We start from the raw sequence: 72089 nt of genomic DNA on the forward strand, positions 1-72089 counted from the left end.
GGAGAGTTTTGTACTTTTATTTTTATTGTTTATTTTCAAAAATTATTTTTATTATTCCTACAAAAAATAAAAGTAAAAAATTTTTTATTTTTAATATTTTTAAAAATAAAAAATTTATTTTTATGTAATAGAACCTTCATTGCTATGTAGTTGTTTTTGTGTTACTGATCGCCGTCATCACCCACTCCGCCACCATTATCCCCTTCACCATGCCATTATAGCCATTATCACTTTCTCCACAATATCGCTAGCGCACCCACCACTATTATTATGTTGCCATTGCTATATTTGCCGCCTCCACTATATAGCCGGTACCATCATTATTAGTCGAGAAAGTCTTTGTGCACTGCATGCGGTGCAATAAAAGTAACGTGGAGCGCACTATCTAACCATCTTGGAGTACGTAGCCCCTACTTTTCAATACACATTTAATAACATATTTAATATTTGCAGTTCTATTTTTTTGTTTAAAATTTTGAATGACAAAAATGTCCTTTCTATTTTGAAAAATTATGACATTCTGTGATCATATTATGACATCCTGTGGTTAAATTATGACTTTTTGCATACGGAAAGTCAAATTTTTTTTTTCAAAAGTCATAAAGAAAAAAAGATATTTTCATCATTGAAAATTTATAAAATTTTTAAATAATAAAAATACTTCTTTTTTTTGACATCTTGTGGCCAAATTATGAACAAGAAATCATAATTTGATCGCAGGATATTATAATACGGCCATAGGACGTCATAATTTTTTAAGAAAAAGAAGGTATTTTTGTCATTCAAAATTTCAAATGAAAAAGCGAAACTGCCGATATTAAATATGTTAAAAAATAATGATTACGTGGCCCAATCAAGTGGTGCGGTATACAAAGAATTACTCTTATTAGTCATAGGCATTGGGCCGTGCCTGACACGTCCCGGCCCAAGCCCATTGGGCCAGGGCCAAACGAGTCGGGCCAAGCATGGCCCGTTTAGCCCGAACCTTGGCTTGGCATGGCCTTAGGCCCAGGGTCTAGAGGGCCGTGCCAAGCATGGCACATGGCCTGTCAGGCCCATGGGCCTGATGGGTGGCACGCAGGCCTAATGGGTGGTCTTTTTTTTCTTTTCTTTTTTTTAAAAAAAGTAGCCCAAATAGGTTGTACTTGGCACAGCTCGTTTAAGTTCCTTATGGATCATACCAAGCACGATCTGTTTAGTGCCATTATAGGCCATGCCAAGCATAACCCGTTTAATATCGTCACGGGCCAGGCATAGCCCGTAACAGCTAATTCTTTTTTTTTTATTTTTTTAGATTGGATAACGGCTAGTTTTATTTTTTTATCATTTTAACCCTCCCAACGGTCATAAAATGACTAATTTTAGGAGCAATTTAGAAAAATAAAAATATTAGAATTTCTATAAATATCCTCTCTTTTTTCATTTTCACCGCACTAAATCAATTCTCCTCTCTTTCTCTACTACTACTCTTCTAGTAAAATTTAGCAAGTGTCCAATATTTAGTAATTACCAATTAGTAATTAGCAAGTGTTCAAGTGCTACATAAGAGGAGGATTAGTCCACTTATTGGAGCCTTGGAGGTTCTTGTTGAGGTCTTGAGGAGCACAAGAGGAAGCTCACAAATCTCCATCTACCTCTACTCAATTTCTTCATTTGGATAATTTTTATTATTTGTATAACTCATATTTAGATATGACATCTTTTGATGAGAGTTATTTTGGCATTCCTCCGATTTCTGAGAGAGAAGAAGCTACTATTCCTGTTCCCTCTAAAACCAATATCGAAGGTCAAGGCTCTACCTCTTCTTCCCATAAGAAGACTAGTACTGTGTGGAATGATTTTAAAAGAGTCATAGTAGATAGAATTTTAAAAGTAAAATATAAAAATATATCAAATTATATAGTTATGCTAGTAGTAGGAAAACTGACCATTTGAAGAGACATCAAGAGAGCTATATGATGAGTGATGCTCGTTTTCAAAGCACCCTTAATACCCAAGGGGGTAATCTTATAGGTAATTTTGTATATAATTATGAAAATTAAAGAAAAGCACTGATAAAATAGATAGTTAAGGATGAATTATCTTTTAACTTATGTGAGTCTTTTAATTTTGAAGAGTATATTTAATTATCCCAACAACTTGCTTACAAAAGAACTAATAGACATACATTTACAAGAGTAGCTATAACTAATTTTTTAACAATAAAATAAAATTTAATTGGAACTCTCTCTATCTTAAATTCAAAAGTATCATTAATTTTTGATATTTGGACAGCATCTGTTGGTAGCTATTATTTTTTTGTTGTTACTGCTCATTATATTAATAATGATTGACTATTAAATAAACATATGTTTGCTTTTTATATTTTTGATTTTTTATATTCTAGGCAACAAATTTTTAACGTTATTTATCAAACTATATATTCATATGGTATTAATGATAAAATTATATCTATTATTTTTGATAATACATCTAATAATAATTATACTATCAGATTATTGAAGAACTCATTACATCCCATTCTAAATAAAAAATTATTGCACGTTAGATATGCATGTTATATTTTAAATCTCTCTGTTCAATTTAACATGAGTATGATTCAAGATATTATTATAAAAATTAAAAATATAATTTTTTTATTCATACTTCAAGAGTAAGATTTTAAGAATTTAAGCAAATGTATATAGATCACAGTAGATGCTTTAGAAAATTTAAACTTGATGTCGTTGAAACTCAACATATATATGATGCATACTGCATATCCATATAAAAATTTATTAAGTGCACATATTAATGATCATGGATTAGGTTTTACATTGATTGAAAAAGATTGAAACAAAGATAAAATTTTGAAAGAATTTTTGGTTAGTTTTTATAATGCCACTGGTGTTCTTTCGGGTGTTTATTATCCAACCTCTTATTCATTTTTACAACAAGTATATCTTATTAGCTAAAAATTTACATAATATAGATATTATAATATTTTAGAGCTTATTATTTATGAAATAGAATCTAAATGGAATGAGTATTGAGACAGGATATGTCCTATGCATAACTTAGCTGCTGTATTTGATCCACATGTTAAATTAAGTAATATGCTAATTTTACTTGATGCATACTGTGAAAACATGAATCAAGATCTCAAACCTACTAAAGCTAAGGTAAATCAATTTTTTTATGATATTTATACTTTATATGATGAAAAGTTCGTATATTTGATACTTCTAGTTCACAAATTTTTTTTTTTTTAGTACTTCTCGTTCATCATCTGTTTTTCTATTCATTGCATACAGAGACATACACATACTTCTTCAAGTTTATCTATATCTTCATCTTTAAGTAGTAAACTTGAATTTATTTACGAAATGATCATCAATCTACATATGATGAAAATCAAATAGAGAGTTTTGATGTATTAGTCTGGTGAAAAAGTATTAAAAATTAATATCCTGTAATATCCCTCATTGTATGTGATGTCTTAGCTGTGCCGACATCCACAGTAACATTGAAATCTACTTTTAGTGTAGGTCGACGTGTTCTGGATGAAAAGAGGAGTAGGATGATCGGTAAAACAATTGAGATGCTGCTCTGCTTCAAAAATTGGTTGGATGTCGAGGCGAGACTTCAAGATAAAGATAGACATAATACTACATCCAATGACGACGAACGCACAAACACTACTCACGTAAGACGATTAGTAAGATTTTTAATTATTAATTTTTTATATTTATAATTTTTAAATTTTTATCTTTTAATTATTGAGGTGAGTCACCTCTATTTCTTCTCTCTTTCTCATTATATTTTGGAGGCCAGGTCTAGCCCCGCTCCTTCTCTTGTATCATTTTGATTGTTATTAATAAACCGATAGGGGTCCACGCTAAACTCCCCATCATTATAAGGTGATTTTTATTGTTACAAAAAAAATTCAATATCTATGATTTTTTTATTTTAAAAAAATAATATTTTTTCAATTAAAAAAAGATTGGGCCAGCATGCGGGCCGTGTCGTGCCTAGACCGAGCTTGGATCATGTCGGGTCGTGCTTGGGTCGCAAGCCGGGCCGTGCCAGCCCAGGTCCTTATGGGCCGTGCCGAGCCTGGGCCGTGGGCAACAAACCCTCAGTCCAGTCCGGCCTCTTTTAATGGGTCGTGCTTGTTGGTTACTGTAGCAATCGGGCCGTACCTAGCACAGTTTGATTCGTGTTAGATCAGACCGTGTAATGGACGGCCCGACTTGTTGTCCATGTCTAATCATTATTGTTGCCTTTTCATTAATGTCCTACTACCATCACTGCCACTATTGCTGCCACCATCGTCATGTCACCACCTCTGATCCTTACCACTAATATGATGATGTCGGTTACCTCTATTATTATTATCATCATCTTCACTGTCATCATCATATTTATATTTTAAAAATAATTAATTATACTAAATATATTCAAATTTTTAGAGTTTAGAAAAAAATAAAAATTTTATTTTTATGTTTAAATTTTGAAATAGAAAAATAATAATGATGCTAAATAATACCTTAATTTTCTTATACATGAGAGAGAGAGAGAGAGAGAGAGAGAGGGGGGCACACAGACAGAAGTGGATGGCCTGAGTTTCCTTATAATTTTGTATGTAGCGTATATTACAAATGGTTGGGCAAAAGTTAAAAACCTGACACATTTAATGTAGCTGTTCTATTTCTAATCTTTATGCCCTATTTGGTATCGTTGTCAGGAGCCTGGAGGGTCTAAAGCTTCTGCGAATGATATTTAAGAATTTGGTAAAAGGTTTTGAAATAGCTTTCTGCCCGTCCAAAGGCTAACAGAAGTCTACCAGAGGAAGCTCCAGTTTGAAACTTTTAAAACTTTTGGACAAACATTAAGGGCGGCAAACAGAATAGATCGGTCATAAATGAATCAGATTATAAATAGATCTGATCAAAAAATAATTAATTTAAATTTAATTTATTTATTAAATAGATCAAAAATTTAAATCTGAATTCGATCTGTTTATTAAATAGATAATCCGATTCAATTTATTTAATCTATTTATTAAATAGATCAAATTAGATTAAATGAGTTAAACAGGTTAAACGGGTTAACAAGTTAAACGGATCAAGTTAAATGAGTCAAAAACAGATTAAATAGGTTAAACGAATCATAAATGGGTTAAACAGGTTAAACAGATCGAGTTAAATAGGTCAGAAATAGGTTAAACAGATTAAACAGGTTAAATGGGTTATCTGACTTAACTCAATCTAAATATTAAACGGATTAAACGGATCAGATATCTAAAATCTATATTTGATCCAATTATTAAACAGATTAAACGGGTCGACCCGTTTATGATCCGAACCCATTTAGCTTAAATCCAAACCTGTTTATGACGGGTCAAACACGGATCGAATTGACGGATCGGATCATATTTTGCCAGTCCTAACAAAAGTTTTACTTGCAGAGATATGAGAAGCTATTTTTATTTTAATAAAAATTCTATAGAGATAAAATATTCATGCTAAATATCATTCACAACACAATATAACATAAGATGACAAGACATGACATAATAATATAATATAATATAATATAATATCATATCGTATAGTATAGTATAATAATATTAGTGCTATTATCTATTATAATTTAATATCATATTGCTACATTATATTAATAATATATATTTTAATATTTTATCATAATATAATGATAGTATTATAATAATATATCTAGTACACTAAAATATAATTATCTAATATAATACGATACATTATATTATAATAATATTATAATAGTGCTATTATATATTATAATTTAATATCATATTGCTACATTATATAAATAATATATATTTTAATATTTTATCATAATATAATGATTGTATTATAATAATAATATATCTAGTACAACTAAAATGTAGATATCTAATATAATACGATACATTATACTATAATAATATTAACAAAATATACTATAATATATTATAACATATTATAATATAATGCTATACATTATGTGTGTGTGTATATTATAATTTAATATCATATTGCTACATTATATAAATAATATATATTTCAATATTTTATCATAATAAAATGATTGTATTATAATAATAATATATCTAGTACAACTAAAATATAGTTATCTAATATAATACGATACATTATACTATAATAATATTACCAAAATATACTATAATATATTATAACAAATTATAATATAATGCTATACATTATGTGTGTGTATATATGTATGTATTTGTGTGCGTGTGCTTGTGTATGTATAATCACTCAATGCATATGCTAGAGGTATAGTAAAACATACCTAATGTCTTGGATCATCTGTGTGTGTGCATGCGTATGTATAATCACTCGATGCATATGCTAGAGGTTTAGTAAAACATATCTAATGGCTTGGATCATTGATGCGGGATCTTCATTACGTAAACTTAACCAAATTTGAATGGAGATCTACTTGAGTATGGCAAAGTCCAGCTCATATATAGCTAGACTTGGAGTACATATGTATCTATATTAAATATCTATGGGATCCCTAGCCTATGCATTCATTGTAGATCCCTTAGCTTATGCTAAGATAGTCTATTGAATATTTGATTAAAATCTAATATTTAGCTCAATATTTGATTACTTTAGGGGCATATATAGTTGGGGGAAGTGAGGCTGTGGAATGAAAACATAAATAAGTAGCTCTCATTCTAGCCATTTGGTTAAAAAATATCCCATTCCTCTTTCAAGTTTAGAGGAAAATAAAAATGCTCTAATGTCACAAAACTCAATATCAGCTCTCTCCTAGTATTAAAATCTCATTCCGATTTCAATTTCAATTATGAACCAAATATATATGAGAAAATTACCATTCTAATTTTCATTCCAATCCATTCCTATTGTGATTCGAATCGCAAATGAAATGCGCCCTTGGATCAAGGAACCAATATTCAAGCTACCTCGTAACTTTTGTAAGGGTTACAAGCTCATGCTAATGAGCCATTCTACGACAATTGCGGGACTTTGAATATTGTGATCATCCTACAGAAAGGGTACCAAAATCTAGTGTGTTACAACAACTATTAGATCAAACCTAGTGTTCACAAGCATCAAACAATAGTTGTAGATAGAAGTGTAGTTGGCTGAGCCTAATTAGGCCATAGAACGATGACGCACATGTTCAAATTAATTTAAGCTTGAAGCTTCAGATCAAAAAGCTTTTTAATATTTGATCAAATCTAATTGAACCTAGCTTTGAGCCTTGCTGAACAAAATATAAGTTATTTTTCCTTTTTTCAGCTAGACAATTTGTTCTCCTTTATATCAAGAAGAAATAATCTAACTTCAATAAAAGCTTGATTTTTTACCCCCCAAAAAGTTTTGACCTAAGTTTGGACTACAGTAATGATGCACAGGCTAGGAGTCTCCAGCCTCTGTAGATCTCTATTCAAATCCAATTAAGTTACGATTGCAGGATGGAAATCCAATATCAATTATTTAAGCCATTAGATATGATCTACCATCTTTAAATTGATTATATTCCAAAAATTGTGGGATTTGGAGATCCCTAACTTATAGAGCAGGTGAATAAAATATAGATAATTTAAATAATATGAAGACAATACATGCCTTTTAACCACTTGATGTATAGACTAAATACCTGCAAATCACACGATTGTTGGTGCCCAAATAGTTCAGAGTTTGTGTATTGTATTTAATAGCTGGAATAATTGATGTTGGACCTCCCATCCTCCAATCATGACCTAAGAAGATCTAAGCAGAGACGTACAAAACTGGATCCTAGCCAAGCTGTATTAAGCCAAGCCTCATTGAGTCGATTTTTTTCTCAAGCTTGGCTTAAGCTTGGGATCATCCTTTGGAGCAAACTTGAGCAGAAGTAAAGCAGTTCAAATCAACTGACAGTCCTAGTTGTATGTATGATACAGATAATTGCTTTTGATTGAAGATACCACTTAGAAGTGGCCATACGTATATGTACAAACCAGAAGGTGAGAGACAAGATTTGCTGCAAGCTCTGAACATTTTCAAACAATACAAATCTTCTGAATTCTATGCACGAAAAGAACTTCCAGGGCACTCAAACAAATGAAACAATCATAGAGATTTGAGGGGGGTAGTACAAATGGACGGTGGATGTGTGCCTTCTGTTAGGGTGATCAGCGATTTGAGCATCGCAGTCACTCGTTGCTCATCGCAGGTGTACAGGCAGACCAGGTCCACATACTGCATGGCTTCATGAGGGAGAAGCCCAGCCATGAAGAAGGGGAAGAGGTGGGAGTGAGTACTCTCCATCAACAACATCACCTGTTCCACAAAAGAGGAGGAGGTATCATTCGCTTCTTCAATTTGGGTTCTTTTCGCAGCCTCTAGCAGTGGTAAGAGTTCCTTCTCTTCCTCCTTGAAGTGTTCCTTGCAACGTTGCTGGCCAAAAACCCAACCGCTGTTATTTAGAAAAGATCACCAATAACAAATAATATGGGCCTGCATTAAGATTGTCCCTTCTAATTTTTTAAATTTGGAAATATATATTTATATTTGAGTGCACTCCCTTTTTTTTTTTCCATGTCCCGGAGAAACTAAAATCAGCAGGGTGCGTCCGCTATAGTAGTTAACTTGTGGCCCTGGAGGAGCTCTGACCTTATGCAGTTGTACCCAAGTGGAAGGCTGGAAATTACAATCTTATCCTTCATCCCAAGTGTAATAGGAATGATTCAAGACACCATGAAATAAATTTAAGTTAGGATAACTTGAAATTTGAAGAAGAAAGAGATCTTAGATATCTTATTTGCCTATAATTCCATACAAAAATTTATAAAATCTTTGCCTTTTTTCTTTTGTTATCCCTCAAATTAATCATCTTTGCTTTTACACTTAAAAGTACATAGAGAAGAAGCATCAACTAACATAACATAGGAGTTGCAGCAATTAAATTGAAAATGAGATAGGCATCATTTTCCAATTATAAATACAAGGAGATATTGATTTCTGGATGTTGCTTGTGGAGAGTGTACAATAAGAGATACAAGTGTAGGCAAAAAATCTCACCAATACCAAAAAATCAGCGAGCTAATGAATGACGCTGCAACCAGACAAGGGGTGAGAAGTCTATTTTTCTCATCCAATAATTCATGATTGAAAGTTCCGATCACCTAACTGCTAAAAAAGTTGGTAGGCATGTGGGCAATGATGTGGAAGTCCTCAGACCAAAACAGTCTTATCCACTAAGATGTGGCAACTTTCTATAAACCCATCAGAATTGGAATATCAGAAAGGCAAATCATTCAAATGACAAAAGATTCCAACATGTGTTTCCCCACCCATGTAAGCAAAGTTTGTGGACAAACACTAGTCTATGCCTTGAAGGATCTTAGTGTAATAATAACTATCTCCAACTTCCAACAATTCAGACAAAGCAAAGCATCAACCATTTCACCTTTCTCTCTCTTTTTTTTTTTTTTTCATTAAAAGAAAAAACAAAGCCATCAAGATATCTTAGCTGCCACTCAAAGAAGCTATGCTATCATAATTAAGGGAAGAAAGAATTACTTGCAAGGTCTTGAAGCGATGGGAGAGATTGAGCAATGCCTCCTGATAGCACGGCGCCCCTGCGTCCATCGCCGCCAGAGATTTGATATCTTCCTTTATCCCGTTCATCATGGGCAGGTCCCTCGCGTGCTCCTCGTTCGCCACCCTACACACATCTAATTACCAATAAACACGAAACTAATCATAACTTAGTTGTCAGATAATATAATCTTGTTTTGGACTGGGCGTTTGGTCTAGTGGTATGATTCTCGCTTCGGGTGCGAGAGGTCGCGAGTTCGATTCTCGCAACGCCCCCTGTTTCAAACTAAATAATATTTTTTTATTATAAAAAATAAAAAATTGGACGGTTCAGATGGAGCGAGGGTTACGGTGTACCTCGATCGGTGGCCGCCTCAAGGGCGGGGAAGAGGAGGCGCTCCTCCATCTGCGCGTGCTCCAGCATCACCTCCACCAATTGCCCGTAACTCCTCCCCAGCTTCCTCGCCTCCATCCTCCCCCCGCCGCCACCGCCAGAGACCAGCTCCGCCGCCCACTTCACCATTCCCTCCACGTGCCGCTCCACGCTTCGGTGCTGCAACGCCGTCGCCAGCGCCGCCTTCCCGGTCGCCGTTCCCCTATCGACCGCCACTGCCGGCGGCCGCGGGAATTTCGAATCGATGTACCTCAGCAGCGAATCCGCGGGCCCCTCCACCGCCTCTTCGCCGCACCGGATGAAGACTGGCCCGTCGGTGGGGAAGAACTGGACGGCGACAGATTTGTAGAGGAGCGCGACGCGGATCCGCCACGCGATCGGGCAGGATTCCTTCCCGTAGAGCCGCACGGTCGGGTAGGCCTTCGCCGGCGGCGGCGATCGGATCCGATTCTTCGGTTTCGGAGAGCAGTTCCCCATGGGCTCTCGGCGAATGATCGAGAAACTTCCAGAAGAAACCGGAGGGAAAAAACAGAGAGAATTCGAATGGTCTTCCCCTCTCTCTCTCTCTCTCTCTCTCTCGTCTCTCCGGCTTCCTTGCGTACTAAAAGAGGAGGGGAGAGATGAATTGATGGCGCCAGTGGCGCAGGAGATGGAGCCGTTCCCGTCTGCTTGGTTTTGTGGGGTCGGGGTCATGGACCCGGGTTTCCCGCCATCCGCACGTGTGAGGGAGCTCGCAGGATGAATATCGCTGATCAGACCGTCTGATGGAATATTGACGGAGATGGGAGCAACTGTGGTACTGTTTTAGGATATTACCTTGAGGGTACACTGGACACGTTACTAACGTTATCCATCGGCTCCTTAGACTTTAGTGCTGAGACGGGTTCGGCAACGAAAATTTTTGTGTACTAGCTGTTGGAATTATAAAGATTCGCTGGTTACACGCTCACATGGATCCAATTCGAGCTTCCGATAATCTTATAGGATCAAAATGAGGAACATAATTTTATTCCAATAAAATTTACATTTTACGTTGAGCATGATCAAATTAAAATATTTGATGATTTGGAACCCAAAAAATTATATATTTTGATGATTTGTAACTAAACCATAAATTATATGCCAAAATGGATGGCTTTAGTAATAATATAATATATTTTACTATAATATAATCATCAAAATATACTGATTTCAAATTAACCAGATATTTTTGTATAATGTATACTACTAATACAATTGATATCAGTCATTTTTATATCACCATTATCAATGGGTTAGAGAATATTGAAATATATAAATAGTAATATTATATTATGTTTTACTATAATACAATCATCAAAATCTATTGAATTCAAATTAACGAGTATCTTTATGTATTTTATAATATAATGCAATTGGTATCATTTATTTATATATTATCTTGATCCATGGGCTAGAGAATATTGAAATATATAATTGTAATTTTTAGATATTTCTATAATATTGATTATGTTTAAAGGATTGGATCTCTGATTTAAATAAAAGATGTGGAAAAGATTAACTACATAACTTGCATTAATTTTTTTCTCTCTGTCTTTACCTGCATACTTTTCTTAATTCATCCGCATCCATTTCAATACCCAGATTCTAATTAGTGCTTAGATCTCAATTTTGTCAAAATCAAATCATAAATATATAGAAACCTTCCGACCTAGTTATTCACTTATCACATTAGTTATACCTTTTGTGGTTAATAATTTTCAAGATATAACTTTTTATACTAGCAAATATGCATGTCTATTTGCATGTTTGATAAAATAGTGATAATTAATTCAAGTTAATAGTTATTTATTATATTTTTTATATTAATTATTAATTAAAATAAGCATATTAATAATAACAAAAAAGAAGATCATTTAAAAATGCAAAATCATGTGAAGAATAAAAGAGGTTAGAATAAAATAAAAATTGTAATCAAAAATAAAAAGATCAAGCGGAATAAGGAAACATACCATAGAGAGAGTAAAAAATGGACCACTTATAAAAATAAAAAAAAGGATAAACTTAAACAAAAAATCATAAAATAAAGACTTGAATACAAAAACTAAAAAAACATAAAATGTAAATATCAAAAATATATTTTTATACATAATAAAAAATAAAATACAATAAGTCTAAACTAAAGATATGAAACATATGTTTACAAATAATTTTAAATAACATTAAAAACTAGGAAAATAAGTTAAAAAGAAATAAAAGAAATATGAAAAACATATATAGTCTTGTGACAAAAAAATAAACTAAGACAGGAAAATAAATTTCAGAAAACGATATCAAGAACTAAACACCAAAAATAGTGGTGACTTTTCCGAGTCAAATGGATCATGTCTTGTTATAAACAGCTTTGTATAAACACCTTTCCTGATTAAAACACAACTTGGATAGCTGTCACATGATCTAAAACAACTTTTGGTACAAAACCAATCCAAATAGTGACTCCTTTATCAGCCATCTTAATGTTAATAAATTTGTCAACTATTTGATTTGTTTCTTGCAATGTATATATCATGGTAAAAATAGTAAATCCACAATTTGCACAATGTCATCCAATAGTGACAAGTGATTGTCATTGCAGTCCTCGCCACTATCTTTATAATTTGATTATAGAGATCTTAGTAAATAGAGAGAGAGCATGCATCTATAAAAAAAAATGATTGATTCTCTTCAAGACACCTAATCTCATGTTCTTTCACCATGGTGTGGTTTTGGGTGTTAGTGACTATTGATAGACAGAGTTATCTAATCCAACAGCCTATTGTTTGAACAAGTATACAAGAGGAAACGAGTTTGTGTTAGTTGGAGTTTGATAAAGATATAATTGTGGTCCTATGCAAATGAAAAAATATATATATATATTCATGATGTAGTTTGCATTCTAAAATACCTAATAGGCATTTAAAGAAATTACCTACATGGCTTCGTTTAGATCTTGACATTTCAAGCCTCACTAGTCTAGAATCATTTTTTATGGTATGTACTTGCTTGGGCATCCTCTCCAAAGTTCTTAAATTTAAAATTAATAAGAAATTAGGTGCCTAAACCAAGCTCCTTATTGGTTTTGATGGATCTTCATCCAACTAACCTAAACGCCCTCTCTCTAAGGTGCCATGCTCTAAGTTTTGCTTCAGTTTGGTTTATAGCTCATTTCACTTTCAATTGATCAATTGCATATTCAATTGTATCTAATTAAACCCAATTGTATCAATTGATTGGTTTCTGTTACTCCAACCTCAAATTTTCAGTCCCCATCTAATTCACCTTATCTCACTTTGTTTAACATCTAACCCCTTTCTAAACTTATTCTAATACCAATTGACCAATTTTAAGCTTAACTAAGCAATTTTACAAATTCCACTAATTCATCTTGAATTGGCTATTATGATTCACTTGGTTTAGCTCAATTAACTAATATGCTCCAATTTTTCTCTAATTCAGCTTCATTTCCATCTTTTTTTCCATCCTAATTAGTGATTCATAGGTCTAATAGATTTGTTCATGCTCGATTTGTTAAATTCCTCTATATAACCATCAATTAAATCTGACCCAATTATTTTGAACCAAATTTAAGCTTTTTTGTAGTTATGTCAAATGACCTTATAGATCGGGCTCAAATTTGAATCACAACCTCCTCTTGGTCTAGGAGAAATATTTTGTGCACCGCGGACGGTGCAGCTTCGTGCACACCACTCATGGTGATTGGCTCCCATGCGAGATCGGTGAAAAAAATATTTTTTTTCCCACGCTGTGTCTGGCCCCGTGCGTGAGCCAATCATCGCGGGTGGTGCATACGAGTTACACTGCTCATGGTGCACAAAGTATTCTCCTTAGTCTAGATGTCCCAAATTTAATTTCATAATTTTTAGACATCTCTATTAGGGTTGAGCAAATAACCAAAACCTAAAGAAACCCATTCAATTTGATCCGTACAAAATCAAACCCGTATGAAATTGAATTTGAATCGGATTGTGATTCGTAAAAACTTCGATTAATTATGATCGGATTTAGTTCCTATATTTTTAACTCATCAGAAATCAAATCTGACCAATCAATATAGTATTTTTAATACTTAGACTATTTGGAGAATTAAAAATTGATAATTATGACATGTTATGTACTAACTTATGGATATTATGAAATTATTATATCCTAGTTTCTATATGAATTGAATGGGATATTGGCTTGTGATATTTAAAATTAACATTGGATCAACATTAAAGTCCAAACCGACATAACCCATCCGAATCTACTACAAATCGTTAACTTCGATTTCAAACAGTTTATATATGATAAACGGTCGGTAGTGAGTTGGATTTTCTTCAATCTGATTGGATTCGATCAGATCAAATTTTTCTCTCAATCTGATCCAACTCGATTTATGCTCAGCCCTAATCTTTATCCCTCAACTAAATTCACCATAACAAAAAAAAAAAATCTAAAAAACCACATTAAAATCCTCAAAATATGGAAAAAGAGCAAGAAGGGACAATATAAAGGTTTGGACTCTAGCTCACCCTCCAAATGAAAATTGAGGGAAGAGTTTTTGGCTCTTGGATCTCGAGGAGAGCATCAAGCCATCCAACTTTCAAAATTCAAACCTCTTGTTCTATGGCCCACTCTTTAAGCAAATCAATGGATGCCACATGGCAAAATCTCAAACCTTCTTAAAATTTCAAAAAAATCCAAATTTCGATCATAAATATATCCTAAGAGAAGAGAATAGGAGTATTTCTAGTCCTTTGTCACACTTTAGATTCCTTCCCCATTCCATTAGGCCCATGTAGCTTTAGATTTCCTTAGTTTTAGGTTCTCTATCTCCCCTTTCTTCTTCCCCAATTTCTTAAGATCTAGATTTATCCAATTTAAGGCGCACCATTTCTACTTTAGATTCAAAAAGATTAAGAGCTAAGAGGATCTCAAGTTAGGGGACATCTCTTTTAGGGTCTTTTCCAAAGAGGAGGAGAGTGTGCTAGATCATGCCAAGAGATCACCCCGGAGAAGAGTTCTTCTCATATTCTTTATCTTTCTTTTTTCTCAAGTCTTTCTAATTATGATGCTAACATTTAATTCCCATTTTGATTCAATAAAATCTTCTCTTCGATGTTGAAATATCTTATATTTTCTTTGATGTAGAAATATCTTATTTTGTGCTTATCTTTGCTTATTTTGCAATTTTATCTAGTAGCTTGTAGATTTTTGCTCTTTTTTTTTTCAGAAAAAAAATAATTAAGCATCTAGACGGAAGGATATGGTGCAAAATTTTCTATCCCCTTAGAGGTACCTAAGAATTATATCCACTATAAATCAAAGTATTTGGCACGCGGTCGAGGGACTAAAATTTTCAAGTTTCTAGGGCACAGCTACCAAGCACTTAGTTGGATAAGCGTATGACAAAAATGTCATAGTCCACGACACTTTGTAGACACGGCTAAAAGGGGCGCCTTTTCATCAGTTTTCTAGCATTTTTCTTCAAAAAGAATTGGTGCCGGCTCCAAGCCCTCCCCAGATCGTATTATGGCCCACTTCAAGTAAAAGGCTACAAGTTGGCTAAATAAGGAACTTGGATTCATTAGAGTCGATTAGGCTTGGATCTGAAATCAAGAATCAGACTGATCTGAGCCCAAATCTTGAAGCTTAGTCAAGAAGCCAATTAGGCCTAGGCTTTATTGGAACAAATAGGTCATGGTCAATTCTCAATTGCAAAACCTTAATTCGTACTGAAGAAAATATGAGAGATGCCACTAGCTGGAACCTTCCTATCTTCCTCTCGTTTTCTATGCTTTCTGTAGAGACGTCATTCTCTCCATCTTTCTATTATCCTAGAAGCAAACCATCAGAGGCAAATGTTTAGATTTGCAGCAAGAAGAACTCTTCATATGGCAACAACGGTTATTGTTCTAACATTCTGTCTCTAACTATATTTTATTACTATATTTATTTATATATTGCTTGCTCATTTATCATTTCTTATTATCTGTTTATGGTTTAGTGATATCTCTTTCTTCTGATGTAGGCAAAAAATCCCATACTTCCCGTATGTCTAAACTTGAGACTAAATTAAAATCATGAAGGCTTCAAATGCATAGAAGAGATATTTTGAAAATAATAGATGAGATGGATGATTGCCAATGCTCAAAAGGATATCCCGATGAAAGCTATACTTGAACAAGCATGAAAGCCAATATCCTAAGATCCATACCAAGATCTACTAGTGAGATGGGACAAGTTTCGCAACACAATGCGTCATTTGACTCATAAATGTTCAATATACATGAATTTTAAAGAGTAAGTTAATTCATAGTAGAAATAGCAACTCTCATCGACATCGATCCGAAAAGAAGCTTAACCATCATCAACATAGTCAGAATTTTTATATAAAACCACTGCAGTCATATTCAGCATCAAGCAAGCTTCTAATGCATCTCTGAGTCACCCATAATGAAGGTCGAAGGAGGGAGATATGGATGATTTATTAAAGACATGCCAGTGCTGTGGAGCTTCTAAATATTTGCGGAAATGCCGACATGGCCATGATAGTGTATGGAATATTTCCTTCTTTATTTTTATCCAATTTTTCATATTTATTTTTCTAAAAGAAACTCTTGTTAGGTAAGCAAGAAGTCCAAAAAATACTGTTTTTTGATATTATATCTTTATTTTCTTTTAGGCAAATTGTATGTGCTCATATATCTATATACTACATGTGTATACACTTTTTTATTTATAGACATAGGTACATGTACATACTTATGTATAATGCAATTTATAAATGTACATGCATTAATGAAATCAGAATAAATACTTTTTGAGATTGAAGATCCTAACTAATGTGATGAAAGTAGTTACTTTGATTAATCTAATAGACGTCAAACAATTTGGAATGTTACAAAATACATATATTATTAAATAGATATTAAAAAAATATGCTGAATGATTTTGTTATTTTTGTTAAAAAATACATGTATAACATGAGCATCACATGAGGATTTTAACTATATTCCTATTTATTTGTTAGAAATATTCACTAACATTAGAGAAGAAAATTAATCCACCTTCCCAATCAAAGTTACCATAAATAACCGCAACAAATCGAGTCATTCCACATGTCAAGAATCCCCCATCCCATAGAAGGCCGGAATTCTTCTTTAAAGATGTATTCCCATGCCAACCTCTCCTTTACCACCTTCCCTCCTCACCTCCTCTCTTTCTCTAAATCAACCTTCATCTTCCATACTCTTTTGACAAGACAAAATGGCTCGTTGGAGTAGCGTGAGGTAAATATTCGACCGACCAATTTCTATTGCCTGATGCTAATGGAGTCAATTAATGAAACCAAAATGGTAGGAGTGAAAGTGATATGGATTGTTATAGCCCAAAACCAATTCAGCCCATCAAAACCCACAAAAAAAAAAAAAAAAAAAACAAACAGGGGATCAAACCGGGAAGAAGACTCCCGATAGGAGTCTTCTTCTCCGACGAGATCCGGGCGAGACCGAGAATCCTAGGACCTCTCGGAGTCCTAGGGTCCCCTATAAAAAGACCCCCTCTCCCTTGAGACCGAACATCGGCCTCATCCCTCTCTCTTTCTCTCCGTCTTTCTCGATCGAAGCCGCGGACACCGTCCGATTTCTCGTCGTGATTGCTCGCCGGTGAGGTCACCGGAGGCCGAGGTAAGTCTTTCTCTTCTTCCCCTCTTCCTTCCCCTTCCTCCCATGCCCTTGTGCACGGCGGCCGGCGACGAGCGTCGCCGATTTTCGATCGAAAAAAAGACTCTGTTTTTGGGCCTCTTTTTCGTGAATTTTCCGGCGCCGGCGATCGCAATCGATCGCCGGCCATGCTCCTCCGTGATCGGGGGAGTGGCCCCCCTCTGCCGCCGGCCTCCGCCGCGGCGGCCGCGGCCCGAACGGCCGATCAAGGCCGGAGAACCACCGTCCCCTGTTCCGACGCGGGAAGAGCCGAGAAGAAGAAGAAGAAAAAGAAAAGAAAAGAAAAAGAAAAGAAAAAGAAGAAAAAGAAAAAAAAAGAAAAAAAGAAAAGAAAAGAAAAGAAAAAAAATAAATATGATAATAATAATAATAATAACAATATATATATATATATACTTATATATATATAAATAAATAAATAAATAAATAAAATAATAATAAAAAAATGATAAAAGAGAGAGTTTCTCTCTCTCCTCTCTCTTCTTTCAGTCTGAACCCTGACTTTCTCTCTCTGGAATTGAACTTTCTCTCTCTACTTTCTCTCTCTAGAATTTTCTCTCTAGGTTGTTTCTCTTTCTTGATGGATTTTTCTCTCTCTAAAGTTATTCCTCTAGGATTTAGCGTAGTGGAAGATTTTATCTGATGATTTTGATCGAGTTTAGGGAAGAGTCTGATTTTAAGTGAAGTTTTGATTTTGGGATTTGTTAGATTTAATTTTGAATTAAAATTAATGTAAAAATATAATTTTGGATAATAGACACGGAAGAATCTCCTAGAAGTTAGTCGATCTATTCATTCAGTGCTCCGTGAAAAGTAAGTAATGAATCATCTTCTCGAGATATTCCATATTTATTCTGAAAATAAATAATTATTCTCTGAAATTATGCATGATTTATGAAATTATGTTTTGAAAGAAAAGTGCTTTTGAAATATTATGGTATATCGATTTATGCACATGTTCAGTGAAAGATTATGATATATATTATGGTACAAAGTGTTTTGATACAGATCGGATTTATGTTCTCAGTCTAACTATGTTTCAGTGGGCCCCGCCAATGGGGATTATACGTTGGTACTCAGTGGACCCTGCCAGTGGGGGTTGTGCACTGGTGTTTGTGGACCCTGTCAGTGGGGGTTGTGCGCTGGTATTTGTGGATCCTGCCAGTGGGGGTTGTACGCTGGTATTCTGTGGACCTCGCCAATGGGGGTTAAACATTAGTCATAGTCAAGGCTGTTGAGTTACGAGTGTTTTGAATCGAATTGGATTTATGATTATATTATATGTGAATATTTGAAAATATTGAAATTGTATTAAATCAGCATGAAATATATTTTTATGTTTATTTGCAGTATTATTCTTGAAAATTATATAATATCTGAAATATCTGGTAGAGATACTTGTTACTTACTGGGCTGTCTAGCTCATTACCTTTCTTTCTATTTTTCAGATTCAGATAATTAATTTCGAGCGTGGGACGAAATATTGGGACAGAGCTTTTAGAAGCGAGATTAGCATTGTCAACTTCATTAAACTTAGATCTATTATTTTATTTTTAGCAAAAATTTTATTGGATGTAAGACATTTGATTTAAATACTTGAATTACAGTTGAATAATAATTATTTGAATTTATTCCGCTGTGATGCATTGATATCGTGATGAGATGCCTTGCATGCTTATGGAGAGAGTTCTTCATGAGTATGCGGCGGTTGCCACGACCCTCGATTCACAAATCTCGGGTCGGGGGCGTGACAATTAATATGGTATCAGAGCATAAGTGGATAAATTATGACACATAGAATTTGACATAGTATGAGTGTAGGTGGGTAAATATTAAGAATATTAGGACGTTAGAGTATGAGCATCATAATAAACCCATCCTAACAAATAGATCAATGAATCTAATAAGGTTTTACTACTACAAGGTTATCATGCCTCCCCGTAGAATGACAAGAACTACTCAAGGAATTGCAAGAGAGACATCACAACCATGGGATGGTAGCACTCCCCATCTGACCAGTGGCACCCCTCAGGAGGAGGGAGTCGTAGATCCTAATGGGAGTGCTTCGAAAGCACGTCAAGAACCAGATATGGCTCAGTTAATGTAGACCCTAATCAGGATGGTACAAGCGCAACAACAAATACAGCAGCAAATGTTTGAACAACAGCAGATACAACGAGATACACAACAACATCAGCATCCACCACCACAATATGGAGAGCAACTAGTACAACGGAACAACATTTCAGAATTTAAAAAGCTTGCTCCTCCAGCTTTCAAGGGGACTACTGAACCTTTGGAGGCTGATAACTGGATAATGGAGATGGAGAAGGCCTTCGCTGTCCAAGAGTGTCTTGATGAAGAAAAGATTCGATATGCAGCTTATTTACTACAAGGAGAAGCATACAACTGGTGTCAGCGACTACAGCACAAGCATGAACAAGACGGCGAAATACTTACATGGGAAAGATTTCGGATTGCATTCTATGATCAGTATTTTACTCGGAGTATAAGGATCCAGAAAGAGCAATAGTTTATTTATTTGAAGCAAAAGGGTATGAGTGTGACTGAATATGAAGCAAAATTTACAGAGTTAGCAAAATTTGCTCCGAGATTAGTGGATGGTGAGCAAGAACGTGTTCACAAGTTCGAGATGGGACTGAGAACTGAAATTCGAAAACAAGTGGTTCCATATGAATTGACAACTTATGCAGATGTGGTAAATAAAGCACTGATAATTGAAAGGAAAGTCAATGAAGAATGCATGGAAAGGGAAAGAAGGCAAAGAAAGAGAGCAAAATCAAATGATACACAAGGGCAGAATAATAAAAACATCAAAAGATCAGCTAAGGGAGCAGTAGACAATAAGACTCAACAGATTGACAGTGAGCCGTGCTCCAGATGTGGCAAAAATCATGCAGACAAGGATTGCTATTGGAATACAGGTGCTTGTTTCAAATGTGGTCAGATGAATCATAAAATTGCTAGCTGCCCGCTAAATACTGAAAATCAAGTTGGCCAAAGAACTTATGAAGGACAACATAATGGTGGTGGACAGATTTCTAAAACACAGGGAAGAGTCTATGCGCTTACTCAACAGAATCCACAGGCTTCCAATACAATGGTGACAGGTATGAAAAATTTCGAGGACGAAATTTCTTTTTAGGAGTGAAGAATGTTATAGCCCAAAACCAATTCAGCCCATCAAAGCCCACAAAAAAAAAAAAAAAAAAAGGGGATCAAATCGGGAAGAAGACTCCCGATAGGAGTCTTCTTCTCCGGCGAGATCCGGGCGAGACCGGGAATCCTAGGACCTCTCGGAGTCCTAGGGTCCCCTATAAAAAGACCCCCTCTCCCTTGAGACTGAACATCGGCCTTATCCCTCTCTCTTTTTCTCCGTCTTTCTCGATCGAAGCCGCGGACACCGTCTGATTTCTCGTCGTGATTGCTCGCCGGTGAGGTCACCGGAGGCCGAGGTAAGTCTTTCTCTTCTTCCCCTCTTCCTTCCCCTTCCTCCCATGCCCTTGTGCGCGGCGGCCGGCGACGAGCGTCGCCGATTTTCGGTCGGGAAAAAGATTCTATTTTTGGGCCTCTTTTTCGTGAATTTTCTGGCGCCGGCGATCGCAATCGATCGCCGGCCATGCTCCTCCGTGACCGGGGGAGTGGCCCCCCTCTGCCGCGGCGGCCGCAGCCCGAACGGCCGATCAAGGCCGGAGAACCACCGTCCCCTGTTCCGGCGTGGGAAGAGCCGAGAAGAAGAAGAAGAAAAAGAAAAGAAAAGAAAAAGAAAAGAAAAAGAAGAAAAAGAAAAAAAAAAGAGAAAAAGAAAAGAAAAGAAAAGAAAAGAAAAGAAAAAAATAAATAAATATGATAATAATAATAATAACAATATATATATATATATATATATATACTTATATATATATAAATAAATAAATAAATAAATAAATAATAATAAAAAAATGATAAGAGAGAGTTTCTCTCTCTCCTCTCTCTTCTTTCAGTCTGAACCCTGACTTTCTCTCTCTGGAATTGGACTTTCTCTCTCTACTTTCTCTCTCTAAAATTTTCTCTCTCTAGATTGTTTCTCTCTCTAAAGTTATTCCTCTAGGATTTAGCGTAATGGAAGGTTTTATCTGATGATTTTGATCGAGTTTAGGGAAGAGTCTGATTTTAAGTGAGGTTTTGATTTTGAGATTTGTTAGATTTAATTTTGAATTAAAATTAATGTAAAAATATAATTTTGGATAATAGGCACGGAAGAATCTCCTAGAAGTTAGTCGATCTATTCATTCAGTGCTCCGTGAAAGGTAAGTAATGAATCATCTTTTCGAGATATTCCATATTTATTCTGAAAATAAATAATTATTCTCTGAAATTATGCATGATTTATGAAATTATGTTTTGAAAGAAAAGTGCTTTTGAAATGTTATGGTATATCGATTTATGCACATGTTCAGTGAAAGATTATGATATATATTATGGTACAAAGTGTTTTGATACAGATCGGATTTATGCTCTCAGCCTAACTATATTTCAGTGGGCCCCGCCAATGGGGATTATATATTGGTACTCAGTGGACCCTGCCAGTGGGGGTTGTGCGCTGGTGTTTGTGGACCCTGTCAGTGGGGGTTGTGCGCTGGTATTTGTGGATCATGCCAGTGGGGGTTGTGCGCTGGTATTCTGTGGACCTCGCCAATGGGGGTTAAACGTTGGTCATAGTCAAGGCTGTTGAGTTACGAGTGTTTTGAATCGAATTGGATTTATGATTATATTATATGTGAATATTTGAAAATATTGAAATTGTATTAAATCAGCATGAAATATATTTTTATGTTTATTTGCAGCATTATTCTTGAAAATTATATAATATCTGAAATATCTGGTAGAGATACTTGTTACTTACTGGGCTGTCTAGCTCATTACCTTTCTTTCTATTTTTCAGATTCAGATAATTAATTTCGAGCGTGGGACGAAATATTGGGACAGAGCTTTTAGAAGCGAGATTAGCATTGTCAACTTCATTAAACTTAGATCTATTGTTTTATTTTTAGCAAAAATTTTATTGGATGTAAGACATTTGATTTAAATACTTGAATTACAGTTGAATAATAATTATTTGAATTTATTCCGCTGTGATGTATTGATATCGTGATGAGATGCCTTGCATGCTTATGGAGAGAGTTCTTCATAAGTATGCGGCGGTTGCCGCGACCCTCGATTCACAAATCTCGGATCGGGGGCGTGACATTGATATTATCCATTTGGATCTATTTTTATATTTAAATCAATTCAAAAATGGAGCATTCGACAAATATCCATATCCGTATCCATATTCATCAAACAAAAATGGATATGAATATGGATAGAGAACCATCTGGACCATATCCAAATATCAGAATCTATATATATCTTATATAATTTTATATAACACTTATTATTTTTTTAAAAAAAATATATAACTATATAAATATCTTATTAACTTAATTTATTATCTATTTCGTAATATCTTTGATTTTGTAGTCATAAAGTTGAATTATCTAAGTTATATTCGTAATATATCCATACTTCGAGTATTTAAATTGTATACATATCTGTTTAAAATAAATATGTATATGATGTTTTGTATTTGAATAATATCTATATCTGTATTTCTATTTATCATACAAAATAAATACGAATATAGATATGCTGATATCCGACCTGTATTCGATCCGATTTTAATCCTACAAAATAGGCATATGGAACAACTCAAGACCTCCTTCAGGATGTTTGGGGAGATCCAATTCAGAGAGAAGTTCTATCATCCACCAATTCATCCCTCCCCTCACCTCAACCTGCAATATCATCCTTCTCATTGGATCAAGGCCTGCAAAGTTATGCCAAGGAGCTTGATAGAGAAGGTGGTGGTAATGGAAAAATGCTCAAGAACCAAGGCAATGGGGATAATGATGTTTTCTCCCCGAAAACTTATGACACTCTGTAGTTTTGCATTGAGGGGCTTGGCTTTGAAGCTTTGATGATGTCGAGGATGTGAACAGAGAATTTGGCAAGCATGATCAAGGGAAGGAGAAGAATGATAGGGATCAAAACGGATATATGAGAAGTTATTCCAATGCGAGTACAGGGAGTAAAGAGAGATTCCCACCACCGATAAGTACTACAGGGAGGGCAAGAGGAAGGCCTTGGATATACTTCAAATCTTCCAAGAAAGATGGAAGGTTTGTCCTCAAAGAGATCAAGATCCCAACGCATCAATGCTTGCAAGCTACCTGGGAAAATGGGTGGCTTGTGCTGCATTTAGCTCATCCAGATGAAAGAATTGAAAAAGAAGAAGAAGATGATGATAACTATGATGCAGGAGAACAAGGATTAGAGGAAAGTCCAGAAGATAAAAGAGTAGAAGAAACAGATACTGAAAGGCAATAGGCGCTAGCAGTAAACCTGACAGCATAATGCTGACTGGTTCAAAGCCAGATGACAGGGATTTCTTGATTTAATTTGTTCTTATCATTTCATAAAAAGCATTTTTTTTTAAAAAATTTTTTTGGTTCTTCCATGTTTCTTTCATGTTTAGGAGACTATTGTACTGGAATCTAAGACAAGGTGTATCTTATAAACATCTATGTTGTTTCAGAATTTCCATGCTTAAAGAAGTTCTCTTTCAATAAACTCAGATTAGTCTGCTGCCTGAATTTGGTGACATGGCTTTGTTATTGTTATCATTATATAGTCATTATTTTTGATTTGATGGCTCTATAGTGCAGCATTTAAACCGACAGATTTGATGGATTAAAGTGTCTTTCATGATTTCATAGGGCATATAGTTGAGTTTGATGAATGCACACTTGACATAAAGCATTGGGGATTAAAAAAAAGGGTAAGCAAATCATATGTCCCAAAATCAAAGCATAAAAGTTCGCACCAAATTCAACAAATTTAAAACTGGTTTGCCAACTCTCAGTAAGCTATCTTAAGTTTAACCTCCATGTCAAAACTAGGAAATCTTGCCCAGCAATTCAATCAGCTAAAATGATGTGCAAACAACATCGTCTTATTTCCCTTTTTTGATGTCTCTAAACTTGGTCCAAGGAAGGAGATGCAGCATACTACACATAGAATAATACACAGATGAGTTATCTGACATAGAATAATGCTGAAACTTTGGCAAGAAACCTCAGTAAACAGTGATTATATGGTACTCAGAAAGGCCATAATATCAATTACAAAAGAAACCGATAGATCCAAATCATGTCAAACATTTTCGGAATGTATAGAACCATTGAAATAGATACAAGTTATTTTCATCAATTCTTCAAACTTATTTCTAGAATGAAGGGATTTGGTGGTACCAAATTAAGCTTATTATATAACTTTGCAACACTCAAGACTTTTAACATCATGTCAACACAATCTGGAAAGAAGCTGAAATCTCAACCTCTGTACCATGTAACACATCAAAGTCAAAGAGAAGGTTTGCTGCCATCTAATGTCAAGAGTACCTTGTATAGGTCTGGTCGCCGATCACGAAATACCCCCCAACTGTATCTCTGTGTCTTGATTATTTCCAAGTCAAACTCCGCAATCAGAACATCTTCATCTTTATCATTTGCAAGAGCCACTATTTCTCCAGTTGGCCCTTTTTCAATGGATAACCAGTATTAACAACAGACCGTTACATGATGCATTGCTCATTTGCAATCTAGAAGCATCAAAATGAAAGAACTGTGCTCCTATACTTGAAATCTAATAGGGACAAAATACCTGCTATGAAAGAATTGCCGTAGAATGTGATCACACTCTCACCATGCTCTGTTTCGATTATCTCCTTTCCAACCCGGTTGGAAGCTACAAGAGGAACCTGCAACATCACACAAATACATGATGTTCAGAGATAACAATGCAAAAAGGCCACATGAACCAGCACAGCAGCCAAACTTCCAAGAAAGATTTTAACTAGTGCTGCAATCAAATATTACCAAATTAGCTCCAGCATGTCCTTGCATTACTCGCTTCCAATGTTCACGCGAGTCGAGTCCTTCATCTTGTGGTTCAGATCCAATGGCAGTAGGATACAACAATATTTCTGCACCTTGAAGAGCCATAGCTCGTGCAGCTTCTGGAAACCACTGATCCCAACAAATTGCTGCCAACAAAAGGAAGTAATGACCTCAGATAACTTTTTCTAGGATTAAAATAAGTTGTAATGCAATGTGTTTTCTTATTTGATTGACAACTCAATATGAATTTATGCTTTTTTAAATGCGACTCACTTACCAACCCCAATTTTGGCAAATTTAGTTGTGAAAACCTGACTTTCAATGACACCAAGGGAAAACGTTAGTTGAAAAATAGACAGATGATTTATGACTTAAAACTTGATACACAATTTCTCAATTCATATCCATGGGACCATAAACTGTTGGGGAAAAACAGGAAAAGAAATGATGAATGATACACCACCTTGAAACCGGTGTCACCTGGATTGAAATAGAATTTTTCTTGGTAACCTGAATAGCAAAAGTACTTGCTCATTAACTGAAACAAGAATAGAATTTAAGTAGTCTAGCAGAAGACAATTCTGATATAACATGCCTGGTCCATCTGGAATATGTGATTTCCTGTATAATCCAAGATCTGTCCCATCTGCATCAATGATGGCTACTGAATTATAGTGAGCATTGTTTGCTTCTTCAAAGAAACTCAGTGGTATCACAACGCCCAACTCCTTTGCAAGCTTTTGCATCCTGCAAAATGTGATTTATGTTAGGATACTTGATGGAGTGATAATTTACAGTTGATTTTGCTCTTTTGATATGCATACTGATTGCAAAAGAAATCTTGCAGATAATGTTTGATTTTACCTCAAAATTGTAGGATGCCCTTTATAAGGTTTAGCGCGTTGAAAAAAATCAGCCCTTTGAGCTTGGCAGAAATAGTACCCTTCAAATAGTTCCTAAAACACATCAAGAAGTCCATATAAAGATAGAGAATCACCAAGTCCTTTACAAACAGTGAACTTCTAAATAGATCAAGAGGCAAAATAGTTATGTCAACTATCATCACTCGTTCAGAAATAGCAATAAGCATGTTAATTTGTGGCCACGTAAATCCTCCTTGATTTTTTGGTTTGTTTCCTGAGCAGTGTGAAGAATTGTTACCAAACACGAGAAGTAAGCCTGAGAAAGTAAATCCAGATGAACTGATCTAACAAGGTGAAGGTTCGGGCCACTAATTGATTCAGGCAGCAGAGAGATGGATTCACTTGCTTACAATTTCAAATAGAGTTTTCTTTTAGGTATACCAACCTTCCTGAATTGAAGTGAGAAACATATGAGAAGCTTGCATGGTATCACTTTCAGCTTAGTTGAATGATATGATAATACTTACAGAAGCAACTGCAAGATCAACTCTTTTTTTTTTTTGTTTGTTGTTGTGTGCGCGTGAGGGGGAGGGGGAATAGTAGACTGTTTGCTTTCAATCAAGGCCAGACAAAAGCATCAGATGCAAAGAATATTCTCAAAGTGGACGGCCATGAAGTAAATCTAGTATAAGGAGGCACTACATCTAGCAAGTCAAAATCAAGTAGCTTCTGTCCTTAGAAATTAGGTTTTGGGTACAGGCCTTAGAAATTAGTTAGCATTGCCTTCATTCTAAAATGAAAAAAATGATAGAGTGTGACTGTCTACAAAGCACAGATACTTGAATTTGCATGCTGTATCCACATCAGAACCATCAGATACCAATACTTATGTGATACTTCTAGGATACTGTCTCATGCTTATGTTAAGTATCCTATTTGCAAGACTAAAACAATCCTTCAGATACCTCTAGGATACAATTGAGATACTTCTTTGGTACCACTCAAGAATTAGGGAAAAGGCTTTTCTTCCTTTCTTTTTTAATGAATGTTAACCTTTTAACAATGAATGGTTAATTTTGGAGATTGTGATGTTCATACTATAATATGGAGTATGGATTGGGGACTTGAATGATGATTAAATCATGAGGTTATGGAAGGCACTGCAATTGTGCAAAGCTTGAAATCTGTTATTTCAATAGCCCATCATGTTCCATGGATGTTTTTTCAAATGTACGTATGCATTTATGTAGATATGCGCGTACACATGTATGTATGTATGGATATATCTATTGACACAGCCTAGCCATATAGTATCCTACCTTCTCTAGATTTACCAGATCAGCAATGTCCTTATCGTGCTATATCTTCATGGGTTCCAATCATGACACGAATTTATATAGCAATTTAAGAAAAGTAATACATAACAGAAATTTTTTTCAAATGCTTGAATAATGATATCATAAATCCTTAAATGATGATTACTATAATGTACATAATTGATGTGAGAACAATTTGAAGCAGAAGATGTAATAAGATAGGTGTCAGGTTTGACTGTCAATCATTTTCTTTATCAGAAATAAACTGTGTTTCTGAATTTTTACCTGAATGAGAATAATGTTTGCCCCTTTCTTATGAGCAGCTCTAACCAGCCTGCATAAAAAATGTGTCAAGGCAGCTTGTATTATATAAAGTACATAACTCAAGTGCTGAAAAACTCTCAAAGAGAAGCTATAAGTCATGGCTCATATATTGCAAATCTTAAGATAACCTCTACATTGATGGGAAATTTAGATAGAAAGCAAAATTCACATTATATTTGTTCGAGCATCCCCACAGACATGGTTAATATCATATATCTTTATTATATAATTTGTTGAGAAACGAGAAATTAGAGAGGTCATTTACCCTAGGTCTGACCCCATGTTGTATTTATATTAATAAAAAAATAATACAATGTTGTAAATACCGTTGATGTATATACTTAATTAGTCAACATTTTCCTTCAAGCTGGAGCATATATATCATATGCACCCAGCTTGTTACAAATATAACTCACTCTGGAACTACCCAAAGGTTTAGTAAATAAATCAGATAACTGGTTCACTGATCTCACAAACTCTGTACAAATCAAATTCCGTAAGAGTTTCTCTCGAATAAAGTGATAATCAACCTCAATGTGTTTGGTTCGCTTATTAAACAATGGATTTGATGCAATATGAATAGCTGCTTGATTATCACACATCAGATCCATAGGATGTGACTGTCTAAAACCCAATTCTTCCAACATGTGGCTCCACCAAATCAACTCACATGTAGTTATTCCAACATCTGGTTCAGCCAAACCAAATCAACAGTATGCCTTTTACTCTTCCAAGATACCAAATTACCACCAATAAAGACATAGTCCCCAGTAGTGGACCTTCTGTCAGATGGAGATCCAGCCTAATCTGCATCAGTGTAACCTTCAATTTGTGTATGCCTGTGGTATTTATACAGTAAACCACAGCCTAGGGTACTCTTAAGATATCTCAAAATACATATTACAGCATCCTAATGACTAATCCTTGGAGCATCCAGAACTGACTTATCACACTTACTGCAAAGGAAATATCTGGTCGGGTGACAATTAGATAATTCTGTTTCCCAACCAATCTCCTATACCGTCTTGGATTAGTTAATAACTCACCTTGGTCTCCTACAAGTTTAGTGTTTGGATCCATAGGAGCATCTATTGTGTTTGAGCCTAATATCCCTGTTTCAGAAAGCAGATTAAGTGTATATTTTCTTTGAGATAAATAGATGCCAAGGGTAAATCAAGCAACCTCAATGCCCAAAAAATACCTCTATTGGCCAAGATCCTTCTTTTGAAATGTACATTGCAGCAACAGTTTCAACTCTACAATCCCTACATTATCAGCCCCCCTAATCACAATGTTATCCACATACACAACCAAGAGTATTCTGCCTGCTCCCATATAACATTAAAATACAAAATGATCAACTTTAATCATTCTAAGTCCAAAATCAATGACCGCATCACTAAATCTGCCAAACATGCCATGGGAGACTTTTAAGCCATACAGAGATTTCTTCAAGCAAAATACTAATCCAGACTCCCCTTGAGCAACAAACTCAGAAGGTTGCTCCATATAAATTTTCTCTTGGAGATCACGATGTAAGAAGGCAATTTTGACATCTAATTGATGTAAGGACCAATAAAAAGTAGCAGCAAGAGAACTAAATAGATGACTAGAAGAAATTTTTACTATAGGAGAGAGATTTCTGAATAATTAAGACATTAAATTTGGATATAACCTTTTACCACCGGACGGGCTTTTAACCTATCAATAGTACCATTAGTATGAACTTTCACAACAAACACTCAGCGACAACCAACAAATAGATTTACTAGAAGGAAGAGACACCAATTTCCAAGAATCATTTTGCTGTAAGGCACTCATTTCCTCTTCCACTGCAGCTTTCCAACCAGGATGAGACAATACCCCTAAAACAGACATCAAGAGAGGTAGATGATAAATAACCAACAAATGCACAGTATGAGGGAGACAAGTGACCATAAGTGACAAAGTAAGATGATAGGATAGGCAATACAAGTATGCTTACCCATTTGAACCGCAATAGGAAGATCGAGCTCTAAAGTAGTATTAGGAGGTTGAATTGGATTTGATGACAATGAAGTAACCGAAGAAGAGGTGGAATTTGGGAGATTGGTATCTGCCATCTTCGTCTACAAGTATGCACCTACAAAGGACCAAGTAGCTGGGGATACAAGGAACTAAAAGTTATTGGAGACTTGAAGGAGATAAAAGAAATAGGAAAGGAAAAGGATTCATCAATGTCATGTTGCGACTAAGATATAGGGTAATAAGGAGTTGACTCAAAGAAAGTAACATTAGTGGAGATAGAAACGATTTAGCGATGGACTACAGCACCGATATCTTTTCTGAGTATGAGAATAACCTAAGAACAAGAATTTGATAATACAAGAATCTAACTTGTCGACATTGGATGTAAATTGATGAATAAAATGGACAAACCCAAAAATACATGGGAAGAGACAGAGATTCTCAGGAAAATAAAATGGAATATAGGCATGGCACAATTGAGAACAGAACAAGGCATAAGATTAATTAGGTAACAAATAGTGAGAACAATGTTGACTCAAAAAACTTTAGGAACATTCGTATAAAATAGGACAAACAATTTCTAGAAGATGGCTATTCTTTCTTTCAGCAATACCATTTTGTTGCAGAATATGCAGACAAGATAATTGATGAATAATACCAGAAGTAGTCATGAATGTAATGAAGGGGCTTGGGAAATATTCTCTAGCATTGCCATTATGAAGTACAGGAATTGGTAAACCAAACTGAGTTTGAATTTTAGCACAAAAGATTGAAAATAAATAAGAACGATCTTTCATAAAATAAAGCCAAGTAACTCTAGAATAATCATCCACAAAGGCAACCAAATACTGAAACCCTAATTTAGATGTAACATGAATTGGACCCAAAACACTAGAGTGGACTAACATAAAAGGACCTGAGGCTTGTTTATTGACTCAGGAAGCAAATGAATCACGATGATGCTTTCCCAATTAACACGACTCACACTCTTAAGATTTAACATGACCCAAACTAGGAACAAGTCTCTTCAATTGTCTAAGGATGGATGACTAAGACGGCAGTGAATCTGAAGAGGAGAAACTGCGGCAGACCATGCAACAGGTGAAGGAGCAATGTCGAAATAGTATATACCATTAGATTCACATCCTCCTCCCATCTTCCTCTTTGTCAGCAGATCCTGCATAACCATAGAGTCAGGAAATAATGTGACAAAACTATTAAGATGTTGGTAAGTTTACTAGCTCAAAGAGATTAAATGCAAAATGAGGTACAAAAAGGGTTGAAGGTAGAGAGATAGATGATCTAGGTGATAAATTCCAATTCCACAAATAGTGGTTGTGCAACCATCTACAAAATGAATGTTAGGAGAGGAAGAGTTATACTGACGATGAGAGAAAAGACTAGAGGTACTGGACATGTGATCAGATACTCCTGAATCAAGAACTTAGGATGTAGATGCAGAACTAGACACCGGACAGGCATTAGATGTACCTCTTTGGGCTAAAGAAGCAACAAGAAGAGATGCTGCTGAGCAGCCTGATACTAAAGAAACTTGGAATACTCCTTTCTTGATACAATAATGGAATTCTGCTGTACAAGACCAGGGCATGAAGGGGAATCAGAACTAGGCTGATTAGAGGTCACCTTATTAGCAAACTGAGGAGATTTTCGATGTAAATACCAAAATGTCTTCTGAGTGTATCCTATAATACCACAGTGAGAACATTTATGTTGTGTACCTCTACCACCACACTTGTTAGAATTACATCTGCCACAATTACTATCATCACGAAGACCGCCATCTCTGGAAGAAGCCAGGGCAAATCTATCAACCACTCCATTATCATTTTAAGAACCATCTCAAGAGGAAGCACATAGGATACAAGAATAAGTTTCAGAAAGTGAAGGAAGTTTTGACTAATTTAAATTTGAGCCTCATACTAGCTAAGAATTTAATGACAACCAGTTGTTTCCTCTATTTCTGCATCTCCCTAACATCAGCAGGGATAGGTAACACCATATTCAGTTCTTCATACACTTTCTTGATAAAGGAAAATACTCAGTAATCATCTTTTCAGCTTGCTGCAACTGGAAATACTCGAGACAAATCATACACTTGCGTTAAATTACTCGAGTATAACAAACAGACATACTCCTAGTCTTCTTTGCATGTGTCAAGATGTGTACACATCTCAGCTACTTGGAGTTCCATACAGTTCCATAATACATTCAAAATTTGAGCATCCTCCTTTATCCATTCTATAAACTTACTATCATCACTCTTAGTAGCATTCTCACTAAAATGGCATTGTTTACCCAGACTGGTTAAAATGATTTTCACTGCCTTAGAGCATTGTAAATGATTACTACCATTCAGCTTCCGGGTGGTAATTTGCAAGAGCACCATGGGAGAGACAATGGGTTTAGAATCCATGGTGAGCCAAACACAACAACTAACAATCAAACATGATAACATTGCAGACAGAGGGAAAAGGTGCTGCCACAATCATAAACATGAATATGTATACGCAACATCATCACAAGACCACAAATGAAACTAGTGGAGGCATCCGGTTGTGAGACTCACAAACCATTTTGCAAGCATTTACTGGTGGACTTACATATCAGACAGCACGTCACTCACCAGATCAGGAAAGAGATACTGCAACAGACATTAGCATCACTACAAATTGGCAGAAGGATGGTTCCGGTGCATGGATTGGGTGGTCTGTATTGACATTATCTCCTATTGCTGACCCCTAGATCAACGAACCCTATGGCTGACGTTGAGTTGCCCTTGTGTGGGAATGAGAATATTTCCCGGGATTTGAATGCATGAGATGTTGCAAGATTTGAGAAATTGTGGTCCCTTGGGATGTTGCGGGATTCAGATTTGAGAAATGGTGGCCTCTTGGGATGTTGCCCACCCATGTCACAGGTCTTTATAAGAGGCACCAAAGGCTTGGAGAGATTGTAGCCAAACCAGATGCAAATAAAAGAAAATTGTCACGGGTCTTTAAGAGAGACAGGATTCTCGAGAAGAGACGGAGGAAAGAAGTGGTGGAAAAGGAATGGAGGGCATGCAGTGGAGAAAAGGTGGCTCTGACACCATGTTGAGAAATGAGAAATCAGACAGGTCAGTTACCTAGGTCTGATCCCGTATGGTACTTATATTAATAACAAAATAATATAATATCATAAATACCCTTGATGCATATTCTCAATTACCCTTAGCATAACTGGTATAATCTTAATTATGCCTTAATACCTGCCAGAACAGGTACAGAGTGGAGAATAAGCCAATAATCGATGCAGTCACGGTATGCATAAAAAATTTGGCAACGTCAACCAGAAAGGAAATAGACTAACCAACTGGTTTCTCAGCGTTATAGAAACACTCCATATTATATTAAACAGATGTAAATTATTAAAGTATATCAACTTCAAGCTAAAGTTATAAAAGATAAGTTGAAAGATGAGTCAAGTGGGCTTTTAAATTTGTGCTTGGCATAATATATCATTTACAAAAAGCAAGAATTATTTCTAAAAGATGCAAAATAATCAGGACAATGCTTGTTCATTATGGTAATAAGGTACATCTCTAACCTTAGTTGGAAAGATGACAGAAAAATCCCATCATGATACAAACTGCTGAATTATTGTCAAAATATACAAATTGGATTCTCTTCCCATTGTTTTGCACCACCATTTCCATCTTGTATTTGCATTTGCCTTCTAAATATCCATATTGCTTCAAAAGTTTCCATTCTACTAAAATATGCTGCAAGATATGAAGTGTATGGGCTCCTAGATTGCCGAAAAAGATTTTCGTCATTAATTCCGCCTCTATTCAATCCTATGGTCTCACCAAGCTATGAGACATCATTCTATGCCTCTGAGCTCATCATACAAGAATTTTCATCTACATATATAACAATTTTTTCAACTGAAATGGAAAGCTTTGACTTTCAATCTAAAACTAAGGGGATATTTGGCATGATACCATCAAGGAGTCTCCTTTTGTCTAAAACTGCAGGAGGCTCTAACAAGTCCGATTATGCAAACTGTTTGAAGACTGGTAAATACTAAAAAGGGCACCTGGTTTAATAAGATTAAGATAAAATGTTTCTTTCTACTTTGATTAATTCATCTCCTACAAGATAAGCGTTAGATGGTTCTTTCCACATCAACAATCACCCCCCACCCCCCATGCTTCCCCTCACCACCCCCCCCAAAAAAAAGAAAAAAGAAAAAAAGAAAAATCAAGTCATAGAATGTTATATTCCACCCATGCAACGTTTTTGATTACACTAGCTGCCCAATGGGTTACCTAATCACATAATAAAGAATTTTATAGTTCATACTTAGAACCAGTGATGAATTACCCATGTACATCTTGTCCAAGAAAAGTATCACGTATCACTCTATGAAGTTTATATAGGATATGACAACCAGCAGAAACCCTATCAGAATTGTTACATATCCTATAAGTGTTTTAATTGCTTTTGCTGGTTATAGCATTCCCAAACCCTCAAAAAATCCAATACCACCTTGTTTTTTTCCCACAAGCTTTCACTTGGTGATTTGCATAGTAACAGTATTCTATGAATTATTTAAAAAAGTTATTGAACTGAATAATGTTTTGCTTAACTAAATGATTCTAAGAATCATTGTAGCTTAAATGAAAAATAAAAAACAATCCATTCTTCATGAAGTTAACCATCTATTTTCACATTATTATAACTTACTAAAAAATGTACATCGATTTCTGATTAATAACCTTACATACTGTTGTTTTATTCTCCCTTTTCCCATGCTTTCTCTTGCATGATTAAATATTTACAATTATATAATGTTTATTTCTATATCTCGTTAACTTCTTTCTGATTTATAATAATCACAAACCTTTCTGAAGATTTGATGAATTCTTCTCATGTATTTCCAACTCTGAATCTGAATCTGTTCCCCTAGCCAAACTTGTCACTCTGTTGACTACTGGAAGCACCAGAACATATCCAACAAAGTAAAACAACATGAACCACATCTGACAATCAGCAAAAGGTTCAAATGATAGTATCAACCAATTGACTGGATCAAGTAGTCATATCATGGCCAACACCTATTTTCCCATAAGAGGAGGACCTGAGAGCCCTATCCTTTGAGATCAATTAAGAGAAGTTGTTGAGAGAAAGAACTAGAGAATGGATAAGTAGCAATAACAGTAAGCAATTCCCAACTTTAGTTCGCCAAATCTTCTAGTATGCCTAAGATCCTAGATTGGTGAGAATTATGGTTAACCACTACCTTAAGCCTAGACTATCAGAATCTCTGCGATATGTTCACTACTGATATCATTGCCTACCAGCCCTATTTTCTTCCTTGGCAACTGATCTCTTTCTGTAGTTGTGGTTGTGATGGAAGTGATAACCAGGGTCCCGAAGTGAGCAGCAAAAGGGTCTTGCTTAGGTCCAAAATAGAAGGAGACGGTAATTCCTCTCATGATTATGCTCCACCACCACACTAAACAGCTCCGATGCAACACTAATGTTCAAAGGATCTCCAGCCACTCAGACTCCCAAAAGCCACAGTCACTCCATATGTTCTCCATCAATGTGCATACTAGAGAATGCATATTTTAGAGAGGCTTTTTCCGAGGTGTGTTCTGCCTGCTAGCCATGCTGCTACTAGAAAATACTTCTAAATGCGGCGTTGGATTGAAGCCATTGATTGTGATGGTCAAGAATTGCCATGAATGTAAGTCCCATCCCTAGTTCTTTCGTACCTAGCTCTAACATAAGACCATACATATTGCCATGATCTTGCTACCATCACGACCGCTGATGGGGAAAAGAAATTTCGTAGACTAAACTCATCAATCATAGTTCATCCGATACAAGAAAAACAGATGTTAGCAAAAGTGCATCTAGAATTAAAGCAAAAGAAGAAACGTTTATAAACAAATAATTGTGAAACCAAGAGATAGAAATAACAATAAGATCCATTGGATCCGACTTGGGGGAGTGGATTCGACTTGGGAGAGTTGGAGTTGGGAATCGCTTGCTATTTTACGCCTCCAAAGTGAGGAGGAGTTCTTGCCATATAACAATTTCTCAACCAATCAAATCCAGCATCCAATAAGCAAGATTTTACCGACATACCTTTCGGCGGCGGCGACGTTGTCGGAAACGGAGTCGGAGCAAGCGAACTGGAGGGCAGCGACCACTACTTTCCTCGTCCCCTCCATCTCTCTCTCTCTCTCTCTCTCTCTCTCTCCGCTTTTCCTCCTTCCCCTCTCCCCACGCCGTGCTCTTTTCCCTCGGATCGGGGGTAGACAACCGGTCTTGCGGCGGTGGGGAAAGATGAAGTGATGAACTGCTCCCAGTCGAATCAGACCGATATGGTATTCCTGGAGGACTTTCAGATGCGTGTAACGAGCGGCGATCTGCTGTGGACGGAGCTCGAGGACCTCTGGATACGCCGGCGTACGGCTCGCCCGCACGGCGGACTTCGGCTGGACCTTTATTTATTCTATTTTAGGAAATTATAGGGACACCCTCAAATTTGGCTCGTTTGCACTTAGAGCCCGACTCAAAACTTTAAAATTATTGCCAAATGATTCAACTGTCAATTTGTATCATGAGATCGTTAATGGAATAAGAGAAAAAAAGATAAAAATATCTTCATCTTAAAAAGATTATTATTGAGATAATTCAATCTGCTTCTCCGATTCACAATCGGCCAACCAATTATCTATCGATTAGGACGATGGACCATCAAAACTGTATTACTGGATGAGTTCCGACTCAATTACAACACATTACCCAATTTTCAATCGGCCTAATAGACATAGACCACCGACTATCAATCGGTAAGCCAACAGACAGTCGACAATTCTCAACCAACTTCTCTAACAAATATCATTTAACTATAGCGACTTAATCGACTTCATAACCGATGGCTAGTCTGTATATCAGAGTCATTGACAGATGGTCATTCACATATCTACAATCACTGACATACAGTCGATGCATTCGGACTACTGATATAAAGTCAGCATATCAGAAACTACCAGTGCAGAAAGTGTATAACGATCATATACCACGATCATCAGAGAGCCTTAACCGCCTATCTCACGATCACATAATACCGGAATAAGTGGGATCCACATGTGTAACCGTTACAAACGGTTATTAGCAGATTATTTATAAAAGGGAGGTAAACGAATAGCGTTGACAAGACACTTCTAGGCTGATACTCTCCCACTTCTCATGTTCTACTTTCTGTTCGACTACTCTCCACTGACTTAAGTATCGAAAGGTCTCTGTTGAACATAACTCCGGTTGGTGTAGACTTTATTTTGCAGTTGCTCTTCACCGGTGACGGATGCAACAAGAGATTGGCCGCAACAGATTGACGCACCAAGAAAGGACGAGATTAACAAAATAAAATTATGATAAAAATAAGAGCTCAAAATAACTCCACATGCTCCGCAAAATAATCTTCCCATCGGAAAGACTTCTCTCCTCTACCTCCAATGACAGAACCCAGTTCTTTATGTCCTATAGTCATTACGAACGTCCAAATTACTACTTTAACACAGTAAATGAAAGTACTGACGGAGGCAGTGTGTAGCCTCCAACAGCAGCAGCAGTAGCAAATACAGCCACTAATCAAATGGTGATGCAACCTCGACGACAGCTTCATCGGCGGGATGTGCCATACCACTCAGTCCTTCGCTCTTAACATACTGATCGCCACCTATATTCTCCCCCACAAAGCTGATGAGGGGAAATGATGATGTGCTTTTTCTCTTTATCCAACAAAAGTTTTACTCCTGGGTACTCTTTCCGAGAGGATTCCCAGCACGTGGATAACTATGAGCAAAAGTTTTAGGAGCTAGATTATCAAATTAAAAGACTACAAAATGACTAAACGATGAGACTTTGGGGGGGGGCAGACTATCGTAATCTATAATTCGAAAAGCTTCTTCAAACGATGAATCGATCGTGATCTATAATTTGGAAAGCTCTTCCCAAATGATGATAATTTTTCTATAATGGAATGACCTACGATAATGTTCCGATTGAATGGTGTAATGTACGACAATATTCCTCTATGACGGAATGACTGTCTTTCAGATATAGAATGCCGACAATCTACAAATATCTTCAATTATTCAGCTGACTCTTATTTGATTAAGAGATCCACATCCAACGACTATACACTTTAATGATAAATACGAGCTCTGGCTCAAGCTCTGAAGAGCCAAAGTAGAAAAATATTGATCTTCGAATTGAGGTAAGTCTCAAGAGGATCTACACGCCGACTTTGGTCGGCTGAATCTACATACCAACTTCGATCAGATAATTATATATGCTGACTCAGCTATGGCTGAGTGGAACAACATGCTAACTCAACCATGATTGAGCAAAAGAATAAGCCGATTTGACATCGGCTAAATCAAAAAATATACCGACTCGACTTCACTCAATCGAAGGATATTCGGCCTACCACCATCTATCAAATACTTAAAAAAATGTATACCGAAAAGCTAGATCGGCTGATATCCGACTAGCAGGCAAATTATTCTGCTACGACTATCGATCAACATTTGAGACACTGATTGATAATCGGCAATCGGATTAATATTCGACTGCATTGACAGCAAGTCATCTACAATAAAAAGCAACATACAAGGAGTTCAATACTTAAAAAATTTTCAACACTTGAAAAACTATTCTTTTCATTCATGAGCAAAGGATTACAAACTTAGACCCAAAGTCCGATTACAAAAAGTAAGTTGGATTATTGTCCAACTACGAAGAGAGAAAAATTTTTTTATATTGATCATCAGTCGGCCCCTTCCTCGCTGTGTCGACAGTCATTGCAGCATCAGTCTTATGGCTTTCAATAGCAACCGACTTTGGTATGGCTTCTTCAACAATCGAAGCAGACTCTGATGCAGTCGGTGCAACTTCTTCGGTTGGCACTATTTCCTCTATAGTTTCTTCTTTCGAACTAGGGGCGGTGATGCTACTCAGGTCCAAATCTGGATACAACTTTCTGATCGCATCCCTACCGTATTCATAGCCAACAAATAAGAAGCGTAGCCACCCTCGAGGATTTCATGTTTGAAGTCTTGCAATTCTTTGTAATCCTCGATGGTCTGCTCCTGTGCCCAACTCAGAGCATCTTTGGCTGACTATGCTTCCTCCTTAGTGGAGGCCGACTCTACATCGGCCAGTGCCAATTTTGATTTGGTGGCCCGATGCTTTTTTCTTTCTTCCTCCAACTCTTTAGTGCAACTGTCACGATCTTTCTAGAGCCGACTGATTTCATGCTTTTTCTTTTTTATTCGAGATTCCTAAGATTTGACAGTTTGCTGTGTGGATTCCAGCTCGGTATGAGCCGACTGTAATTCGCCTCTCATCGATTCCAACTCAGCTCTTGCCAACTCCAGTTCGGCCTTCATGTGAGAGTTCTTCTCTTGATAATTTGCCTCTTGCTTGGCCACCACCCAAAGTTGTTCAGTGGCCGTAGCTTTCTCGACATTCGCAGTCGTGATTTTCTACATCCACATTCGACGAAAGTCGGTGATTTTTCGATACCCACTGTCCAATGCCTGCATGCGTTAGCTGAAAAGAAAAGAAAACAAGTCAGATCAAAAAAAAAAAGAAGAAGAAGAGAGGAGAAGAGAAAGAAGAAGAGCATCATCAACTTATGCTGAGCATCATCGGATAAAAGGATGAAAATATTTTAGACACAGTCCGATCTTTTCTATTTTCCCTATCAGTCAGGAGAAGTGCAGCTTTGATAAGTTGATTGGCCAATTTCGGATTGGCCAAAGCCGACTCACCTGTAGAAATTCATGTCGAAAAGTGCAGTGAAGCCTGTCGACGATCCGTCTTTAGTGAAAATGGCCAGTGCTTTTTTTTGCTCTTTGGTTGGTGGTTGCTCACTTGAAGCCGCTATCAAGTCGGGTGTTGATGGTACCCGTGACAACATCGGTCTAGTTGAAGGTGCCCGAGGTATCTTTCGCACAACAATGGATGGTTCTGGTTTAGGCATAGTAGTAGACTCTACTAGACTCCCCACCGACAAAACCATGGTTGGCATTGTCTTGGCCGGTACTGACATGATGGCCACGACCTCACCATCTCTGGTCAATTCTCTTTTAATAGCTCGTCATGTTGTCGTTAGGATATCGTGATTATCAAATTAAATTTAATATTTTGATTTGATAACTTTGATTTTATAAAAGAAAATTTGAGAAAATATTTAAGTTAAAAAATAAAATTAAAAGTATGAAAAATAAATTCGATACTAAGATCTACTATTTAGATCCTAGCTTCTACTTATAATAAAAATAAATAATAAAAATTTAAAGATCATAAAAATAAATTAGTATTAAGATCTACTAACTAAATTTTAGCATCTACTTACAATAAAAATAAATAATAAAAATTTAAAAGTATAATAAATTTTATATTAATTAAAATTAAAATTTAAGTATAAAAAATTTAAAAAAATAATAAAATAAAATAAAATTATAACAAAGATCTGAAGTTGATCGATACAGTCTCATCAAAAAGATGGTTGATTATTTTTTCTTCTTCCTTCATACTCCATGGAGCGAACCGGCTTCTCTTTTTTTTCTCCTTTGGATCTCTAAATCTCTCTAATTTTTTATTTTTTTTTATTTTTATTTTTATTTTATTTTTTCTCTTATTTTTGAATTTTTTATTTATAAGTAAATTTTTTATCTTTTTTTGATAGCAAACGGAGTCCCAAAAGCCCTTAAAATCGTGTCAAACCTGCATCCCTTGCTTCTGGCCATCGGATCACATTTGAATCATCCAGATCACATCAAAAAATCAAAGATCAAGCCTTATCTCGATCAGGATCAATGCTGACCGTTGGATCCTTCATCAGATTGGCTCTGGACTGTTGATCTGCATAGAAGATATCCTATTCAAAGTTAGGAAGGATGCTGACCGTCGGATCAGACTTCAGATTGGTTTTGGACCGTCGGATTGCACCAAAAAAATTCTCTTCTGTTTAGTTTTCCCATCGGCAACGAACCAGGACCGTTCGATCTCACTTCAAACTGATTTGGGCCATTAGATCGCATAGCTGCTATGGGCCACCATCATTGGATATCGATTGGAGCTTTGTCAGCTGTCTGATTGTGTGTTTGGTGCGATCTCAACCGTCCGATCGTGCATAACTCAGTCGCCCGTCATGAGCCACGACAAAGACTGCGATCCACTGTGCTATGGATTGCGACCCAAATTCTATGGACCGAACGATCGATCCATTGTGCATCGAAAGCTTTTTAAAATTGATTTTTGGATATTTTTACTTGATTTTGCTCAGATTTTGTGTCTAAAAAATAAAAAAATATGAATTAAATTGCTCATTAATTCTTCAATTATTTTGATACTTAAATTGCTCAATTAGCTGGATGTCTATTTTTCATAAATATACTCTAATTTTATATTTTTTAAAATTATTTATTTTTATAAAAAAATTAATTTATTTATAAAATTAGAGTTTTTAGAAGATGTTAACACCATTAATTATCAAAAATATCTAAAATAAATATAAAAATATATGACTTATCACACTCTTTAACCAAAATTTTGCTCGTCTTCAAGTAAAGAAAAGATTTAGAGTTAACTATCATTTAACTTAGAGTTTCAAATTTCATCAGATAATTTTCAAAAAGGGCCATTGATATTTAGTAGAGCGTGAGTAAGGTATGTCATTGGGATATTAATACTAATCAATATGGGAGTTAAGCTAAGAATACTAAATCTTTTTTGAATTTTTTTTAAATTTTTTTTCTTTATCTTCAAATCATTAACCTTCATATGGGCAAGTATATTGTTACTTTCGTCCATCATTTATTGAATTTTTTTTAACGTTATATCCCTGTTGAGTGTCTTAATCTTTTAAACTTTCTGTTTGACTCATGTAGTGAGTTTTCAGCCAATGATTTTTAAATCAGATAGTTTTAGGGCACTAGGTATAGAATATCCCTCGGACTTACTTACTCAAATCAAACAGGTTATGAGTTAAAACTAGCTTCACAATAGAGCTTCTTTATCCTTCATACCTTTTGACATGAAACTCAATACTTGCTTAAGCAAAGAGGTTCGGTTACTCAACATAAAGTACTTGAGAATTTTTTTTTATATATATAAAGAAATGTATAGTTATCCTATACAAGTCTATAGGAAGTAAACTCTTCTTTGATGCTGGTAAAAAAATTTAAAAATATTCAAAAAAAATATTTAAGTTCTAAATTTAACTTTTTATTGGGTTTATTTGATCTCTAGATATCTCACAAACTCTCTGATCTATACATCAATTTTTTTTTAAAAATATTTAGTTTAACTTGATTCTTAAGTATAATTAGGTGCTTAAATACTAAATACTAACTTACTTGAAGATTTAAAAATTTAAAAATTTTTATTATTCTCCTCTCCAACTAAATCGACATTGTTCTTAATGGAGTAAAAAAAATAAAAGGTGCATACAAAGAAAAAGAAAAAGAGAGATATTATCTGATCCAGAAATCTTTTCAAAATTGATTCTCTCTCCAATTTTGCCAATATTATTTTTAAATTTCTACAAAAGACATTAAGCAAGACTCGATTAACCTAAATAATACAAAAGATATTAAGTTTACCATCTTTAGTCAGACCGATGTAGATTCTACCTCACTTATCCTGTGTCGAATATTGGATTGATAAATTCTAGTGGATAAAGTGGGTGAGGTGAATCAAGCAGGGCATTCACCTTCTGGACTTGAATTTCTTCAATGGGCTCATCCAGAAAATCATCTTTTATTAATTTTAAGGAAGAATCATATTCAACTATTTCATCTATTAATTCAACTACCAAACAGTTTTCCTCCTTCTGAGTGTACTTTGAGATATTAAAAATATTAATTCTCAAATTTTGATCTTCAAAAAAAATATCTATGGCTCTTATTTTACAATTGATATTAGCATTGACAGTAGCCAGGAATGGACATCCTAAAATTATGAGATTTTGATTTAGCTTCTGGGATGGTTCCATATCAAGTACAAAGAAGTCTACTAAAAAATAGCATTGATTCACTCTAACTAAGACATCTTTAATCAGACCATGTGACATTTTTATTGATCTATCGGCTAATTATAGAATAATCGATGTAGATTTTAGTTCTCCAATCTCAAATTTTTTATAGACCAAGGTCGGAAGTAGGTTCACACTAGCTCCTAAATCTAACAGAGCTCAGTCAAAGGTGATGGCTCCTGCAACATATGAAATCAAAAGAATACCAAAATCTTTCATTTTTTGAGGCAATGAATTCAATAGGACTGCACTGACATATTCAGATAGCATAATTCTCTCTATTGTTCTCGGCTCATGCTTTTGTGTGTAGAATTTCTTAAGAAATTTTGCATAAGTCAGAACGTGCTAAATCACATTGAGAAGGGATAGATTAATATAAACTTATTTAAACAATTCTATTAGTTCTTCATTGCATGCTTCTTGCTTTTTGCGAGAAGAACCAGCTTCTAGGGTTGAAGAGAATGTGACTCTTAGTTTATATATCTCGGATAACTCATCTGCTTTCTTCTTCCCTTTGTCTTTCTCACTCAAATTCGAACCAGCATTAGTATCAATTCTGGGCTCAGGTTCTTCTATTGGATTAGTTTCAGTACTAACCTCTTCTTTCAAGTTTTCATTTTGGCTAGCATCAATACTAGCCTCTCTCACCTGTTCTTGATATGAGTCCTTAAGAATCCTACCACTTCTAAGTTTAGTAATTGCGTTGGTATTCTCAAATTGAGGATTCTTAGGGGAGACATTGAATTGATGATTAGATCCAGATGGTTGGTGGACAGTGGATGGGTTATTCCTAGGATTTGGTATCGGTTGGCTTGACAATTGACCTGATTCTCTCCTCATGGTAGACTCAACTAACTATCCTATTTGTGTTTCTAACCTGATAATAGATTGCTATTGGATCATAATCAATTGTTGGAGTTGATTAAATCTATCATCGGCTAGATTGGTCTGTTGAGGAGGTGGGTATGACGGCTAATTATGATATGATAGCTGGATAGGCTGACTAGACTGATCTCTATTATAGGTATAATTTTGGTATTGGGATCTATTTTGAAAGTTTTGCACAGAAAGAATTTGGATCTAAACCTGAGTTTGTTGGGATCTCCAAGAAAAATTGGGGTGGTTCCTCTAATCTGGATTATATGTATTTGAAAATGGATCATTGACAGGCTTGACATAATCTTGGGCAGCTTGAACTTATTCTTGGATGAAAAGTAAAAACTGTATAGCCGTAGGATATTTGCTCACATAATGAGCTGGGCTAGCACAGATAGAATAGATCTCCTGATAATTGAGAGGTGGTGTGTATTGCGTGGGAGATTGTTGACCTAGGATTAGGAACTGATCTAACTTCTAGGCAAAAAGGTCGACTTTATCTAATTTTTGAGCTATTAGGTTCGAGTCAGCCTTAGAACTAGAATTTGTTTATTTGATCTCAAAAAATTTTTGCTCACTTTTGGTGAGGGATTTATCTTTCATAAGAAGATAATGAAGCATGGTTGATCGAGTTTTCACTCAAAGTTTCAAATAAGATATAGGCTTCATCCTCACTTTTACTCATGAATACTCCTTCACAAGATGCATCTACTAGCTGTCTATACTGGTCACCTAAACCCTCATAAAAGGCTTGAACAATTTGCCACTTAGATCATGGTGTGGGCATTTTCTAAGAAGTTTCTTAATTCTTTCCCATGATTCATGAATTTGTTCTCCTAGAAGCTGAGCAAATCCAATGATGGCTAACCTCATGGTGTTGGTTCGATCTATAGGATAGAATTTCTTAAGAAATTTGTGCTATATTTTAGTCCAAGTTCGGATCGGTCTCCTTATTGTGGCAAGCCAGTACTTGGCTTTGTCTTTAAGTGAGAAAGGAAATAGGGTCAGTCTAAGTGCATCATCAGTAAAATTTTAGATCTTTACTATGGAACATATTTTTAAAAATTCATCTAGATGCTTGTAAGAATCTTTATTAATATTCCCATAAAAAGATGGGAGCATTTGGATTATGGTCGATTTGATCTTATAATGACTTGCAGGAATATCAGATAAGTAAATACAAGTCGATGGGTTATAGGTGGAAGGAATAAAATATTTCTTCATCTGTTTAGGTGGTTCTCCAGAGTTTTCAGCCATTTGATTTTCAGGTTTAACATGAATCAACCATTCAATTTTAGGATTAGATTCAACTAGGTCAGGGTAAAGAGATCTCCAACCGTGCATGTACCAGTGCAAACCCTAATATTTATGGTTTAATTTTTTTTTAAAAAAAGATAAAAAATTAAAAAAAGCTAGTAAGCTATATTCATAAGAAACTTAAAAAAATCAAACATTAAAATTAATATCTTCCTGGACAATGGTGCTAAAAATTGATAGCTCATGATGTTGTCGTTAGGATACCATGATTATCAAATTAAATTTGATTTCAATAAAAATTAAAAATACATAGAGAGTAGTGAGTCGGATCGAATTCATAGAGAAAGCAGTATTTTGATTTGATAATTTTAATTTTATAAAAAAAAATTTGAAAAAATAATTTAAGTTAAAAAATAAAAAGTAAAAGTATAAAGAATAATCTGATACTAAGATCTACTATTTAGATTTTAGCTTCTACTCATAATAAAAATAAATAATAAAAATTTAAAAAATATAAAAATAAATTAGTACTAAGATCCACTAACTAGATCTTAGCATCTACTTGCAATAAAAATAAAGAGTAAAAATTTAAAAATATAATAAATTTTATATTAATTAAAATTAAAATTTAAATATAAAAATTTAAAAAAATAATAAAATAAAATAAAACGGTAATAAAGATCTGAAGTTGATCGGTATAGGCTCATCGAGAAGATAGTTGACGACCTCTCTTTCTTCCTTCGTACTTCATGGAGCAAATCAGCTTCTCTCCTTCTTCTTTGGATATCTAAACTTCTCTAATTTTTTTATTTTATTTTTTATTTTTTTACTATTTTTTTCTATCTTTTCTCTTATTTTCGGACTACTTATTTATAGGTGAATTTTTTACCTTTTTCTAGTAGCAAACAGAGTCCTAAAAGCCCTCAAAATCATGTCAAACCTATGTCCCTTGCTTCTGACCATCAAATCACATTTGAACCACCCAGATCGCATCAAAAAAATCAAAGAACAGGCCTTATCTCGATTGGGATCAATGCTGGCCGTTGGATCCTTCATCAGATCAGCTCTAGACCGTTGATCAGCACAGAAGATATCCTATTCAAAGTCGGAAAGGATGCTGACCATCAGATCGGGATTCATATTGGTTTTGGACCGTCAGATCGCTCTAAAAAAATTCTCTTTAGTTTAGTTTTTCCACCAGCAATGAACCAGGACCGTTCGATCTCACTTCAAACTGATTTGGGCCATTGGATCATTGGTGCGTAGTCGTTGATAGCACCAAAAGTAACTCTACTCACTATGTAGGTAGGATGAGTCGAGATCGTATCCTCAGGGATCTTGGGCTAAATTGAAATTGCAAGGTAAAAGAAAGAAGCGTTATTTTTGATTTAGAAAATAAATTATCGTAAAATTGAGGTAATTAAAAAATAAAAAGAGCTCGGGAGTTTTGAATTAATTTGCACTAGCAGAGTTGTATCTCTTTTTTAACTAAATAGATGTGATTAATCTTAGGAAAAATACCTATCTTTCCTCGGCACGCTCCGTACCCGTAGATCACGGCGCGTCTCCGGAAAGACTAGGTACACAACTCTTCTTTCCTCGGCACGCCCCGTATCCGTAGATCACGACGCGTCTCCGGAAAGTAAAAGTTGTTCCTAATATTAATCTAACAAGAAAGCATAAATAAAAGCATATTATAGGGAGCAAATAAAGAACTCATGACAATTTAAATAAAAAGCATAATCTTTATTGCATATAAAGAAATACTGAAAAGTTTAGAACAATAAACCATCTCTGTGTCGTTACAAAATTTCTTCTCCACTCCCGAGACTGCTAGCCTAGCTGCTCATGAAGTAGTCCCTTTCTGTTCCTCTATGCAAGGCTTTAGAAGAATTTCTGGGCTCCCCCTTCAATGAGAGTACAAAAGTCTTTTTATAGGTGTTAGAAGGGAGGAGTTTTACATGATTTTTCGATGTGGGACTAAAAAAATACAAATCTTTCAAAACATTTCTAAATATTATTTTTTTCCTTATTTTGAACTTGTCTGCAGTGCGCCCACACCCGCGAGATGCTGCACCCGTGCCCGCATCAGCGCCCGTCCCGCATCCGCGCCCGTCCCCGCGCGTCCACGCCCGTCCCCGCGCGTCCACACCGCGTCCCGCGTGTCCACGCCGCGTCCCGCGCGCGGGTGTTCACGCGCCAAAGAATTTACGCGCGCCAAAGCATTTGAATCACGTGAAACCGCCCAGATCAAATTCACGTGAATCCCTTTTTCTTATATTCCAAAAAGAAACAAAAGTTCCATCATAATGACATCTATATCCTTTTTGGATTCCTTGCATAGTATCTTCATTTTCTATAATACCGGATGCGTCTTTCTTTTATTTTAATTTTATTTTAAGTCCAATTTTCTTCAAACTTGAGTCTTTTTGATCTATGAATCGGACTCTTTGTATCGGCGATCACCTTTCCTGTAAAACATAGAAAGAAACATCAAATTCTTAATAAATAAGATAAATTAAATATAATTTTTTAATTTAAAATACTTAAATTAAGTATTTATCACACCCCCCAACTTGAATTTTGCTCGTCCTCGAGTAAAATAGATATATCAGCATTGTGTACCAATTCGGTTTTGAATCAAAAATTAGTTTAGGCATCCCAAAAGGTAGATGATACTTGGTCAGACCATTAAAGAGATATTTCATTGGATTATCAATTTGACCCAATTAGTGGCTAAGTATTAACTAAAGAAATTTCAGAGCTTTTCTTTCACCAACTCCCCACTTTACTCTTTAAATTCTCTAACTTAATGGGAAAGAGATTTTTTTTTATATATATATATATATATATATATATAACATTGCCTACCTTTTTACGCGAACCACAACGCTTACTTAGGCGAAAGGGCCCGGTTACTCAGTAGGAGACCAATGTTTTTTTTTTTTTTTTTTTTTTTTTTTTTTTTTTTTAATACCTCGATCTTTACCCAATTTCTCATGAAGCAGATTCTTTATTGAGATCAGTAAGAAGAGGGTTATAGAATCACTCCTAAAATTTGGTCTAGTTTAAACCCTACCATTCATTGGGTTTTCTTAATAATTTATTCCTCAGTATCTCTAAAATTATCTTGACCGTTAATCATTCATTTATTAGGATGCCTAATTGACTCTTAATCAAAATAAAATTTGAATACACAAAACTAATTATTTCTGACCATACTCGAGGATTTGATTAATTTCCTTCCCCCCCCAACTTAATCTACATTGTCCTCAATGGAGTAGGAAAGCAAAGAAAATAAAAGGAGAGAGTGCACCTGGGATAATTTTGCTTTGGAAGTTGAAGATAACTTCATTGATTAATAGGCTCTTGTTCTAAATTCCTGCAGCTGCGATAAAGTAAAAAAAAATATGAAATCGTTGGGTTGCCTCCCAACAAGCGCTAAGTTTTATGTCTTCAGCCAGACGTCAAGTTTATTAACAGACTCTTCCATACAGAGTGGTCCTTTATTCTTTTAAAAAAATGATGATCAGTTAAAACAAAATAGACGAAATTTGGGTTGCCTCCCAAAAAGCGCTAAGTTTTACGTCTTCAGCCAGACGTCATATGCGATAAAACCAACAAAAGATGGGTAATGGCTCATACTTGATTGTCCATGGAGGAGTGGTTTTATCATGTGGTGTATCCAACAATATGTTAACTTCTTTCATATATCCCTTAAAGTCATACACTCCAAAGTGAGCCAAGCAAGTATCTAAGGGTTCAGGTGCTAGAATTGTGGGTGTTGCATCTTCTATAATATCTTCTAGTGTATCTACTTTGAAGCAACTATCCATTGATGGTCCTTGGGAAGCACCAAACACATTCAGTCTCAGTTTCTTATTCCCAAACGATACGTCCATGACTCCTGTCCTACAATTGATGCATGCATTCGCCGTAGCTAGGAAAGGTCGTCCTAAGATAATGGGAATTTGTCTGGGGTTGCCACTTAATTCCATATCGAGAACCAGAAAATCAACTGGAAAGTAAAACTCATCTACCTTGACCAAGACATCCTCAAGCATTCCACGTGGTTCTTTAATTGATCTGTCGGCTAACTGTAATGTGACTGATGTGGGTTTCAGTTCTCCGAATCCAAAAAGTTCATACACCGAACTAGGTAAAAGATTCACACTTGCCCCTAAATCTAGAAGAGCTTTTTCAATGTGATAATCTCCTATAACACAGGAAATGATGGGGGCTCCTGGGTCTTTAAGCTTTGGAGGAGTGGCATGCTGGACGACAGAACTAGCCTGTTCAGTGAGACGTACTTTCTTTGGGATTTGTGATCTAGATTTACGTTTTTGGGTACACAAATCTTTCAAAAATTTGGCATAAGCAGGGACCTGTTTGATTGCGTCTAGAAGGAGAAGATTAATTTGGACTTGCTTAAACAATTCCAACATCTCATCGAGTTTTTCTCCCTTCTTATCTGCAGGAATAGGGGCTTTCAGGGCATCCGGAAATGGGGCTTTAGGCAAGTAAGATGATTCCGGTGCAGTTGGTTCCTTCTCTATTTTCAGATCCTCCTTATTCTTGGGTGATTTGGATTCGGTTAGAGGTTTAGGGTCAGTCTCATTGGTTTTACTAGTGTGTTCAATGACCTTCCCACTTCTCAGAGTCATGATTGATTTGGCATGTTCAGAAAAAGCTTCTGGGGTATTATAACTCTCAATCACAAATTGCCCTCTTGGGTTGCTCTCGGGTTGGCTAGGTAATTTTCCTTCTTCCCTCCTACTGAATGCAGTCGCTAGTTGACCTATTTGGGTCTCTAGCTTAGCAATAGATTGTGTGTGGGAGTTAAGGATCTGAGTGTTGACTTCTAATCTTTCTAGTGCTTTCAGGACTTTTTCCTCAAAAGCTGAGCTGTGACCAGTAGTAGACGGTTGAGGAACATTTTGGAGTTGATGGTATGGTCCATGCCTATATGTTGGGTCTTGATATTGAGGTCGAGGTGTGGCAGGACCAACCACTGGTTGTGGTCTCCAGGAAAAATTTGGATGGTTTCTCCAGCCGGGATTATAAGTGTTCGAATATGGATCGTTTCCTGGTCTGCGAGCTTGTTGGACTTGCTGAACCTGTTCATGCACAAACTCAGGAAATTGGGGTGCGGCTGGGCATTCACTAACAAAATGGTTTGGACTTGCACACAATGCACAAACTTCTTGGATTGGATTAGGTGGAATCGGGGATTGTCCAGTGTTTAGAAGACGATCTAATTTTTGGGACAGTTCATTTACCTTTTGATGGATATCTATGGCATTTCCTACTTCATATATTCCACCTCTTTTTGAGTTTAACATGGGTTTATCTCTAATGGAGGCAGACATATGATGTAATGAATTTTCACTTAAAATTTCAAACAGTTGCCATGCCTCATCCTCACTTTTCAGCATAAATGTCCCACCGCATGATGCATCGACCATTTGTCGATGTCTTTCAGAGAGTCCATCATAAAAACATTGGATTAACTGCCACTTGGGTACAGCATGGTGGGGACATTTTCTAATAAGATCCTTTAATCTTTCCCATGTTTCATGAAACATTTCTCCATCTAATTGGGAAAAACTAGTTATGGCTTTCCTTATTTGATTCGTTTTTCCTATGGGAAAATATTTCTTGAGAAACTCTCCTTGTAGCTGGTCCCAGGTTGATATAGTCATGGAATCCAAAGTATGTAGCCAGTATTTGGCTTTGTCCTTAAGTGAAAAAGGAAATAATTTCAACCTAAGAGCATCATCGGAGAAGTTGTGAATTTTGACAGTTGAGCATATCTCAAGAAATTCTTCAAGATGTTTATAAGGGTCTTCATTACTAAGTCCATAAAATGAAGGTAACATTTGGATTATACTGGACTTAATTTCATATTGAGTGGCCTCCACTGGGGGTACTTGAATACAAGGAGAGTAGGTATATGTGGAAGGAGTAAAGTACTCCTTCAATTGCTTGGGTGGATCATTCTCCTGATTTCGGTCCATCTTTTTATGTCTGTAGGCTCTAAAGGTTCTTTCTATTTCTGGATCAAAAGGTTGGATTTCTGGTCGTAACGATCTACGGCCAAGCATACACCTTACAATTATACTGTAGAGCACACACAGAATTTTTTTTTTTTTTTTTTTTAAATATATATTTTTATAATAAAGTGAGAAAAGAATGAAGAAAATCTAAAGAGAAGAACCTAAGAACCTTAAATCTATGAAAAGGGAGAAATTAATTAATGTTTAGATGTTAATTGCAATCAACTTAAACAATCATATACTCTCTATCCTAGGGTTAACTTAGATCTAGACAGCTCCTAACTTTCAAGATTGCTTTTGAGCACTCCAAGCTCAAGATTGACTAACTGACTCGGCCAGGTAAGCGTAAGATGTGGGAGGTTCCCTGCTCGTTGCTTTCCTTAGACACCAACTAAGTTGGCCAGGTCAGTCAACGGAACCAATTGAAAACCACTTTCTTTAACCACTTGCCTTAGACACCGAGCAATTAACCAATCCGCACTCGGTTCAACTCTAGAGCTTTCTTATCCTATTGAGCTCGAAATTCCTAGGGCTGACGTCTAATTGATTTTAAATTAAGGTCTAGGTTATGCAAATGCAAGGGAGTGATTTGTGGGCCAAGGAAGGGTGATCAAATCCCCACCTTATCTGGTTAATGGGTTATTGCCCTTAAGATTAATTATGGAGATGCAATGCAAATAAACAAGGTGTCCAATCAAGTTAGAAATTTTTATATTTGAGGTTACGCTATTTTAGTTAAGTGTTATGAAATGTCAGTGGTTTTTTTTTTTTATATATAATTTTATCTTTTTATATATATATATATATATTTTTTTTTAAATTTTTTTTTTTTAGTTTTGCAAGAAAATAAATTTAAGTGATTAAGTCTAAAAAGCAATAAATTACTGGGCTATGAAAAGTAGCAAATTATTCTAAGCAGCAAAATTCTAAATAGTAAATTAGTTATGCAAGGTAATTCTGTAATTATGCAAATAAGATTATTTAGCTAGAAAGTACTGAAAAAAAAAAATTTAAAACGAGAAATAAAAACTGAAAAGTATTTTTTTTTTTTTTTTTAAAAAAAATTTTAATTTTTTTTTTTTTTTTTTTAATTCAACCGTGCCAAGATCCCCGGCAACGGCGCCAAAATTTGGTGTATAGTCGTTGATAGCACCAAAAGTAACTCTACTCACTATGTAGGTAGGATGAGTCGAGATCGTATCCTCAGGGATCTTGGGCTAAATTGAAATTGCAAGGTAAAAGAAAGAAGCGTTATTTTTGATTTAGAAAATAAATTATCGTAAAATTGAGGTAATTAAAAAATAAAAAGAGCTCGGGAGTTTTGAATTAATTTGCACTAGCAGAGTTGTATCTCTTTTTTAACTAAATAGATGTGATTAATCTTAGAAAAAATACCTATCTTTCCTCGGCACGCTCCGTACCCGTAGATCACGGCGCGTCTCCGGAAAGACTAGGTACACAACTCTTCTTTCCTCGGCACGCCCCGTATCCGTAGATCACGACGCGTCTCCGGAAAGTAAAAGTTGTTCCTAATATTAATCTAACAAGAAAGCATAAATAAAAGCATATTATAGGGAGCAAATAAAGAACTCATGACAATTTAAATAAAAAGCATAATCTTTATTGCATATAAAGAAATACTGAAAAGTTTAGAACAATAAACCATCTCTGTGTCGTTACAAAATTTCTTCTCCACTCCCGAGACTGCTAGCCTAGCTGCTCATGAAGTAGTCCCTTTCTGTTCCTCTATGCAAGGCTTTAGAAGAATTTCTGGGCTCCCCCTTCAATGAGAGTACAAAAGTCTTTTTATAGGTGTTAGGAGGGAGGAGTTTTACATGATTTTTCGATGTGGGACTAAAAAAATACAAATCTTTCAAAACATTTCTAAATATTATTTTTTTTCTTATTTTGAACTTGTCTGCAGTGCGCCCACACCCGCGAGATGCTGCACCCGTGCCCGCATCAGCGCCCGTCCCGCATCCACGCCGCGTCCACGCCGCGTCCCGCGCGCGGGTGTTCACGCGCCAAAGAATTTACGCGCGCCAAAGCATTTGAATCACGTGAAACCGCCCAGATCAAATTCACGTGAATCCCTTTTTCTTATATTCCAAAAAGAAACAAAAGTTCCATCATAATGACATCTATATCCTTTTTGGATTCCTTGCATAGTATCTTCATTTTCTATAATACCGGATGCGTCTTTCTTTTTTTTTAATTTTATTTTAAATCCAATTTTTTTCAAACTTGAGTCTTTTTGATCTATGAATCGGACTCTTTGTATCGGCGATCACCTTTCCTGTAAAATATAGAAAGAAACATCAAATTCTTAATAAATAAGATAAATTAAATATAATTTTTTAATTTAAAATACTTAAATTAAGTGTTTATCAATCATGCAGCTACTGTGGGCCACCATAGCTGGATATGGATTGGAGCTTCGTCAGTCGTCTAATCGTGTGTTTGGCACGATCTCAACCATCTGATTGCGCATAACTTAGGCGCCCACCATGAGCCACAATAAAGACTGCGATCCACTATGCTGCGGACTGCAACCTAAATTCTATGGACTGAGCGATCGGTCCACCGTGCACCGAAAGTTTTTTAAAATTGATTTTTGGATATTTTTGCTTGATTTTGCTCAGATTTTATGTCTAAAAAATAGAAAAAAATATGAATTAAATTGCTCATTAATTTTTTAATTATTTTGATGCTTAAATTATTCAATTAACTTGATATCTATTTTTCATAAATATGCTCTAATTTTATATTTTTAAAATTATTTATTTTTATAAAAAAATTTAATTTATTTATGAAATTAAGTTTTTTAGAAGATGTTAGCACCATTAATTATCAAAAATATCTAAAATAAATATAAAAATATATGACTTATCACCCTTCGATAGGCGGTGCATCGATCGGTGGAAGTACTGTCAGAGCAGACAGTGCAATGATGGGCTCGACTTCGAAAATGACCACTGATGGAATGTCGGTCTCCCTTATTAATGCCGACTCTGCATTGACCTGACTCTTCGTCGCTCAAGATGGTCCGGCACCAGTCGCTGCTCTCTTTTTAGCCGCATGTTGTCGAACATCAGTCATTGAGACTCGCACCGCTGGTCGCATAGCTACAATCAAAAGGCAAAATGACTCTGTTATCAAGTTCAAAGATAAATAAAGAGTAAAGTGAAGGATCGACTAGCTATACCTAAGGAAGTCATTGGACTAAGTTTGGCGTCATAGAGAGCTTGCTCCGTCAATAGCTCTCATTGTGCGAGGACTTCCATATCCTTCAGTCAGAGAAAATCTTTTCGATCAATAACTTCGATCTAACTATGTTCATTAGGACTTATTCTTGGATCTCTCCAGGATGAAGGAAAGCCCCAGGATGAAGAAGAAGAAATAAAGAAAAATTGATTCTTCCACCCATGGATGGATGAAGGAAGACCAGAAATAAAAGACAAACCCTTCTTCGGATTGAAGAACCACCAGTTCTTAGCTTTTGGGTGGGGATGAAGAATGAAAAAGGCATGAAAAAGTTAAGGCCAAGGGTTGGTCGGGATCGTGTGATACAATAGAGCAAAATTAATAATCAACCGAATAGAATTTGGAGCTAACTGAGCAGGATAAAGACAATAATAATCAAGGAGATTTTGGACAAACTTTGAAATCGAAAAATGAAGACCAGTCCAAAGGTCCTCCACATAAATTGCCATTTGATCCGAAGGAGGAGAAATCACTCAACTATCTGAATCAAGTGCAAAGAGCTAAAATTGCTCCAAGATATGATATTATTTTCAGAGTCGATCGATATTGGATCCAGATAAAGAAGAAACTTTCATATCCAAATCCAAAGGAGAATTGTCAATCGGGTCACCCAATCAACTATCCCCAGGTGCCTTATCTACTTTAACCTTCTCTCTATCCTTCCTACTCCTACTAGCCATTAAAAATGGTAAGAAAAGAAATCAAAGAAGATTACGATTAAAAATCAATAACACTTAGACAAGTAGCAGCAATCGACTAATCAGAATCAAATCAACCGGTTCATCTGACCGTCCCACTATTTTCTCGAATCAACATCCCAATGATGGTCTTATGATTATCGAAGCGACAAAATGGCTGAAGACTCTTCATTTTTCGAAGGAATCATTAATGTCTATAGTTGAATCAGGGCTCGAGATAACAAGTGACAATTTTCTTCATCCAACGTGTCAAGCCACATGTCAATCCACATGCCAGGCCACTTTGGACTTGGGAGTAGAGAGAAACTGTAGGGATAATTCAATCTACTTTCTCGATTCACAGTCGGCCAACCGATTATCTATCGATTAGGGTGATGGACCATCAAAGCTACATTGTTGGATGAGTTCTGGCTCAATTACAATACATCGTCTGACTTTCAATCGGTTTAATAGGCACAGACCATCGACTATCAATGAGTAAGCCAATCGACAGTTGACAATTCTCAACCAATTTTTCTGACAAATATCATTCAACTATAGCGACTCAACCGGCTTCATAACTGATGGCCAGTTGGTATATCAGAGTCATCGACTGATGGTCATTCAAATTTCTACAATCACCGATATACAGTCGATGCATTCAAACTACTGACATAAAGTCGGCATATCAGAAAATACCAGCGCAGAAAGCACATAACGGTCACATACCATGATCATCAAAGGATCTTAACCACCCATCCCACGATCACATAATATCGAAATAAGCGAGATCCACGTATCTAATCGTTACAAACGATTATTAATAGATTATTTATAAAAGAGAGGTAAACAAATAGCATTGGTAAGATACTTTTGGACTAATACTCTCTCACTTCTTATTTTTTACTTTCTGTTCGACCACTCCTCGCTGACTTAAGCATTGGAGGGTCTCCGTCGGATACAACTTCGGTCGGTGTAGACTTTATTTTACAGGTGCTCTTCACCGATGACGGATGCAACAAGGGATTGGCCACAACAATTATCTTTTGTCATTTATGTACTTGCATAAATCTTAAAACATCTCATTCTTTATCATTTATCCATCCACATAGATCATAAAGCATCCCATCCTTCATCATTCATTTGCCAACATAGATCTTAAAGTGCTCCTATCTCAACCATCCATCCATGTGCACAGATCTTAAATAGTTCTATTTTTTTGTCATTCATTCATTTGTACAAATTACAAAGCACTCTATCTATGATCCATTTGCTTGCATAGATCTCAATGTACTTCTACAACCCATTCATCTGTATAGATCTCAAAACACTTAGTCCTCTATCATCCATTCACTTATATATATTTTAAAGCACTTTATCGTCTATCATCGATTTACTTGCATTACAAAAAATTGACTATTAATGATGGCTATTTGTTATCGCTAATAGTCATTTTGTCATCGCTAATACTATTAGTGACGCCACCCCATCATTAGAAAGTCGATGAAAATATCTTCATCTTTAATAATCATTATTAGTGATGGCAATTTTGCCATTGCTAATAATACTAATTAGTGATGACATATACCATCGCTAATAATTTTTTATTTTTTTAATTAAAATTTAAAAAAAATTATTAAAGATGACATCATTGTTGCTAATAGTTTTTTATTTTTTAATTAAAATTTTAAAAAAATTATTAGCGACGGTATGTCGCTAATGCCGTCACTAATAATTTTTATTTTTTAAAAAAAATTATAATTAAATATTTTAAAATCTATTTTAAAATTATTTTTTAAAATATATTATAAATAAAATAGTAATTATTTAACATAATTATAAATAAAAAATTAATTATATTAAATTATAAATATAAATTATATAATTTTATAAATCTACTTTACAAGTTTAAAAATTATATATATATAAAAAAAATCATATAAGATCCTCCTCATCATCCTCCTCCTGCTCCTATATATCTTCTTCAATAGCGGTAGATAAGAATCAGATGTCCCAACATCCTGTAATGAAGAAAAATAAAATATTATTAATAAGTTTTGATGCAAAAGTGTATATGTTGATTCAAAAATATATATTTTGATATACTACTTCAATTCTCAAACAGATTATTTCTACATATTTTATTCGATGATACAAAGCTATAGACACTTTCGGTCTATCATTTGGATGGTTAGATTGAATTTTTACCCCTAGATCTCTTTTTCAGACTCAAACCTAAATATGTGAAGCTTCTAAATATAAAAGTTTAAAATAAAAAAATTATTAATAGGCTTACCTGCTATGATGGCTATGACAACGAGTCCAACTGATCATACACATACGGGTCCTGAAGAATCTCAACGACTGTATTACGAACGACATCTCGAAAGTTCTAACATCGTTAATGCCATCACTAATTATTGCCCAGCTATGCAACTCAAGAGAGAGATGAATTAGGTTTAGAAAGTATTTAATGCATCAAAATTGGGTTGAAACTAGCCGTTGCAGATTTTTTTTTATCATAGGGGGTGACCCTTAGGTCGACCCTTGGAAAAGGGTCGCCCCATGGGTCACCCCTTTTCATTTAGTCAAGAGAACAACTTTCTGTCTCAGCTCAGGAACTGCAGGGGATGACCTAGGGGTCGTTCCTTTTTATATGGGATGACTTAGGAGTCATCCCTTTTTGAATGCTACTCCAGAAATCTTACTGCGTGCCATTCAGAAGGGGTCGATCTAGGGGTCGTCTCCTTTTGCCCAAGCTTGCTTTTCTTCAATTTTAGACTTTCAAAAATTTTAAAATTACCTCCAAATAATTTGATATCAACTTGAATGATCTTGAGACTTTCAAAAAATTTCAATTGTATCTTCAACTTGATGAATTTGCTACTTTGGCCATCTTCAAATATTTTTACAAATAAAAAATTTCATATATCTTCTGAAATTACTTTTTAAAATATCTTCAAAGATACAAATTATTAGTACCCCTCTCAAATATTTTGTAGCTTATTGCATTTACCTCACAACCATACTAAGATTAAGTTAATTCAAAGCACATACTTGTTAAGAGTTTAAATTTGATTAAAATCTTATAAGAATCCAATTCATCCTCTCCCTTGGGTTGCTACCTCTGGACAACAATATATCGATATGAAGGTGTATATTTTGATATACTACTTTGATTCTCAAACAGATTATTCTTGTATATTTTATTTGATGATATGGAGTTATAGACACTTCCAGCCTATTGAGGAATGGTTAGATTGAATTTTTATCCCCTAAATTTTTCTCCTAGATTCAAGCCTAAATATGTGAAGCTTTTAAATATAAATATTTAAAATAAGTAAAAAAAAATATTAATAGACTTACCTCCTCATCCTTTGTCGTTATCCTCCTCATCTTTCTTCTGCTCCTGTACATCCTCTCCAGCAGTTGGTGGATGAGAGTTAGATATTTCAATATTTTATAATGAAAAAAAATAAAATATTATTAATAAATTTTGATATAAAAGTGTATATATCGATATGGAGATGTATATTTCGATATACTATTTTGATTCTCGAATAAATTATTCCTATATGTTCTATTCAATGATACGGAGCTATAGACACCTCCGGCTCATCATTTGAATAGTTAGATTGAATTAATAGATCATTTCAATATCTATTAATTAAGTTTAGATTATCATTAGAGAAAACAAAAAGACAAACATAAGAATATAGCAAGCAAAATCTATTCGCACCCATCGACTTTAAGACATCACATGAGAATAAGAAAAAGAGCCTATAGTAATCTGTGGAGCTCTTCCCTTCAATATCCATTAATTAAGTTTGGATCATCATTAGAAAAAATAAGAAGACAACCATAAGAATATAGCAATCAAAATCTATCAGTATTAATAATATTTTAGACATCATATGGGAACAAAAAAAAGAGCCCATATCAATCTATGAAGCCATTTCCTTTAATATCCATTAATTAAGTTTAAATTATTATCAAAAAAAATAAGAAGGCAACCATAAGAATATAGCAAACAAAATCTATTGACATTGATCAACTTTAAGACATCATATGGGTAGAAGAAAAAGAAGCTATAGCAATTTATGGAGCCAGTCCTTTCGATATCTATTTGGTTTGGATCATCATTAAAAAAAAAAAGAAGACAACCATAAGAATATAGCAATCAAAACCCATCGGCCCCTATCAGCTTTAAGACATCATATGGAACAAAAAAAGAAGCTATAACATACCTCATCCAAATGTATCGGTTGTTTAGCATACCTCATGCCAAATGTATCATATCCCGATTATAAAGAACTCTACTGTTAGTTAAAAATAGATCAAAAAGTTAAAAGATAATAATAGTCAGATATTCACAAAATATCCATCCTGAGAATAATTTTCAACATAGCATGAACAAAACAGAAATCTAGGAAAGCTGTAAATAAGCAACCATATTTTTTAAAAATTATATCCTATGCATGGTGTATACCATATGATCATATCGACGTTATTTATCAAGCACTCATCTTAATACATTATTATATAATATTATTAATTTAAATTAATTAAATATTATTAATTTAAAACTAATTTATCCAAGGGAAAGTAGTTTTTGCAATGAGACATCTATTCAACCCTCAATCCAAACTAATCTTATTCTAGAGCATGCAGCAAAATAGTTGCCTCTTTTATTATCCTTTTGATGATGTATGTTTCCTTACCAGAATTCATGAATCCATTCAACGTTATCAAACTTCAAGAAAATCAAAATAAGCATCATATCAAAATTCAAGAGAGACAAACAAGCATCTTAGCATCATCATCCTCGGATCCCATTAAAGTTTTTCCACTTTAAACAATCAAATGAAAATTCAATTGATCAAGTTCCTAGAACAAAATCAGCATCTATCAAAAAACATGATATAATAGACATGAAATCAAAATAAATCCTGCCAGTATCTTCTAATACATCCATACTACATAATAGATCAAAAATTAGATAGCAAAGCACAAAAAAAAAATCCCACAAAAATAAGCTGGATCCGACATGTAGAAAATAGAGAGGCTTATACCTGAATTAGGGAGGGATTAGAGCTGGATTCCAACATAATTCCAGATGCAATGCAAGCGATGTTGGGAGCTTCAAATTTGTGAAAATTTTCAAGATATTAGGGCTTCCAAAAAATACAAAAAATCTAAGAAAAATCAAAGAAATAAATATGTAAAAAATCAACTAGGGGATGGATTTGAGAGAGAAGTGGAGAGCAGCGGGAGGATGCATTTGAACTTCAAGGATTTGGAGGAAATGGATGGTGGCATGTTAGAACATCACGGAGGAGGAGGAATCATAGGCAGTGGGGGGTGGGGGTATGGTCAGTGAAAGGAAGAAGGGAGGAGGGCTACTGTGCAGGGACTGAGGCACGGGCTGGCGCTCAGGGACTGAGGCATAAAGAGATGGCTCGGGGATGAGACATCGGCTCGGGGATGCGGCCATAGAGATGAAGGCATGGGGATGGGGCCATGAGAAGGTGGCATGGGTCGAGGCTGTGGGGTCGACCGACGGGGCAGGGGTTGTAGGGTTAAGGCTGTGGGTTGGGGGTGGTGGGGCAGGGGCCGCGGGGTTAGGCTGATGGGGCCGGAGTGGTGAGGTCAGGGCCGATGGGGTTGGGGCGATCGTGGGCATGGCTGAAGCATGGGCTCAGGGCTGCAGGACATCGGAGTGCAGGGAGGGGGGAACCGTTGGGAAGGAGGCACCAGAGAGGTGGAGAACCATCAAGAAGGAGGCACTGGCGAGGAGGGAAAAGCCATGCGAGTTTAGGGCCATAGGATGTCGGAGCACAGGGAGGGGGGAACCGTCGGAAAGGAGGAAAGTGAGGGGAGAAAAGTTGGGAAGGAGGAGGCATCGATGAGGGAGGAATCACGGGAAAGGGTGGGTATGAGGCACAAAATTTTTTTTTCTCCCATGGGCTAGGGGGTATTTTTTGGTGGACTATTAGCGACAGCAATGATAGCCATCGCTAATGCCATTGGTAAAAAAATCATAGTTTTCGGTATTAGCGACGGCAACCTTCTGTCACTAAAAACTAATCACCGTTGCTAATACTATTATAAAAAAAATATTTTTTAAATAATTTTTTTTCAAAATTATTAGTGATGGTAAATCTTTTTATTGCTAATAGCAGTCAGTAATTAATTAATTTAGTTATAATTATAACCAAAATTTTTAAAAAAATTTTAAATTTATTAGCGATGGCTCTTGCTGTCACTAATAGTCAGAATTTTGTTGCTAGTAGTATTAGCGACGGCTAATTTTTTGGGTTATTTTTTGATGGTTAAAGACTATTATTAGTGATGGCTTGGTTTTCTATCGCTAATACCATCGCTAATATTACAAATTCTTGTAGTATTGCACAGATCTTAAAGCATGCTATCCTCAATCATTTATCTACCTACACAAATTTTAAAGCATCCTATTTTCTATCATTTATTCATTTACACAAATTTTGAAGCACTCCATACTCTATCATCATCCATTTGCATAGATCTCAAAGCATTTCATCCTCTATTATCTATCTGCTTGTACAAATATTGAAATACTCTATCCTTTATCATTTATCTATTTATAAGGATTTCGAAGTGCTCCATCCTTTGTCATTTATCTGTTTATACAAATCTCAAAGTAGTCTATCCTCTATCATTCATTCTTTTTGCATAAATATCAAAGTACTTTATCCTCTATCATCCATCCACCTACACAAATCTTAAAGCACTCCATCCATTATCATTCTCTGTTTTCATGGATCTCCAATTGCTTCATGTACTATCATTCGTATGCTTGCACAGATCTTAAAGCACTCCATCTTTTGCTATTCATCTATCCACACAAATCTCAAAGTAATCCATTTTCTATCCTTCATCCATTTGTATGAATCTTAAAGTACTCTAAGATTTATCATCCATCCCCTCGCATAGATCTTGAAGGATGAAGTCATTCATCTGTTGACACCAATCTTAAAATACTACTTTCCTCCCTTCTAATTTTCACTAAAATAGGAGCTTCTTACTATATTAATGGAAAGGGTAGTTAAGAAATTATATAAAAAATTAACCTATCAAGTGACCATCACATCATAATATTTTGTAATAGAGATTGACAACTAGGTCACTTTGCAATGATTTTAAAGTTTTAGGGCTATTTACAACTTTTTAAATTTTTGGGGTCTAAATACAAATGAGTTAAACTTTAAGGAGTGTCCTTATAATTTTTCCTTTGTTTTATCTTGTCACTGGGCATAGGATAATCTCTTGAGCCTTCACCTAAAATTATAAATAGAACTACAAAAAAATTAATTTAAGGGAAAATGCTTTTGAGAGTCCTGTTATGCATGGGTTAATATGGTCGTTTGGTTATAGATGTTGTGTTAATACTCTTAACACAAAGCAAGAAAATTATCTATGCGCATATAATAAGAGCTCTGCAGCATTAGTCCTCTTAAATTTGAATTTAAAATATTTAGTGGGCATGATTTAGATTTAGGTTAACTCCTTTAAGATGATCTCATGCAGATATATGAAAGTTAACTAATATACTCATACACGTGTACCAAGAAAATTGTGAAAAGAAAACAAATCTCTTAGAACAATTCGTTGGGTTCGTGGAAAGAATTTTTAATATTTTTTTTATAAAATTGATACCTAGATATATGATACTTAGAAAAATAGTTTTCACATATTTGGAGAGAGTGGCACATTTAGGGAGTGGTTTTTGTTTAATTGGATATATAATTTTTTCTAAAAAAGTTATATAAAAACCTATTATATCCTTAATAAAAATGGAAAGTTGTTTTGGTGCTCTTTAATTTTTTTTATTAGATAGGGAGGTCACCAGCCCCTTCCCCTTGCCATCACCTCTCCTTGCATCGGCTGCCTCTCACGTCGGCCCCTTCCCTTTGCCGCCTCTCCTCCTCCCTCTCCTTGCATCGTCCCCTTGCTACTTCTCTGCATTGAACATCTCTTCCTCTCGTTGCCACCACGTCTTCTTGTGCCGACCACCTCTACTTGTGCTGACTGCCTCTTCGTCGCGTCAGCTGCCTCTCATGCCAACCTCCTCCCCTTGCTATCTCTCCTCTTCCTCCCTCTCCTTGTGCCATCTCCTTATTGCCTCTCTGCATTAGTCACCTCCCCCTTCCCTCACCATTGTCTCTCCTTGTGTCAACCGCCTCTCCATCGTGTCGATCACCTTGGCCTCCTCTTCGCTGCATCAGCCCCCTACCCTTGCCACTTCTCCTCCTCCTCCCTCTCCTTGCACTATCCTTTTGCTGCCTCTCTATATTTACCACCTCTCGTGTCGGCCGCCTCTTCTCCTTCTTCTCATGCCATCCTCCTCCTTGAGAGGTGATCTCCATCGATCTTTTCATACGATCCTTCTCCTCCTCCTCTCCTCCCTCTCCATATGCCATCCTCCTTCTCGAGTGGTGATCTCCCATGATCTCCGAGCAATGGCGGCTCTCCTCCTCCTTCCCCTCTCTGATTTCTACTAATGGTGGCAATACATGGATTGCAAGGCCTTCGTAGACCAAGCCGTCGGTGCCCTACTCCTCCCTTGGACCCTATCTCGAGAACTAGCCGCCTGGATCATGGGGGCCCACCCCCACCATTCCTCGTTGGCTGTGATGGACACTCCCGTCCCCTACATTGCCACCCTTAGTGACAACCTTGATGACTTGCTTCGCTGCCCCACCATTCTAGAACTCGTTCACCATTCTAGGGACTTGCCATCTCTTTGGGTATGAAAACATCCATGTAGTTTAAATTATATACTGCAGTAGCTATGCATATGACAGGTTAAAACCGATTGCTAGTGGATAAATCAGTACCTTCCATCTTAAATCGGACAGTCACAAAAAGTCTAATGATTAAAATGACTAAAAAGGACTTTAGAGCACTATAGCAAAACTTTAAAAAAATCTTATCCCCTTCTATTTAAAAGCTTAAGTGTATATTTGGAAAAAAAATCCTAATTTCCAACTAGTGGAAAGTGAACTTTCTCATATCCGGCATAGTTTTTTTCTAGTGAATGAAATGTGGGAATCTTATTCTCATAGGAATGCTATTTTTCTATATCTCTTTTGAAAACTTCAACTAAGCATAAGGCCTTTCTTCATTTTTCCATTAACCATACTTTCCTCCCCTTCCTACAAACCAAAAGAGTCCTTATGTTCATATTCCTTTCGCTTACGTATGTGTATATGTTTATATGTACATAGGTCCTCTTTTAGGGAATCGTAAATTTGTGTATGTTTGGATAGAACACCACGTATTGTGGGCTTGGGCGCGAATGGCCAAACATGACACTAAGCCAAGCTGTAGACACCCTTTCTCATCATCAAATTGGGATAAATATTGTAATAATCACGTTTGGCAATTGGAATTAAGGGTTTTGATCCTGATGTCTTGGCCAATATTGATTCAAGATCTTGATTCATCTCAACCAAAATGGAAGGCTGGGAAAGTTGCAAAGAAACAAGATATTTCACGATTGCCGCTTATATTTGCTAATCAAACTATCAAAATATTAGGCATTATAGCAACCTGATATTAATTGCTGTTTAACACTTTGAGAAAAAGTACTTGATAATTTGAAATTATTTAAAATTGTTATAAAAATGGAAAACTTGACTATTATTTGCTATCTTATTGGTCACCAATGTGTCAGAATATTTCTCAATTTATGTCAATTGACACAATTAGATTCAAGAATCTAGATACATGGTATTTGACAACAATCCCACCAGACATGAATAGATATTTTAGTTAAAAGCCATTCTTAAGATGTATCACATTAATTTATGCATAACCAAGATTTTTTCATATACTGCACCATTTAATGAAGTAATTGACAAACAACCATGATCATCAAAGTTACCATCATCTATTTACATGAAGACAAATTATTGTATTTAGTTGATTACTTGATCCCATGATGTATGATGCACCATAAACTTCAATTTAGTTGAATGTTTCAAGGAATAGTTTTGTATTTTAATTAGATTACATCTTCAATTCCATACTGTACTTTAAAGGATAAAAAATGAGTGTATTTATTATTTCCCATTCAAAAAGGATAACTTTAAAAAAGAAAAGTGGAGAAGAAAAAGTTTAATAGATGGAAATTAAGTATATAAAATTGAGTAGGGGTTTTAGATGGTGGTGGCAATTTAAGCCAACCTATCAGCTACCCGGCCTGACCCAACCCTAATGGGAGATTTTATCTGATTTATTTAAAGTCAGCATTGAGGATGGGTTTTGATGCTGAAAACCTATAGTTGATTCAAGCATGTAGAAATAATGGTAAAGCTCGTCCCAAACCCAATGTGATATAGTATAATATAATTTTTAAAGTACCCTTCACTTAATCATTTTTCCTTCTCCACCCTCCACTTAACAGACTGGCTATCGAGTCACTTGTTTGCTCGACATGCTTTTCCATCCCATCCTTCACCTAGCTGTAGTGTCACATTGAACTTTCTCCCTTCTACCTTTATCAATCCCCTACCTTTGGTAATCGTATGTCGTCACACCTACTCTCCTTCACCTCAAGAATGGAGTCATTGGTCTTTGTCTCTTCGAGCCTATTGCCCAGCAAGACAACCCAAAAGGAGAGGGGGAATGAATTGGATTTTTTAAAATTTAAATAAGTAATGTGCTGTTTTGTAAAGTAGTGATGTGTTGGTGAGTGCTGAATTCAAATACAACCAAGTAAGCAAAAATATAAGAGTAACAAAAAGTTGGAGAACAAGCAACAATTATAAATATCAAAATTTATAGTGATTCGGTACCACTTGCACCTACGTCACTCCCTAAGATCTACTTAAAAATTTTACTATAATCTATCCAAGATTACAGACGGATAGTTTTCGGACTCACTATCTAAAATTCAGTTGGTTTTACACTGTATCACCAACCATAACCAACCCTAAGCCAATCCTCGGCTTACAATCTAATTTTCAGCTTGGATGGGCCTATCCTCTAGCTCTAAAATCCTATTGAAGCTAGTTACGACAAAGACAAAAGTAGAACAACAATTGCAAATAAAAAGTTCCTTTAATGAGTAAAAAATATTGATGAAGCTCTTGAATCTTCTTTTATGGAAGTTTTTGAGTATATGAGCTTATCTTTTTACGAGAGAAAATCTCTTGATTTAATGTTTTAAGTGGTTGGAAAGTGAATGCTCTCTTTTCAATACTTTTAGACTTTTGTTCTTAACCTTTTGCTTTCTCTCAATGATTGATATAATAAGTCTTGTCTTTCATGAGTTTTGTAGATGTTTTCCAACATTTGGTAGGTTAAAAAGATATTTTAGACAGTTGGAAGACTGAATATGACCGTTGGAAAGTGGACTGCATAGTTCTAAAAATTTTGTAGAACTAACCATTAGAACTCGAGTTGACTCGAATTGAGCTTGAGTCGACTTCACTTGAGCTTTGAGTCGACTCAGCTATGCCTTGAGTCAACTCAATCAGCTTGCAAGTCTATTTCGAACTTTTATCCCAAAAACATAATTTTCTATTCGCACCCTGAGACTTCGACTCGAGCAACTCGAGTCGACTCAAGTCGACTTGACTTCTCCATTCGGTCGAAACTTTTCTGTTACTGTTCACTTGAGTCGACTTGCACCCAACTTGAGTTGACTCGAGAGCATGCCGACTGAAACTCTTGCATGCTAGTCCTATTCTTGTATGCCGTTTCAGCTTGAGTCGACTCAGAATCATCTTGAGTCGACTCGAGGTGCTCTCCTCTAAACTTTTTGTGAGTCCAATCTTTGGATATCCTTCTCCAACCTTGTTTCAGATGTGTATTACACTCCAAAAGCTTTCAAATTCTTCTTATTTGTTCTCAATTGCATCTTTAAAAATTTTATTTTTGATACTCTATAATTTCTTCTGAAACATGATCTCAAGGAATTCATTAGTCCAAACGTATACTCAAATATTTTGTTATCCATCAAAATCAATTTCTAGGGCTAACAATCTTCTTCTTTTTGACGATGACAAAACTTTTTGAGTATATGAGCAATTGGCATATAACATGCACATATCAATATTAGTTTTAAGAAATATGCTCAATTTAATGGTGTAAGCTTTTCATAGCTTTATACTTTGCTCCTCCTTTGTATATGCTTATGTTTTTAGTATATTTCTTCAATCACAAATTTTCAAGCACACTTAGACATATGAAGATCAATTTACCACATGCGCTCACTCAAGGGGTTAATTCATCCTTTAGGCTCATCAATTTTGTAATGTTTACAGCATATACTCTTTACCATTGAATTACACAACACACAAGCATAAGGCACATATTAAAGCTCATAAGGCACATAAGGCATATACAGCACATGTCACATTAGGCACAAAACACATATACACACATGTATTTATACTCAATGCTCATATACATATCTCTACTCCCCCTTTTTGTCATCAATCAAAATGACAATGTATAGATAATTAGGACACAAGATCATATAAGGATAAGTAATAGTTTTGCATTGCATTCACAAAATGAATGTGGTAGACCAATAAAGGTCATAACACACCAACATACAATGACATGAGGTGTCTAAATAATAGCTAATACAAAGATGAGTCCAGATGAAAGCTAATACAAACATAAGTCCAAACAAAGGGAGAATACATAAAGCCTAATACATCAAATAGCTAAGCAGATATCTCCTATGGTACTACTCCTCATCGGAAGGGGTCTTTAGGATCTCAGAAGAGGAGGTCTGGGAAGATGATGGTCTAGCTCTCTGGCTCCTGATCCTGCTCGATGGACCAACCATCTAAGAAGTAGGGAACCCCACACCACCATGAGTATAGACCTGAAATGGTGGTCTAGTCTAACTAGTAGCCAGCTTGTTGGATTGAGTAGGAGGCCGGGGTTGTGTAGGCTGCTGAGGCTGAGGCTGAGGCTGAGCAAGTGGAGGACGAGACATGGAGACACTGACGGCTGCATCTGCTACTACTTGGGGGGCTGCATCTACTACTGCTGCTGTTGGTACTGCACCCGAAGTAAGTTTCTCTATCTTCCCAATAAAGCTTCCCAAGGCTCTGAGTTGTGACATGTGTTAGGATTTGATGTCTCAAAATTCAGCTCACATTGAGCCCACAGTGAGGTTTGAGATGAAAAATGGAGTCCAATGAGACCAAGATCACCTGAAATGGAGCTCGGATACAGGAGATACGAGCTTTTAAAGTCGGCACGAGATTCGAAGCGGTGGAAGACCACCGGTGACCGGCGGTGGGCGGCAGCGGCGCGGCCGCAGGTAGCGGCGCGTGGGACGCGCGACCCAGGCCCCCGGCCCAGGTGGGCGCGCGGCCCAGATGCGCGCAGGCCCGCGTGCGGGAGCGGGCCGGCCCAGCCGGCCCTGCTGGCCCTTTGCACCAGTCCACCATGGATCGGGCGGTCCACGGCTGGGCCTGTGGACCGCGTGGGCGTTTCCCATACATTTCTCATGGTCTACGGTACTATTCCATGGACTGGAGCACGATCTAAGGGCGTGGGTGGCTTCCGATTTTGATCCGACGATCCAGGGGGTATTTGGCTTTGTTTAGGACTCCTAATCTATCTCTAAATAGGTTTTAAACCTCTGTTTAACCCTTTAAAAGGGCCCTGTGACGAACAGTGAAGTGGGTGGTTCGGATTTGCATCGTACGAAGCCCGTACGGAACCCAAGAGAAGAGAGATAGAAGCACTGAGAGAGAAGGAGCAAGAGGCTCCTGGACAGCGGTCGCCAGGCACTTCAGGGGTTCAGGGGGTCTTCCAAGAGAAAGAGACCTTTTGTGAGGGAAACTTCTAGTAAAAGAGAATTGGGTGTACAAGGGTTGAGGGTGAGATCTCCTCTCGTAAATTTTTTTTTTCATAGTGAAGTTTGCATGCCCCGTGGAGGCGAGCCCTTTTGTGGCTGATCCACATATTTTGATTATTTTTCTTTTTGTTTTGTTTCTTCTTTCTTCCTGCTGCATCACGTGGTACTGAAAAGATCTTGGGAGGTGGTGTCCTGGCCAGACATCCACCCAACAAGTGGTATCAGAGTAAGGCGATACAAGGATGCAGATTGCAGCGGTGGTGAGCAAGACTGAAGATGGAGAAGATAGGAACAATCAAGATGGAGATCAACAAGTTCGATGGTAAGAGCAATTTCTCCTTGTGGCAGGCAAGGGTGAAGGATGTGCTCATCCAACAGGGGTTGATCGATGCTCTCTTGTGCGATGAGAAGCCGACCACCATAGAGGTGCGGGATTGAAAACGGCTACAGATGCAGGCAGTGAGTACCATCCGTATGTACCTGGCGGATGAGGTGGTGATCCATGTGCTGAGCGAGACTTCCCCAATGGTACTGTGGTCGAAGCTCAAAGAGTTGTACATGACGAAGTCTCTCACCAACACTCTTTTCCTTTGGAGGCAGTTCTACCAACTGTGGATGACTGAGGGACAGAGCGTGCAAGAGCATTTGAGCCACTTCCAGAAGATCCTCACCGACCTTCTCAGCGTTGGCGAGAACGTTGAGGAGAAGATCAAGATGCTGGTTTTGCTGGCGTCACTTTCTCCTTCGTACGAGTCCTTGGTGACTGCTCTTCTAGTGGGAAAGAGAACTATCAAGATGGATGAAGTCACCGTGGCGATACTCCAGAACGAGGTTCTCAGGAGGGAGAACCCAGCTTCGAGCTCAGGTGGCGGTAGCTCAGCTTTGGTGGCTTCTGGAAGAGCAGGAGGCGGACGGAGCGACAGGAGATCGCAACGAGGGCGGTCTAAGTCCAGGAGGGACTTGAGCAAAATCAGGTGTTACCGATGTGAGGAGTTGGGGCATCTAGCCAGAGATTGCCCTCAACTTAAAAATCAGACGATGGCTGCTGTAGCAACGGCCGGCAGCGATTCAGATGGAGATGTCCTGGAGATATTTGATGAGATATCTACTTCTTCCCAGCAATAGATATTAGATTCTGTATGCCCCTATCATGTATGTTGCAGAGAGGAGCAGTTTGACTCCCTGGAGAACAGTGAGAGCACTATATATTTGCCGGATGGATCGAGCTGTGCGATCAGAGGTATTGGGATGGTTAGCTGGAGCACACATAATGGTGCAGTGAGAAGATTGGGGGAGGTCCGATACATATCCGATTTCAGGCAGAATCTTATCTCACTTAGCAGACTGGATTCGAGAGGCTACAGGATGGTAGCTAGTGGAGGAATCCTGAGGGTGTTACGCGGTGATAGGATTGTGCTGGAGGAGAAGAAGGGGAGTAGAGGACATTATTACCTGGCAGGGAGCCCAGTGCGAGGTGGAGCTTCGGGAGCCAAGTGGAGCCCAGAGCGAGGTGGAGCTCCAGGAGGTGGATCGGGCACGAGACAGGAGACTCGAGAGGACGAGAGGTGACGTCGCAAGGTGAGATTCCTATTACCGCAGGATGATGCCCCGAGCAGGTCTCAGGTCAGAAAGAGCACAGCATACGACGGAGATGGGATCGAGCAGCCTGGCTTGACTCTCATGTTTGCCCATCCATGATCAGCAGGCGATTGCCCCAGGGCATGGGGGCGAGGAGATCCAGAAGCTCTCGGAGTTTGAAGGAGGCCGAATATCGAGTCGAGGTGGAGATTGTTAGGATTTGATGCCTTGAGATTCAGCCCACATTGAGCCCACAGTGAGGTTCGCAGTGAAAAACAAAGTCCAACGAGACCAAGATCACCTGAAACGGAGCTCGGATGGAGGAGATACGAGCTTTTGAAGTCGGCACGAGATTCGAGGTGGTGGAGGACCACCGGCGACCAGTGGTGGGCGGCAGCGACGTGGCCGCAGGCGACGGTGCGTGGGACGTGCGACCCAGGCTCGCGGCCCAGGCGGCGGGCGGCCCAGGCGGGCGCGCTTCCCAGCCTGGCTCGCGGCCCAAGCAGGCGTGCGGGAGCGGGCCGGCCCAACCGGCCCTGCTGGCCCTTTGCACCGGTCCACCGTGGACCGGGCGGTCCACGGCTGGGCCTGTGGACCACATGGGCGTTTCCCACGCATTTCTCGCAGTCCACGGCACTATTCCATGGATCGGAGTGCGATCTAAGGGCGTAGGTGGCTTCCGATTTTGATCCGACGGTCTAGGGGGTATTTGGCTTTGTTTAGGACTCCTAATCTATCTCTAAATAGGTTTTAAACCTCTGCTTAACCCTTTAAAAGGGCCCTATGACGAACAGTGAAACGGGTGGTTCGAATTTGCGCCGTACGAAGCCCGTACGGAACCCAAGAGAAGAGAGAGGCGGAAGCGCTGGGAGAGAAGGAGCAGGAGGCTCCTGGACAGTGGTCGCCAGGCACTTCAGGGGTTCAGGGGGTCTTCCAAGAGAAAGAGAGCTTTTGTGAGGGAAACTTCTAGTGAGAGAGAATTGGGTGTACAAGGGTTGAGGGTGAGGTCTCCTCTTGTAAAATTTTTTTTTCATAGTGAAGTTTGCATGCCCCGTGGAGGCGAGCCCTTTTGTGTCTGATCCATGTATTTTGATTGTTTTTCTTTTTGTTTTGTTTCTTCTTTCTTCCTGCTGCATCGCGTGGTACTGAAAAGATCTTGGGA

At 36.5% G+C, this 72089-nt stretch overlaps 2 protein-coding genes, 1 long non-coding RNA gene and 2 other non-coding genes across 5 annotated transcripts; 2 read left to right on the forward strand and 3 right to left on the reverse strand.

Annotated features, from left to right (window-relative positions):
* Positions 1 to 7934: 7934 nt before the first annotated feature.
* Positions 7935 to 10619, reverse strand: LOC105061472 (uncharacterized). Its single transcript, XM_029260807.2, has 3 exons — positions 9936 to 10619; positions 9561 to 9715; positions 7935 to 8435 (listed from the first exon to the last, which is right to left on the reverse strand). The coding sequence occupies exons 1-3, from the start codon at positions 10447 to 10449 to the stop codon at positions 8109 to 8111; spliced, it is 996 nt and encodes a 331-aa protein (XP_029116640.1). The 5' UTR covers positions 10450 to 10619; the 3' UTR covers positions 7935 to 8108.
* Positions 9783 to 9854, forward strand: TRNAP-CGG (transfer RNA proline (anticodon CGG)). Its single transcript has one exon. It is a non-coding gene; the product is annotated as a tRNA-Pro (tRNA).
* Positions 10620 to 24955: 14336 nt separating the features above from the next.
* Positions 24956 to 36794, reverse strand: LOC105061473 (N-carbamoylputrescine amidase). The gene is made up of 9 exons (XM_010945526.4): positions 36383 to 36794; positions 28179 to 28227; positions 26579 to 26670; positions 26310 to 26461; positions 26178 to 26224; positions 25992 to 26025; positions 25694 to 25860; positions 25479 to 25575; positions 24956 to 25353 (listed from the first exon to the last, which is right to left on the reverse strand). The coding sequence occupies exons 1-9, from the start codon at positions 36466 to 36468 to the stop codon at positions 25178 to 25180; spliced, it is 900 nt and encodes a 299-aa protein (XP_010943828.1). The 5' UTR covers positions 36469 to 36794; the 3' UTR covers positions 24956 to 25177.
* Positions 28236 to 31397, reverse strand: LOC140859233 (uncharacterized). The gene is made up of 3 exons (XR_012142698.1): positions 31356 to 31397; positions 30202 to 30357; positions 28236 to 30082 (listed from the first exon to the last, which is right to left on the reverse strand). It is a non-coding gene; the product is annotated as an uncharacterized lncRNA (long non-coding RNA).
* Positions 36795 to 51006: 14212 nt separating the features above from the next.
* On the forward strand, positions 51007 to 51112 carry LOC140859585 (small nucleolar RNA R71). The gene has a single exon (XR_012143121.1). It is a non-coding gene; the product is annotated as a small nucleolar RNA R71 (small nucleolar RNA).
* The last annotated feature ends 20977 nt before the right edge of the window (positions 51113 to 72089 follow it).

Source organism: Elaeis guineensis, chromosome 7, assembly GCF_000442705.2.
Source record: "Elaeis guineensis isolate ETL-2024a chromosome 7, EG11, whole genome shotgun sequence".
Lineage (NCBI taxonomy): Eukaryota > Viridiplantae > Streptophyta > Magnoliopsida > Arecales > Arecaceae > Elaeis > Elaeis guineensis.

Excerpts from the sequence above, each read along its gene's own strand:
- LOC105061472 (XM_029260807.2), bottom strand. The coding sequence starts at position 10,449 with ATGGGGAACTGCTCTCCGAAACCGAAGAATCGGATCCGATCGCCGCCG. Across the intron at positions 9,716-9,935 it reads TGAGGCGGCCACCGATCGAG|ATGTGTGTAGGGTGGCGAAC; the intron begins GTACACCGTAAC and ends ATTGGTAATTAG. Across the intron at positions 8,436-9,560 it reads ATCGCTTCAAGACCTTGCAA|CAACGTTGCAAGGAACACTT; the intron begins GTAATTCTTTCT and ends GTTTTTGGCCAG.
- LOC105061473 (XM_010945526.4), bottom strand. The coding sequence starts at position 36,468 with ATGGAGGGGACGAGGAAAGTAGTGGTCGCTGCCCTCCAGTTCGCTTGC. Across the intron at positions 26,671-28,178 it reads CAAACATTATTCTCATTCAG|GAACTATTTGAAGGGTACTA; the intron begins GTAAAAATTCAG and ends GATGTGTTTTAG. Across the intron at positions 26,462-26,578 it reads GGGCATCCTACAATTTTGAG|GATGCAAAAGCTTGCAAAGG; the intron begins GTAAAATCAAAC and ends CACATTTTGCAG.